The 58,847-nt window shown below is 38.7% G+C and overlaps 2 protein-coding genes and 1 pseudogene across 5 annotated transcripts in view; all 3 read right to left on the bottom strand.

The window, feature by feature from the left end:
* PDCL2 (phosducin like 2) overlaps positions 1 to 590 on the bottom strand; it is a 33,797-nt gene extending 33,207 nt beyond the window's left edge. The window contains exon 1 of the mRNA XM_023192197.3: positions 449 to 590. Coding sequence (XP_023047965.1) covers positions 449 to 454 — 6 coding nt within the window. The 5' untranslated portion in view covers positions 455 to 590. The remainder of the gene's footprint in view (positions 1 to 448) is intronic.
* A 2,980-nt stretch (positions 591 to 3,570) lies between these two features.
* On the bottom strand, positions 3,571 to 44,492 carry NMU (neuromedin U). 3 transcript variants are annotated; one of them, XM_023192238.2, is made up of 10 exons: positions 44,303 to 44,492; positions 38,277 to 38,335; positions 25,755 to 25,802; positions 18,524 to 18,583; positions 16,850 to 16,879; positions 16,711 to 16,761; positions 14,678 to 14,752; positions 9,563 to 9,616; positions 8,184 to 8,223; positions 3,571 to 3,741 (listed from the first exon to the last, which is right to left on the bottom strand). In XM_023192238.2, the coding sequence occupies exons 1-9, from the start codon at positions 44,409 to 44,411 to the stop codon at positions 8,188 to 8,190; spliced, it is 522 nt and encodes a 173-aa protein (XP_023048006.1). In that variant the 5' UTR covers positions 44,412 to 44,492; the 3' UTR covers positions 3,571 to 3,741; positions 8,184 to 8,187. The 3 variants fall into 3 exon arrangements, with proteins under 3 accessions (XP_023048006.1, XP_023048009.1, XP_023048007.1); XM_023192241.2 differs by lacking the exon at positions 14,678 to 14,752; XM_023192239.2 differs by lacking the exon at positions 25,755 to 25,802.
* On the bottom strand, positions 6,429 to 7,036 carry LOC111526492 (annotated as a pseudogene). Its single transcript, XR_002726376.2, has one exon. The product of XR_002726376.2 is annotated as a thymosin beta-4 pseudogene (transcript).
* Positions 44,493 to 58,847: the final 14,355 nt, after the last annotated feature.

Genomic DNA, 58,847 nt, shown 5'->3' with positions numbered 1-58,847 from the left:
ATTTTTTGAAAGGATGTGTGGGTTTATTTCAAGGCTTTCTATTCTACAAAAACTAGTAGGTTTTCTGTTCTTATCATTTTTTAAGGTAGTGGAGGAGGACAATCAAATTGAATTACACTTGGGTTAACGTTGCTGGTCTATTTCTTAAGTCAAAAATAGTATGCAGCAGTAAGATTTCTATGATTCTGGTGTGAAATACGATACGCAACAACTCTTTTAACGTTTTCTCCAGCGACAGACACAAGTCTTAAAGGCTGAAAAAATGGCGTTTTCCTGGAGGATTTTTCTCAAAACTAGAGAGAGAAGCACGCAAAATTTAGCACTTTTCAAGAACAAATGTTAGAGCCTAACTCCTGTGTCCGCCCTCCCCATTTGTGTCCCTTGGCTTCGGGCCCAGCTGGAGACCCACTGGGTGTTCCGGGGTCGCCCGGCGGGTCCCTACCCTCACCTGCATGATGTGCTGCTCTGCCCCTCACGAGCCGGCGTCGTCCTGTACCTGGGGAGGCGCCACGGATTGAGACCCGCAGCCTCCTCCAGGCGGGAAGCGCGCCCGCTTCAGGCCGGGGGGTTTTGAGCGCCCTCCGGAAGAGGCAGAGGCGAACAAGGACTTGTTACGCTTGTGCTGACGAGGCAGCTTGGTTGCCAGGCAATACAGGGGCCTAACACAGGGGATGGTTGTGGGTACTGACGCCCCAGAGCCTGGAGCATCTATCCCAAGCACTGCCTTTCCCGTTCGCTGTGTAGTGCTGGTGTGGACATTCCTGTCAACTTTTCCCTCCATCAACACCACTGAATCAACAGATTGTTTCAGAGCCTCTGGCACCCTTCAAAACGAGTCCTGTCTTCATGGAGAAATAACAAACTCCTGGAACGGAGAACCATTCAGAGGAGGCGTTCTTAACCTGGAATCCATAGACTATATATATATTTTTTTGTTTTGAGACAGGGTCTTGCTCTGTCGCACCGGCTGGAGTGAAGTGGTGCAAACACTGCTCACTGCACCTCCACCTCCAAGGCTCAAGCAATCCTCCTGTATCAGCGTCCCAAGTAGCTGAGATCACAGATGCATATGCCATCATACCCAGATAATTAAAAAAATTTTTTTTTTTTTTAGAGACAGGGGTCTCACGTGTTGCCTAGGCTGGTTTCAAACTCCTGGGCTCAAGTGATCCTCCCACTTCAGTCTCCCAAAGTGCTGGGATTACAGGCATGAGCCACCACAGTTAGCCCATACAATATATTTGGATAGATTTTAGGGAATATCTTGCTCCCCAGCCCCCAAATGTACCCATAATTTTGTTGTAGGTGTACATTTTTTTTTTTCTGAAATTAAGAACCAGACCTTTCATTAGATGCTTAAATGGGACTGTAGGCCCCCCAACTCCATCTTAAAAATCCACTGCCTTAAGTGACAGAAGCTCTGGCTTTAGGCCAGGCACGGTGGCACACGCCTGCAAACCCAGCTCTTTGGGAGGCTGAGGCAGGCAGATCACTTGAGCTCAGGAGTTCAAGACCAGCCTGGCCAACATGGTGAAACTCCATCTCTACTAAAAATACAAAAACTAATGGGATGTGGCAGGTGCCTGTAATCCCAGCTACCCAGGAGGCAGAGGTTGCGGTGAGCCAAGCTCACACCACTGCACTCCAGCCTGAGTGACAGAGTGAGATCTGTCTAAACTGGGGGGGGGGGGGGGGGGGGCGGGGGGTTGGGGGGGGGGGGGGGGGGGAAGCTCTGGCTTTAGGTGGATATCTAGACAGGTGGGGGTTCCTTTGTGTTTAAATTAAGGAAAGGATGTTTACTGGGAGCTGCCAGGAACTTGAGGAAAACACTTGGTGTTTTACACAAGTTGTTTTACACAGTTCCAGAGATGTACTCACAGGACTTGGAAAGAAAAAAAATGTTTTTAATGACATAACTTTAAACTTGGGTTCAGCATGGGACCAGTCCATCTGTAGTGCCCAGCTGGTACTTAATACAAATCTTATACTCCTACTGGCCCATATATTCTGTTGTGTTTGCGTATGAGACATGAATTTGTTAAATATAAATAATTAAAAACATATCACAATTTTTGTAATAATGCCTTGGTATTTTCCTCATCTTCTTCTTCTTCCTCTTTCTTCTTCTTCTTCATACCCAGAGCCCTAAAAATGTTACCTTTATCTCTCTGGATTTCTGAGAGGCCCTGGAAACTACTGATTAAATTAACATTCTTTTCTTGTTTTGACAATCCAAAGTCCAGGTTAGTTGAAGTACTGTGCACAGAACTTGCTAATGCAGCCCCATGCATTTGTGGCTTTAGGGCAGTATGCTCTCCTTGCTCTCAAGTCCCCATCTTATCAAGGCATTTTTTTTTTTTTTCTGAAAATAATGTATGTTTTTCTCTTCGGCTTCTTCTTATGTTCTTCACTCAGGCTGACAAGAAGTGAAATTCAGGAACTTTGTTAGCAAAAGGTGTAACTTAAGCTATAATAATTGCTCAACATTAGGAAGACAATGTTTTGTTAGATACTCTGCTCTGAAGAATATCTGTATAGACCTAATTCTACCTACTCAAAAGAGCCACTGCTTTCTAATCAGTCAGCAACCTTCTTGATGGAGGAGGTGGGAACCTAAGACAGAGGTCAGAAGAAAAAAGATCAAGGGAACCTGAGAGGAGATAAATTCAACCTCTATCTGAGGTTAATTCTGTGCCCACTAAACATTGATTTGATGTTAAAAGTTCCCCATTTGTGTTCATGATCCTCTATTAATAAGATTATTTTATTTCTGCTAATAGACAGGACTGCTTGTCTTTCAGATGTTGTGAGGTGAAGTAACTTATTTTAGGATAAACTGAATACTATGAATTGGTGGAAAAAGTTAGTCCTCTGATATATTTGTAGCAATCAGATATCCATTACACAGTTTATAAATCAGAACTTGATTATTGGACTATTGGATGGGTTATGGCCCAATCCTCCAACTAGTATAGTTTCAGTTGGTGCTCACATTCTAAGATTGGTAGCTACTGGGCATTCTGGTATTTATGAGAGCTGGTGTTTTGTCACTGACAAAATCCAAATACGATAAACTAAAACAGCTCATTAAAACTCAACTCTCAACTCTCTATGAGTGCCTTTAATGAAAACATCAAAAATGCATGTGGGCAGGGCACAGTGACTCACGCCTGTAATCCCAGCACTTTGGGAGGCCAAGGCAGGTGGATAACCTGAGGTCAAGAGTTCAAGACCAGCTTGGCCAACATGGCAAAACCCCGTCTCTACTAAAAATACAAAAAAAAAAAAAAAAAAAATTAGCTGGGTATGGTGGTGCATGTCTGTAATCCCAGCTAGTCGGGAGACTGAGGCAGGAGAATCGCTTGAACCCTGGAGACAGAGGTTGCAGTGAGCCAAGATTGCACCACACCACTGCACTCCAACCTGGGTAACAGAGCAAGACTCTGTCTCAAAAAAAAAAAAAGGCATGTCAGTACTGTCAAACCCAGCAGGGATCTAAGGATCATCATTATTTACAGGTTTATTACACAGGATTTCTCATTAAAACACTAAGCAAAAATATTTTTAGATTTTTTTAATTTTCAACAAATTAAACATTTACAACATTGTTACAACTGAGAACATTGACAACACAGGGATTTTCAACAGAGTAAATTTAGCAAGGATTTTTTCCAGAAGAAAACAAAATGTCAGTACATTTTGTATTACATAGCATTGCTCTGTGGAAAATTAGTTGGCATCCTGCAAAAAAAGAAAAACTGAATTAGATTTAAGTGCAAACGACCACGTGAATATGTGTATATATTTTCTATATTTTGTCATAGAATAACATTAGCATCTGAAATATTTCCCAGCTGTTCTTCTGTGTGTGTGTGTGTGTGTATGTGTGTGTATTGTGTATGTGTATATATATATATATACACATTGTGTGTGTATATGTGTGTATTGTGTATGTGTATATATATATACACACACACACAGACAGAAGAAATATATATATATATGTATTTTTCTCTTTTGAGACAGAGTCTTGCTCTGTTGCCCAGGCTGGCATGCAGTGGCGTGATCTCGGCTCACTGCAGCCTCCACCTCCTGGGTTTAAGCAATTCTCCTGCCTCAGCCTCCTGAGTAGCTGGGATTACAGAAGTGCACCACCATGCCTGGCTAATTTTTGTATTGTTAGTAGAGACAGAGTTTCACTATGTTAGTCAGGCTGGTCTCGAACTCCTGACCTCTAGTGATCTGCCCACTTTGGCATCCCAAAGTGCTGGGATTACAGGCGTGAGTCACCGTACCTGGCCTGTCTGTATATTTTTAACTACATATCTTTTAATCTATCTCTAATGGAACACTTATTCTGTATGTCTGTGGCTTCCAACAGTTTACAGTATTTAACTATTTAAAAGTGATTTTCTAAAGCTCATTCATACCAATAAGATTTATGAATAAGCTATTTCAAAAGCTACATTTACTCCTTGTATATCTATTTCCTCATATATTTGCAACTAAATAGTTCTATTTTATGTTTAACCACTTTCTAAATAAATATAGGTCATCAGGATAGAGAAAGGCCTTAGAAAATCAGATGAGAAAAACAAAGAAAACATGATTATTATGTTGTTTTTCTATTGGCAAAATGAAATGAAATCATGAGTACATTAGTTTATGTATACCCTAATCTTGAAAATAATCTGAATAAAGCAATTATTCTCAATTTTGGAGATTTTTTTTTTTTTTTTTTACTAAATTCACCGAATCATAGATTAAATTTCATTTCACATTCTGAACACTCTAATACTTACTTCGATGTTACAAATGCAGCTATTTTTTTCTCATTTAGTATTAAGCTGTTTAAAAACATTTTTAATGCTAATTTACATTTATAGTATTATAAAAGATAAAATATCCATTAGCTCTCTATTCTTTGTTCCTTGAAAAAATACAAAATTAAGAATATGTTTTCTCATATTCCTCATGTGAACATAATTTATCAGGCCTCTTCTGAAGCAGGAGTTAATACCAAACACAGTTTGCAAATTCAAGTTCCTAATTAGATCCCATGAGCACATTAAATTTTTCCTTCACTTTTCCACTATTTGAATCTTTTCTTTCTTTCTTTTCTAATTGAATTGGCTAACACATTGAGAACTACATTAAATAAGAAATTAGAGAGTATCTTTATCTTGTTCCTGACATTAATGGAAATGCTCCAAAGTGTTTCACTAACAAGCCAGCTACTGTACTAACTTGGTTTGAGACCATTATATAAATCATGTCAAGAAAGGCTTAATCTCTTCCTAATAGATCAGAAATTGATGTGAAATTTTACCAAAAGCATTTCATTTCACATTCTGAACACTCTAATACTTGATATTTGAGATTATCATATAATTTTTCTTCTAATACTGAAAACTTTTAACATACTTCTTAACGTTGAACCATCCTTGAGTTGCTGGAACAAATCTTACTTAGTGAGGTCATAAAATTATTTCAGTATACTGATGAATACTATTTAATAATATTCCTTTAAACTTTTTACATTAATATTTATAAACACAATTGACTTACAGATTTTTTATACTATTTTTTAAGTTATGGTATTAATATTATGCTGGCTTCATGAAAATATTTGGTAGTTTTTCTTCTTTCTCTGAGCTGAAAAAATTCAAAATTATTGGCTTAGCACTTTTTGAGGAGATATTGTGGGTATAGTTTTCTTTTTTCTTTTTTTTTGAGACAGTATACTTTTGAGTGAGTAGTTTCTTTATTTTTTTCTTTTTCTTTTTTTGCTCTTGATGACCAGATTGGAGTGCAATGGTGTGATCTCGGCTCACTACAACCTCTGCCTCCTGGGTTTAAGTGATTCTCCTGCTTAAGCCTCCCGAGTAGCTGGGATTATAGGCATGCACTACCACACCTGGCTAATTTTGTATTTTTAGTAGAGATGGGATTTCTCCGTGTTGGTCAGGCTGGTCTTGAACTCCTGACTTCAGTTTCTTTATTTTTGAAGGTGATCCATCCACCTTGGCCTCCCAAAGTGCTGGGATTACAGGCCTGAGCTACTGCGCCTGGCCAAGGGTATAATTTCTAGATAACATTTTCCAGTTTTCCCCCATACCTAATTAGTCCGTTTAGTGTTTTTCTTTCTCCTGAGGTCAATTTTGGTAGCACCTACTTTATTAGACAATCCTCTATTTTATCCAGGTTTCCAAACTGATATGTGGAGAGATGTGCAAAGTACTCTTTTGTGATTTTTATTGCTTCTCTGTTTTAATTTCTCTTTTCATTGTACTTTTCTATATTTATTTTACCCTTTTTCTTGATTACACTAGGCCAACTTATTTTAATTTCTGCAAAGAATTACTATAAAAAGAGAATTACTCTAGATTTTTGCTTTGTTTACTGTCCTTCTTCTTTACTGCTTTTTTTAAAGTTTTTAAACTTTTTATTTGCATATTAAAAAAATTATGCATTCCAGTAATTAAAATCATTTGAGAAAAAAAAAAATGGCGCTCTGATTAAACTGTATTACAGCCTGCAGGACACCTTGGGCCAGCTTGGTTTTACTCTAGATTTCACTGTCGTCCCACCCCACTTCTTCCTTCACCAACATGCAAGTTCTTTCCTTCCCTGCCAGCCAGATAGACAGATGGGAGAGGCAGGCGCGGCCTTCGTTGTCAGTAGTACTTTGATGTGAAAGGGGCAGTACAGTCATTTAAACTTGATCCAACCTCTTTGCATCTTACAAAGTTAAACAGCTAAAAGAAGTAAAATAAGAAGGCAGTGCTTGTGGAATGTACAGTGCATATTGGTGGCGCACGCCTCATTACGATTCGCCTGCTTGCTTCTCCTGTTCAATTGTTTCTTTGGAAGGCAGTGAATTTTTCTCTTGCGTCTCTGTCTTCTTCAGTTTCGACTTATCAAATTTCTCGATCTCAGCCATATCGGGTTTGTCAGACATGGTTGCGGAGGGAAAGCAAGCTAGGCGCACGCGAGAACAAGCGAAGTCTGGTCTGCGCAGTGGCCACCACCGAGTTGTCCCGTTTTACTGTTTTTAACATCAATTTCTTCTTTCATTTTTATAACTTCCTTCTGCCCTCTTGAAGTTTACTTTGTTGTTGTTTTGTTTTTATTTTATTTTATTTATTTATTTTTTTAAGATAAGTTCTTGTTTTATTGCCTTGGCTGGAGTGCAGAGGAAAGACATAGCTCACAGCCTCAAACTCCTGGGCTCAAGCTATCCTCCCATCTCAGCCTCTGAAGTAGGTAGGATTACAGGCATGCGCCACCACATCTGGCTAATTTTTTTCTTAAGTTTTTGTAGAGATGGGGTCTCAAAATCCTGTGCTCAAGTGATCCTCATGCCCTAGCCTCTCAAAGTGATAGGATTACAGGCATGAGCCACTTGCCCAGTCTAAAATGAATGATATATTTGAAAAAATACATTCAGCATAAAATCTGCATTTAGGATTACAAAAGCTTAGTAGAATACACTTTTATTTCTGTGGTACAAATTTATTAATCTGCATTTGGGTTTGATTTCAACATTTATTGTCTAATAAAATATTAGGATTAAGATATTTATTAAACATGTGGGAACAGTCAACAGCTACTAAATTTCTACTATATGTCCAGCACTGAGGTAGAAATTCTGGCAGCACAAAAGAAGAGGTCATTCTCTCATGTCTTTCCACATTTTAAAAAATTCTCTAGAAACCGGTAAATCACCAGCTTTTACAAAGAATCTTTGAGTATTGGTTATTTAGATGACAGAAGTACTTTCAGTCTGTAAATCTTGGCCCATTATAGTAGACACTGATTACTGCAATAAGAATTCATTCCTTGACATATCCTACTTGCACAATAAATGATGATAAGATCAATGTCTACAAAATCACTTATGATAATTATTACTGTGACATAGTCTGAGGAATAAATGACATGGGCAAAGCAAATGAGGCCCTAAAATACTGCTATTTTCTCATTACAATAAAGCCCTTACAGCTCCTATCATTGTAGTATTTATATGGGACATTCATGTATATATGCAATCAAATAATAGAAATATATTTAGCATAATTTAATTTGTGACTGAAAACAACAGAAAATGTCAAACTGTGTTGAACTGTGAAATGCATACCATTTTATTTATTTATTTGTTTATTTATTTATTTCTCACATACCATTTTAAATGAACCCTGCTGACCTTCTTCCATTCCGTGGCTGAAAAATAATAGATTAGAAATAAATCAGTGTAACTAAAGATGGAAGCTAATAGTCATAGGAACAGATTGATGACTTAGAGGAGTGTTTAATGTGCATCACAATCATGTAGAGGGCTTTTTACAACATAGACTGCTGGACTCCTTAGCCAGAATTTCTGATTTAGTAAGTCTGAGAATCCTGAGAAATTTGTATTTCTAACAAGTTCTGAGGTGATGCTAATGCTGCAAAGACCACCATGAACTAGATGCTATTTGACTTAATTATTTCCTTGATGGTACCAACATTTTAAAACAAATGTTCTCAGTTTTAATTTGATATGAACCAAAATGAACTTACTGAAGTCAGGGCTGTTTAGCTGCTTACTCCTTCCTGCTATCAGTCCAATTTCTTCATTTAACCCATTCTCTAATTTGCTATTAGAATTATTTTCCAAAAGGCAAATCTTAACATTTGCCCCCTTCTTAGCCTTCAGTGTAAAGCTGAAATTTCTTAGCTAAATATTTCATCAAGCACTTCCCATTGATTCTTCAGGATTCAGCCCATGAAGTCTTTGCTGTAGCTCTTCCATTCCCCAGCTGGAGTTAAATGCTTTTCTTTTGGAAACCACAGCCCTTGGATTACAAGTGCATTTCACACAGTACTTTATATTTGTTTACTTATCTGTTTTCTCTTAGAGCCTATCTAAACTCCTAAAGCATAGGAATGGAATCCTATCTGTCTTTATAGTCCCAGCCCTTGGTACATTGCTCAGCACCCAGTAGAAGTTCAATAAATAGTTGTTGAACTAATTAATTAAAACTTTCTGGTAATGTATGAAGGATGCAAATATTTTGCAAAGTGTAGCTGCCTAGAAAAAAACCACATTTTATAGACAATGTAGACAGACAAAATCAGAAATGTAATCCCAAAATTCTGTCTACTTATACCTTTTATTATGATTGGTTCTTTTAATTTTAAGAATTTGTGAAAGTAGTCATAACTCTTCCAATCTACTGAGTTAAAAATTTTGTAAATAATTCCATAGAACATAAGGAATAGTGTATCTTTAAGACACCTATTTTCTATACACAAAATGTCATGGAATTAAAGTGTCAAATAGGTGAATGTTACTGGAGGTGTTTAAACATGAGCAATAGATCAAAGGAGAGATCAGAGATACTATGGTATTGAAGCAATAAAGTGGTGACAGAAGTGAATGTCAGACTGTAACACCTGATGCCAAACATCTATAAACTTTAAAACTTAATTGAAATGTAAAAGTTAATTAAATACACAGTGAACACGTTTTTAAATTTTGATGTAGATTGATTTTTTTAAAAATACAGTAGGTACCTACCCTGAATAAAAAATATCCTCGACTTTGACTTGCAAAGGGATTTTGGAATTCTTCCTAGAAGAGAAAATGAGGGCATTACAAATCAAATAACACTAAAAATAAGTGCAAATTCTCCTTGAAAGTACATTGAAGGTCAGAATTACTTTCAACTATCATAACTAAACATAGAGGGAATCAGGGACTTGAATAGAGAATTTTTGTATTATACCTGAAAATTTTCAACAACTAGTAGTATCATCAGAATCTTATATTTAGAAATAATTTCCTTATCAGTGTGACCAATTTGCCTTTCAGGAATTTTTGTCAGTTGTAGGTGAATTCATCAATAAGTAGAAAGAGAAATGACAGACACTTCATAATTGACTATATTTAAATTCTCCTTTCAGCATTTTGTTAGAATGAAATAATTTCTTTAAAACACATATTGCATGTGTTAACACATGAACAGGGGAAAATGCAGAACAGAATTGTATCAAAGCTAAAAAATATTATACAATATTTCTACAGAAATGTAGTTTGAAATTAAGGGACAAATTTGGTAAATTATGTTTATTCGATGAAGCTTTAGGACAGATGTTCCTAATATAATTATATGTGCAGAATGTTAATTTTTAAATTTCCAAATATTAATAGGAATGACCCAATTATTCATAATAAGTGTATCTTTTTCTTAAACATTTCATTTTAAACTTCATGAAAAAAATACATTAACATTTTATGGTTTCCATAAAATTGGCTTATAGCTTCCTATTTTCATTAACAATTATCTATATCATAAAAGCATTATCAGCATGGCTACCACCATGAAATCTTTCAGCCAAGACCTTTTTCAACTATTTTATAATGTGAATACTATCATATTAAATTCTAAGAAATGGCTCTGATATATGTTTAAATTATGAAATACTTAGTTTGCAACAAATGTATCTTAAACCCTCAATATTTGTATTTAATTTTCATCTTTACTATAACTCCCCAAATTACTTAATATTGAAAAAATCTGTATTTAAAAATGTACATACTGTATACATGTATCAAAATATCACATGTACCTCTAAAATATGTATAACTATAATATACCAATGAAAAGTAAAAAATAAAGTTTTTTTTTCAGTTTTCAAAATTTAAAAAAAAGTACACTTATAAATCATATGTTTATATACCTATGTAAGCAACATTCTCAGCTGGGCACAGTGGCTAATGCCTGTAATCTGAGCACTTTGGGAGACTGATGTGGGAGGATCACTTGAGCCCAGGAGTTTGAGACCAGCCTGGGCAACATAGAGAGACCTAGTCTCTAAAAATAACTTAAAAATTTAGCCAGGTGTGATGGCATACACCTGTGGACCCAATTCCTCAGGCTCCTCAGGAGGCTGAGGTGGGAGGATTGCCTGAGCCCAGGAGGTCAAGGCTGCAGTAAGCCATGATCATGTCACTGCACTCCAGCCTAGGTGACAGAGAAAAACCCCGTCTCAAAAAAAAAAAAAAAAAAAAAAAAAAAAAAAAAAAAAAATTCAAATGCATATCATATTAAAGAGAAAATACTAAAAGGCAGGACAAAATGTAAATGTAAATTTAAATGTGCCAAATATTTAAAACTTCCAAATGCAAAACCTAAACATACAGATCTTTTTAGAGTCTTATCATTAAGCAAGCGGTATATAAAATAATTTGGGAGGTAGAGATATAAAAAAGATGTGGGAATGAAATTGGAAGATGTCTAGCAATCAAAATTTAAGAAAAGTGTTTTAAGATCTAAAACCTCATTTCTTCAAGAATCCAAAATATTTCACTATCAAAGATACATTTTAAAATTAGATGATTTAGGCCCAGCAAAGCAAACACTCTCCTGCAATTGCATTTCTATTCATCTTTTAAATTATTGTCTTTCGTAGGTTTCTAGGAAACTTGACTGGCTGCAAAATACCCTTAAGATTTATCATTTGTCTGAAAATATAGATGGTATCACTGAAGGTGGAAAATTCAGTCAATGTACTAAACTGGCCACAATACTGAGTGATTAGCTTTGGTTTTGTAAATCACGGCACTGAAATAATGTAGTCATACTAATGATTGTTGGTGTCTTTTAAGAAACTAAATCTTTAAGTTGAAATTGTTTGCTAATTCATAACTCAAGCAAATACTTTAAGAAGTAAAAGTTAAATAAAAAAAGCATGTATTACTTCTGAAGAGTTTGATGACAACTACTTTTTTCTTCATTCTGCAAATTCTAAAATTTCAAGGGGCTGCTGCCTAAGATCTTACATTTCTCTTTACAGTTGGAATCAGATATTGTCTTCTTTGATGGAAGCGTCATTTAAGAATGTGAAGATTCTGGCTGGGCGCAGTGGCTCAAGCCTGTAATCCCAGCACTTTGGGAGGCCGAGACAGGCGGATCACGAGGTCAGGAGATCGAGACCATCCTGGCTAACACGGTGAAACCCCATCTCTACTAAAAATACAAAAAAATTAGCCGGGCCTGGTGGCAGGCGCCTGTAGTCTCAGCTCCTCGGGAGGCTGAGGCAGGAGAATGGCTTGAACCTGGGAGGCGGAGCTTGCAGGGAGCTGAGATGGTGCCACTGCACTCCAGTCTGGGCGACAGAGCGAGACTCCGCCTCAGAAAAAAAAAAAAAAAAAGAATGTGAAGATTCTAGGCAGGAAATACTGGCCATAAAAATAAATTTTGAGGAACATATTCACCTAAACTCTATGCGTTTTTAAAAGTGTCTGAAAACTTTGGGTAGCATTTTAAGAAGAATAAATTAAATATGGTATTGAAATTAAAGAAAACTTTGATCTGAACTCAAATTTTGTTTGTTTGTTTGTTTTGAGATGTAGTCTTGCTTTGTCACCCAGGCTGGAGTGCAGTGGCATGATCTCGGCTTACTGCAACCTCTGCCTCCCTGGTTCAGATGATTCTCCCGCCTCAGCCTCCCAAGTAGCCAGGATTACAGGTGCCGCCACCACATCCAGCTAATGTTTTTTGGGGGTTTTTTTTTGTATTTTTAGTTGACATGAGATTTCATCATGATGGACAGGCTGATCTCAAACTCCTGACAGGTGATCCACCCACCTGGGCCTCCCAAAGTGCTGGGATTACAAGCGTGAGCCACCGTGCCCAGCCTGAATTCAACTTTTAATAATAAAATACATAATTTAAAAATAACATAATAAAAGTACCCAAGATTAAATTATAAAGGGTACAGCATAGTGAAAAAAAGTTTGCCTAGATCAGAAGCCAGAAGACTATTTTGCACTTTCTCTTACTAATACGATCTTGGGAAACTCCTTCAACTATTCTGACTTGCTTTCCCTTTTGTAAATGGGAAATAATACTTGTATAAATACTAACAGAGTTCCTCAAAGAATAAAATAAGACTGAAAATTATAATGTATTACAGGAAGGGAAGGCATTACTTAAAAATAATCCTAGAGGCCGGGTGCGGTGGCTCAAGCCTGTAATCCCAGCACTTTGGGAGGCCGAGGTGGGCGGATCACGAGGTCAGGAGATCGATCCCATCCTGGCTAACATGGTGAAACCCCGTCTCTACTAAAAATACAAAAAACTAGCCGGGCGTGGTGGCGGGCGCCTGTAATCCCAGCTCCTCGGGAGGCTGAGGCAGGAGAATGGCGTGAACATGGGGAGCGGAACTCACAGTGAGCCAAGATCACACCACTGCACTCCAGCCTGGGCGACAGAGCGAGACTCCGTCTCAAAAAAAAAAAAAAAGTATATAATATATATGCATACAAAATAATTGCAGAAATTATCAGTGTTACAAGGGTTAGGATTCTTTTTTTTTTCTTTTTTTTTGAGACAGAGTCTCGCGCTGTCACTCAGGCTGGAGTGCAGTGGCGAAATTTCGGCTCACTGCAACCTCCACCTCCCCGGTTCAAGTGATTCTCCTCAGCCTGCTGAGTAGCTGGGATCACAGGCGCCCACGGCCACACCCGGCTAATTTTTGTATTTTTAGTAAAGACAGGGTTTCACCATGTTGGCCAGGGTGGTCTCAAACTCCTGACCTCAAATGATCCACCCACCTAGCCTCCCAAAGTGCTGGGATTACAGGCGTGAGCCACAAGAGTTAGGATTCTTTTTAAATGACTGTGAAACTCCACAATATAACACAGTTAGACTGTATTAAAGTGGTTACATTCATCTTACACATATTGGCAAATAGCTAGGATGGCAAGCTTTCTGCTGAAGTATTTAAATGTCGTGAAGAGTAGGCCAGGCCTGGTGGCTCACACCTGTAATCCCTTCAACATTGGAAGGTCCAGGTGGGTGGATCCCTGGACTTAGATCACATTTTTTTGTTGAAAAAAACAAAGTATATATATTTAGTTTCTGATATTTACTTCACGAACCATAGTCTTACCGAGTTTTTTTTTTTTTTTTTTGAGACGGAGTCTCGCTCTGTCACCCAAGCTGGAGTGCAGTGCAACCTCTGCCTCCTTTGTTCAAGCGATTCTTATGCCTCAGCCTCCGAGTAGCTGGGATTACAGGCATGCGCCCATATGCCTGGCTAATTTTTTTTTTTTTTTTTTTTTGTATTTTTAGTAGAGACGGGGTTTCGCCATGTTGCCAAGGCTGGTCTCGAACTCCTGACCTCAAGGGATCCACCCACCTGGACCTTCAACGTTGAAGGGATTACAGGTGTGAGCCACCAGGCCTGACCTACTCTTAAGAACATTTAAATACTTGAGCAGAAAGCTTGCCATCCTAGCTATTTGCCAAGCTGGATACAGAGGGGCAGTATATTGTCCTTTATTTGTTCTCTTATTCCTACCTAAGGATTGGATACAAGCTTTCTTAAAACAAGAATAGATTTTCTCACCAAGAGAGTCATGGCTTTTGGAAAACAGTGTAGTTCCAACTTTCCTCAATGTCCAAAGCTTCAGCTAGAAGGGACACAATATTGCAGGGGTCCATGGAAAGGCTGCTTGAACAATTCTCTTCTACTCTGCAAACAGATGCTCTTACGTTGGCTAACTGGGTATTAGTGTGGGCTTAGCCTGAAGAGCAGCATTTGATGAACTACCACAGCTGGGAATTAACAGAAAGGGCTGCCCCACATGGAATGGCAAAGCCAGCATGCAGTTTGTATTACATACGTCCACTCCGAATCTCTTCATTCTTCTCTCATGCAGGTGAGGAACGAGCTGCAGCAACGGATGCACAACAGATGACTGAGAGGACATGAACACACACGCGATGAGCACACGGCTTCTCAGCACTGGCCATCAAGATGCTTCCTATTTGTTTTTGTTTTTACCCACTAAACTTGTCCCAGACAAAACAGAAAATTAAAGATGTCACCTAAAACAGCTCTTTGGGAGCAATTCAAAGAACTGTGGAGAATGAACCGAGAGGTGGGATAAAATTTGGTAGCTCTACGCTGGGATTTTTGTTCTCATATTGAGAAGAAGCACTTTCCCGACAGCTGCAGCTCTCCTGTGAACTGTCAGCAAGTAAAACCCCTCATTGCCTCTTTCAGAGGCAAAAGGCAGTCTGTCTGTTACTAGACTTACTCAAAATAATTCGGGCCAGGCAAAACCCATACTGCCAGTAGCAATTTTCCACTATAAACATGTTTATCTGGAAGATTATACTATATACACATCTAATAACCTCCTTTATAAATTATATACTTAAAACAGAAACGTTGGGAGCGAGACAACAATGTGTGAAAATGACAATGCGTTCTCGATAGTGAAAACTGTGACTAAGATACATTTTCCCAAAATGTAAAGGTGCCAAGCCAAAGAAAATGAAAGCACACTTGAGATATATAGCTACCTACCTGATATGGCTGCATTTTTAAAAAAGGTATGGGTCATACTGAGACTTCTCATTAATGTTAAATTCATTTATGACATGCATTATGTTGAGCCCTGTATAACAGCTATCTGTTAACTAATTCAACTTGTACTTGGTGTAAACCCAGTATAATCTTTCGCCTCCTCATATGTTAAGAATATTCCATGTGATAAATATTTCAAACTGAGTTTAAGATTACAGTCACCTTTCCATAGGTATGTATCTGCTTAAAATACACTATGCTCCTCATTCCCTAAATTGGTTCACGGAAGTGAATCACAAGTGTGGAAATAATATTATAGTCAAATAATTTCTAAGTATTCTAGATTGAAACACCAAGTAGGCTGGTTAGCATTTTTAAAATCCATGCCTACAAAAAGAAAAACTACTGCTAATGCTACAATGCTACATGATTTTAAAGTGAACTGAATTCAAGTTACTGGTTTTTGGCTAACCTTAGAGAATACATTCACACATTAAATGCCTAATTACTAATAAGAACATCTTAGGAATAGAAGAGGATATTTCTAATTATATTTAATTACATTTTTGACAATCATCCTTTAAAATAAAAATTGCCCTTGATCAAATGATTTTTTAATTTGCAACAATTGCCATCTGAAACAATATGTTTTACTTATTTATTTGCTTTTTTATTTTCTTGGTCTTTAGAATGTGTTTCACAAAAGCAGAGACTTTTCTTTTCTTTTCTTTTCTTTTTTTGAGACAGAGTATCACTCTGTCGTCCATGTTGGAGTGCAGTCGCGTGATCTCAGCTCACTGCAACCTCCCCTCCTGGGTACAAGCGATTCTCTTGCCTTAACCTCCCGAGTAGCTGGGACCACAGGCGCACACCATCACACCTGGCTACTTTTTGTATTTTTATTAGAGACAGGGTTTCACCATGTTGGCAAAGCTGGTCTTGAACTCCAGACCTCAAGTGATCTGCCTGCCTCGGCCTCCCAAACTGCTGGGATTACAGGCATGAGCCACCATCCCTGGCCAGGGATTTCTTTTTTAAATTTTGTTTTATTTATTGCTATATTTCTAGTACCTAGAATTGTGCCTGGCACATAGCATATAGTTAATAGTTTGTAAATAACTGTTAAATAATGAATGAATTAATGAATGAATTTAATGTACAGGTGGTAATTGACATATAAAATAAATCAAATGGATAATAAATATTGAATTTCATTCCTTTACTCACATATAAACTTTTAAAGTAGAAAATTTGAATTCTAATGTAGCTCTGTTACGCTGCAAAAACAGGTTCATTCTTTTAAACAAATATTAGTGATTACTAAGAAGTAGTTCTACAACTTACCACAACATTTGAATTGCCCAACTTCTGTGTCTTCGAATAATGAAATAGGAACTGTTTTAAAAAAGCAGTAAGTTTTACTATAAGAATTAATGGTTTCCTTATTATTTTATAAGGTATAGATTTATGAAAATCATCTTACCCTTTTAGTATTATCTTTTTCATCTTGTTCCTATTGAAAAGAGATATTATATCATTATATATTGCAAAATTTTACTATCTTATATACAATAATTTTATAATGTTATAGCACATAATTATTTAAAACACATGACTCATGTTACATATAAAATATAAGACTGAAATTAGTTAAGCATCCGTTGCTCTAAAAATAAATGAGAAATTAATTGAATATTGTTTACAAATAAGATGTGCATAAAGATCTCTTTACTGCAACTTTATTCATAAGAGTGAAAAATTGGAAACATCCTAAATATTCAACAGTGGTAGAATGCGAAATTATTATATCATGACATGATGGAATATTCAGAGGAGAAGACTGAAAGAATCACATGAAAGTATTTTTACTGTTTATCACTAAATAAGAAGGTTATGAGTTGTTTTTGATGTCTTTCATAAAACAATTTTTAGCCTGGCGCAGTGGCTCACGCCTGTAATCCCAGCACTTTGGGAGGCCGAGGCGGGCAGATCATGAGGTCAGGAGATCGAGACCATCCTGGCTAACACGGTGAAACCCCGTCTTTACTAAAAAAAAGACAAAAAATTAGCCGAGCGTGGTGGCACGTGCCTGTAGTCCCAGCTACTTGGGAGGCTGAGGCAGAAGAATGGTGTGAATCCAGGAGGCAGAGCTTGCAGTGAGCCGAGATGATGCCACTGTACTCCAGCCTGGGTGACAGAGCGAGACTCCATCTCAATTAAAAAAAAAAAAAAAAAAATTCAAATCATATAATTCCTTTTTTGTTGTTGTTCTTTCTCACTTGTTTTTAATACAAATGGAAGATCATGAATAAACACCATTGTCATTTATTTTATCTTAATTAGGAAAAAATCAATTACGCTTTTTGGGACAATGTCACCTTTAGAAACAATGGATAAATATACAATTGTAGGCAGAGATTATTTAGTTTCATAAAACATTTATGCTTTCAAATTATCAATTTTTTTCTTTGAATTATTATATATAAAAGGTATGAAAGTCAGAGTGTACCAATGACCACAGATTAAGTTAGAATTGCAAATGAAAAGTATAATTCCAAACCTGAAGCTCTCATCTTTAATAAAGTAGCTTAAAAATAAATTCATCCATAAGATAGAGATTATAAAATTAGGTATAGTGCTTATGCACTTTTCAAGTTCCCATCTAACCTCACTCCAGGACAGAAAGTTCTCCCAGAAGAATCAAGTAATTTTAATAAGAAACCAAGACAATGACAATACAGTTTGCTTTTTTTTGGTATTCTTAATGTCCTACTCTCCCACAAAGTACAATGTCCTAACCTTTGAACCATTAGATGTGTTTAGCAGCTTAGAAAGATGCATCTGTTCTCCAAAGTAGCATGAGTCAGGGCAAAAAAAGAGAGCCAGCATGACCCCATATTTATTCCTCCGGACTGGAACTCATTTTATATTTGATAGGGACATATGATTTCCCAATTAGATTACTGTAAGCTCCGTTAATACGATGCTCAATTCTCAGACATCAGAGAAACTGAATTATTTCTTATCCAAAAACAATTTTTCCTCTTCTAACTTTTCTTGGCATGCTTCCTAAATTGAGTATACTTTCTTCCAGGAGAAATTCCAAGAAATTTTTGGATAATTTTTGTCTACAAACAAAACACTATTTCAACCTTACCTGAGGCTTTGGTAGCATTCCCATAATCACAAAGCAAAGCTCCTCCAGTGCATTGGATGCCTAACAGAAATGAGAAGATATGTAAGTTATGCTTCTGCTTTAACGACATTTACATAGAAGAGATAACTATAAAATGTTAGGGGCATGAGGAAATGCTAACTACCTAGAAAAGAATCCTTCTGTAGATTATTAAAACTGCTGGAATCCTTTGATTTCTCTCACAACAAAAACTTGGCTGTAAAAGTAAAGCCTCCCTTCTAACCAGAAACAACAAAAAAAGGTAAGTACTGTACATATGCACTCATGAAGGCTTCCGCTGTGATCTAGATGCATAGTTCTCAGCACTTGCTAAAATATTATGAAATTCTATGACTGAGGGTAACAAGGGACAGTGCCAGAAGAGGAATTATTCTTCCCAGCTTGTAGCAAAATCTGCATCTACATGCCAAAGCTGTGAGCCTCACTGAGTATTACTCATTATTGGCTAATCTGAAAATCCTGCAATTGCTCGAAAACAATGGGAAGTGGAGGAGAAGAAGCCATGTGTGGTGCACCTAATCTGCGTCCCACCCTTCCAGGTTGCTGACTGCACACCCCAGGATCAGGTTTTTCAAAGCATTCAAGCAGAGAAGTAGGGCAGGGCTCTGTGGTTAGCAGCCAGCTGGGTGTGGTAAGGAGTAGAAGAAATGGACAAGCAGGGGCGAAACCTGCTTTGCACAGAGTTTAGCACAGTAGCACCATAAACAATTGATTACTTAATATATGCATTTTGGAAGTAATGAAGAACTAGAACAGTGGGGAGGGCAATATAATTAGTGGTTAAAAGCATGAGCTATGGAGTTGGGAAGGCTGTAACTCTACACAGTGCAAATTCCATTTCTGCTCTTTATTAGCTGTGTAACCTTGGGCTGGTTACCTAACCTCTCTAAATTTCTGTTTATTCAGCTCTAAGCTGGGGATGACATCACTGCAGAGAGTTCTTAGAAGAATTAAATGTAGGTAAAGTTCTTAGGTTGATTTACAGCTGAAGTGATTCTTAATTTAGAAGTTACATGAAAAAGAGGTCGGGTGCAGGGGCTCTCGCCTGTAATCCCAGCACTTTGGGACGCTGAGGCAGGCGGATCACCTGAGGTCACGAATTCGAGATCAGCTTGGCCAACACGGTGAAACCTAGTCTCTACTAAAATACAAAAAATTAGCCAGGCATAGTAGCACGCGCCTGTAATTCTAGCTACTAGGGAGGCTGAGGCAGGAGAATCACTCGAACCTGGGAGGCAGAGGTTGCAGTGAGCTGAGATCTTGACACTGCACTCCAGCCTGGATGATGGAGTGAGACTCTGTCTCAAAAAAAAAGACATACGAAAAGAATTATTCAGGGCCTCCAGTAGGCTCACCTTCTCTCCCTTTGAACGACAGTACATGCTTGACATGGTTGGTTGTGGTTCGAGATGCAGGTGGAGTCGACAGTTTTCCTGTGCACCCTTCCTAGCATCAGAGGTCTGCTTTGTTCTCTTCATTCCATTTGTTTGCTTGTCATGCAAATTCTTGGGATATTTATTAATAATGCCTCATATGTATATAGTGTTTCAATAAATTATAAAACACTTTCATATACAGTCATGCACCACATAATGGCATTTCAGTCAATGAGTCAATGATAAAGTGCATATACAATGGTGGTCACATAAGATTATTATGAAGCTGAAAAATTCCTATCATCTAGTCACAGCTTGATGATCCCGACCTGTGTAGGCCTAGACTAATATGAATGCTTGTGTCTTCATTTTTAACAACAAAGTTTAAAAAGTCAAAAAAAAATTCTTTTTAATTTCAAAAGCTTATAGAATGAGGATATAAAGAAAGAAAATATTTACATACACCTGTTCAATGTATTTGTGTTGTAAGCCAAGTGTCATTACAAAAGAGAAAAAAGTTCTAAAATATTAAAAAGTTGGCCAGGAACGGTGGCTCATGCCTGTAATCCCAGCACTTTGAGAGGCCGAGGTGGAAGAATTGCTTGAGCCCAGGAGTTTGAGACCAGCCTGGACAACATAGCAAGATCCTGTCTCTACAAAAAATACAGAAAATTAGCCAGGTGTGGTGGTGCATGCCTGTAGTCCCAGCTACTCAGGAGGCTGAAATGGGAGGATCATCTGAGCCCAGGAGTTCGAGTCTACAGTGAGCCATGATTATGCCACTGCACTCCAGCCTGGATGACAGAGTGAGATCCTGTCTTGAAAAAAAAAAAAAAAAATTAAAAAGTTTATAAAGTAAAAAAGTTATAGTAAGCTAGGGTTAATTTATTATTGAAGAGAGAAAAATTTTTAAATAAATTTAAAGCAGGCTAAGTTTACAGTGTTTATGAAATCTGCAGTAGTGTACGGTAATGTCCTAGGCCTTCACATTCACTCATTACTGACTCACCAACTCACTCAAAGCAACTTCCAGTCTTTCAAGCCCCATTCATGGTGAGTGCCCTATACAAGTGTATCATTTTTTATCTTTTATATTATGTATTTACTGTACTTTTTCTACATTTAGATATGTTTAGATACATATTGTGTTACAACTGCCCACAGTATTCATTACAGTAATGTGCTGTACAGGTTTGTAGTCATATAGCCTAGGTGTGTAGTAGGCTGTACATCTAGATTTGTGTAAGTACACTCTATGATGTTTACACAATGACAGATCATCTAAGGACACATTTCTCAGAATGTATATCCCCACTGTTAAGCGATGCATGACTATACATAATTTGTATTCGGTCCTACACAGGACATGAATTGTTATTCTCATATACAAAGGAAGTGAGGTTCTAAGAGACTGTCACTTGCCCAATACCACACATGGCTAGGAGTTGGAGGAGCATGGCCTGGGACCTTGGCCTTCTGATTTGTAGATATTCTTGTGTTGCATTGGTATTGCCTGCTAAGCCTAGAGTTGGGAGTTGGCAGCGAGAAAAACTAGAGTGTGAACACTGATACATCCTTTCTCACTGGTTATACTTAAGGGCTGAATACACAGGTCACCCCACAAAAATCTGAAATAAAATCCCTAAAACTTCTCTTATCAGCCTGGGCAAGATGGTGAGACCCCCATCTGTACACAAAATTTTTTTCTTTTAATTAGCTGGGCATGGTGGCATGCACCTGTAGTTCCAGCTATTCAGGAGGCTGAGGTGGAAGGATTGCTTGAGCCAAGGAGTTCGTAGCTGTGGAGAGCTATAATTGTATCACTGTATTCCAGCCTGGGTAACAGAGTGAGACCCTATCTCTAAAAACAAAAACAAAATGCTCCACTTATGATCATTTCAAAATAGAAAATACAAAACAATAAGAAAAAAAATCCAGTGATATCGTGTCAAAAATGTATTTCACCTCAAAGAAGAATAAACACTTATAGCTGATTTCAAAATAGAAAATACAAAACAATAAGAAGAAAATATCTACAATGTCATGTTTCAAAAATGTATTTCAACTCAAAGAAGAATAAATTCACACATGTGAGCTGTTTCTCCTTAGGAAACAGTTTCTAAGCTGGATGAGGTTCAGTAAGATTGTACTTTGACTGAAAAAGTTTCAAAGCAAATGCACTTTCCCCAACTCCCCTTTACAAAAAGTCAATTCTCAACTATTCTTCAAGGATTGAAATACATGAAAGTTTTAATATCTTATTTTTAAATTTATCGACCTTAAAGATAACATTTTCTACTTGCTAAAAATGTTTCAAAGCAATGGTCACATAATCACATAAATAATAAGATAGTAGTGTATGTGAAAATTAACAATGTTTTAAAATTGTATCAAATTTGGTGGTACATATACACCACTGAATACTATGCAGCCATAAAAAAGAATGAGATCATGTCCTTTGCAGCAACATAGATGGAGCTGGAGGGTATTACCCTAAGCTAAGTAACACAGGAACAGAAAACCAAATACCACATGTTCTCACTAGTAAGTAGGAGCTAAACACGAATGCACATGGCCAAAAAGAAGAGAACAATAGATAACAGGGCCTACTTGAGGGTGGATGGTGGGAAGAGGGTTAGAATAAAAAAATTACCTATCTATCTAGTACTATGCTTATTACCTGGGTGATGAAATAATCTGTACACCAAACCTCCGCAACACACTTTACCTACATAACAAAACAGTACATTTACCCCGAACCTAAAATAAAAAAAAAATTATTTAGGCTCTGTGGGCTGTATCAAGGGATTTTGATATTATTCTAATTGCAATAAGAAACCATAAGAAGATTTGGAACAAAGCAGTGATATGATGGCTTAGTATTTTAAATGACTAAGTGATGCTAAAACCTTAAATCTGAGTACAATAGCTACACTTACAACTAGTTTTCAGTTGTGTACTGAATTGCTCACTCATGAATTGAGTTTATTATCAATGTTTTGAGAAAATAATGACAATCTTTAGAAATTATAGTAATTACTGTTATAATAATATCCCCATTGAATCACACCTCCCTGTATCCATTGCCTTTATGTAGTCAGTCCCCTAACGCAGACATTGAGTGTGGCCCCCTGCATTGACTCTGTGTCTTGCTTTGGCCAGTGGGGCATGAGTAAACATGTTACAAGCAGATGTTTGAAACCCACTTAGGTGATGAGCTTGCTCTCCCCACTGCTGGTGGAACCCAGCCACCATGTGAAAAAGCTCAGACTAGCCTGCTGGACTGTAAGTAACACTTTGCCCAGCTGCCTCCACCACCCCTGCTGATAGCCAGCCAACGATCACCAAGCATATGAAGAAACCCAGCCACAGAAGTAAGCCCATAAAATGATATATTCCCAAAACATCAGGAATACAATTTTTAAAAACAATTCCTAATTTATTAATATTTCTTATTCCTGTGAAGGTACCCAAATACAGTTACGACACATAAACACCATTCCAAAGAGATGCATCTGTATTCATTCAGCAGCTATTTCTAGGGAAGGGACTTGTAAATCTATCTTTTTTATACAATTTATTTCATTTATTTCCTTTGAATTTTGAATAATTCATAATTTCACATGTTTCAAAGCTAAAAAATTATAAGATGATATCCAGTTAAAAAGTCCTTCTTTTTCTGTTCTATCCACCTAGGACTCCCCTTCCACATAGCCATTATCATTTATTTTGTATGTATTCTTCCAGAATTTATATTTTTTATTTGAGAGCTAAATCAGTAAAACCATATTTATATGGTTTTTAAACTAGTGAATGGGCCATAAAAAGGGATGATATAATGATATTTGTTACAAGAGAACAATTTCTGCATAGCATGCTTGCTGCTGGGTTTTATTAACAAAGTAATTAAAGAGATATTTACTGAGTCTCTTCTCAAGCATGACTCTAGGTGCTGGCTATAAATGTATCCCATGTAAGAACATCACCAATATACTATGGTGAAACCAAAATTAGGTTTTAATGCATAGCTTTAATTTCACATGTAATAAAACAATATTTTTTAAAGTATTAAATTTATTACTATTTACATTATAAATGTAAAAGTTACAAATAGTAAATTTACTAAGCTCCTCTTGAAAGAGGCACAGTACTGAAATCCAGTCAAACATTAGTTTATCTTGATGAAGTTTAAATGAGTGCTTTAAAATTCATCCTCTTAGTACTGAAGACCTAAAAGTGATTTTGAGGATGTTCCTGAATTTTAAATACAACACAAATGCATATATGCTGATTAATATCTATCTCATGTTATTAATATATATCTGCCAATGCTCCTGGAATAATTTGAAATATTGTTCAAAAACGTCATCTATGGTGATCCTGGTGTTGCTTTACTACCTAATACCTCAGATTTCCAGCAGGTACCTAGGGTATAGATTGAGGCAGGAGAAATACAACACTATACAAGGCTGCTTCTTCACACCAGCCAGGAAAACACAAATGGAGACTGTGTGACCAACAGCCTGGGCACCTCGGCCAGACTGTGTAGGGAGTACGCCCCAGGTGCATAGTTGATGACTCTGAAAGCAGCATCCTCCAGTAAAGACAATGTAAGACACACTTATTCCCCATTCCTTAAGTGTCCATGTGGAGGGGCTAGATTAGCACTCCTGGCCTCTTTCCAAAACCTTCTCTTAATTCTTTTCTATTGAAGAGGAGGGAGCTGTCTGGTAGGTGAACTGAGAGGAAGAAATTGGGTATGTTCAGTTCAGCTCTTTCCTCTATAGAGTCAGTGTTCTTACTCTGGTCAGCTGTTCTTGCCTGGTCTCTGCCCTGTGGCTGAGAATCTGACTGGTGGGAAGCTCAGAGTCACTGTCTGAGACTTGCAGGCAAGTTTAATTCTGGAGGCAATTATAGCAAACACACTTGACATCAGATCTGAAACCACAGTCACAAATGGACTTTTCGATTATAATGACAATATTTTGACCTCCAAAAGTCTGACTCATAAATTCATCACTCAATGGGTTTCGAACTCAATTGGGAGATAGGATATTTGTCCCCAAATGCAGCAATAGATACAGTATTTTAAATTTTTATTATTATTTAAACTTTTATTTTAGGTTCAGCAGTACATGTGCAAGATTGTCATATAGGTAAACTTGTGTCACAGGGTTCTGTTATACAGATTATTTCATCACCCAGGTACTAAGTCTAGTACCCAATAGTTATTTCTTCTGATCGTCTCTCTCTTCCCACCTCCACCCTCAAGTAGGCCCTGTGTCTGTTTTCCCCCTCTTTGTGTTCATGTGTTCTCATCATTTAACTCCCACTTGTAAGTGAGAACATGCAGTATTTGGTTTTCTGTTCCTGTGTTAGTTTGCTTAAATTCTTACTAATATTATTTGATAGAGACAGGGTCTTGCTATGTTGCCCAGGCTAGTCTCGAACTCCCAGCCTCAAGTGATCCTCCCACCTGGACCTCTCAAAGCACTGCGATTACAGGCATGAGCCACTGCACCCTGACAGATATAGTATTTCTAACTTAACATATAATTTGATTTTGAAACTAACATTTTAATTTGACATTACAAAATATGTGTATATTATCTGCAAATCTATTTTATTTAGAGATGAAAGCCCTAGCACATTACAACACAAGCCCACAGTATTGATTATTATCTGCAGCAAATGAAATAATATCTCATATGTTGACATGTTTTCATGAGCACATAAAGGTTCCAAAGTCAGCAATGGAGAGTTTAAGCACTACACAAACACCTACATTATGACAAAATACCTTCAATTGGAATTACCTGAGGCTGGGAATCAATGGACAGAAAAGACGAACAAGCATCATCTATCTGTAGAAAACAAAAATGTCAGTTACATCCTGGGAATGGACAGAAAATAACAGAGAGTAGATTTTACAAAGTCACATTACCTATGGAATATTAACCACAGTTCCATAACAGTTTAGGACTCTGGACTTGGAAGAGAGGAGCCTCAAAAACTTTATAAGAAAGTCTTGGAAATGAGACTTCCCTCAAGATGTCACCCTAACCACAGGATATATGTCTCTAGTGACTGCTGATGGGGACCATCCTAGGGCATGGAGATGCCTCACATTAATATATTGAGGAAAAGACTGTCACGTATTATTTAGTCTGAGAAATGTGAGAGGTGAACTAAAGAATGACCTTAAAATTAAGGCAGACCTTTGGTTACCATATGGTTCTGTATGACACATGAACCTAATGTCACCTAAATTAACATAATAACAGTATGATAAACAGCATACCAGAAAAATTGTTCATACAACATAGGCAATCCACTAGATCTCTCCCATGAAACCAGTATAGGAAGAGAGTTATATATATATATATATATATTTTTTTTTTTTTTTAGACGGAGTCTGGCTCTGCCGCCCAGGCTGGAGTGCAGTGGCCGGATCTCAGCTCACTGCAAGCTCCGCCTCCCGGGTTTACGCCATTCTCCTGCCTCAGCCTCCCGAGTAGCTGGGACTACAGGCGCCCGCCACGTCGCCCGGCTAGTTTTTTGTATTTTTTAGTAGAGACGGGGTTTCACCGTGTTAGCCAGGATGGTCTCGATCTCCTGACCTCGTGATCCGCCCGTCTCGGCCTCCCAAAGTGCTGGGATTACAGGCTTGAGCCACCGCGCCCGGCCTGAGAGTTATATTTTATAATGAGGGTTTACTGAGTTACAGTTGGCAACTAACTATTCTCAGCCCTTATTCTAAAAAGAAAACTTGAGACTTTAAATGGTAGAATGAGAGATTTATATTAATCATAAAAACTATGCTGAGAAGTTAAGCAATAAGCTGGATGTATGGCATTGTTTATGACATTTATTTCTTTGATGGCCTTTTAAAATGGAACTGGAAAAAAATGGTACTGATTCTTGTCTCTCTGGAATGATTGAGGTTGAGTCCTATTTATGGCATTCCATCTTAGAGGCCCGTTTCAGTCCCAGGATTCTTTTTCTCATACCAGGGGGTGGATTATTATACTCCACTGTCATAAATTCTCAAGCTCCTCATTGCTTCTAAGTTGAACATGTCCTAAAATATATTATTTCCTTAGAGAATAACAAAGGTATAAGACAATATAGAAAAGCATAAGCTTATGTCCCCTTCCTTTTTATCCTCACAGAACTTTTATCCTCCTTTTATCCTCATCTTCCCTTTATTTCCCAAATATTTGGGGAATTGTTTGTTCCACTCATCCTTTGCGCCCTCCCAGCTGGTCCCTCTTCCATGCCTTACAAACCTGAAATCATGGTCGCGCACGCGCGCACACACACACACACACGCTCTGGGTAGGGGTCATGTCATCGCTAAATCGCCCAGAATAACTGTTTAACAAAAATCCTTTAATTAAGTTGAATTAAACTTGCGGGGAAAAAAAGTGAATTGAGAGGGCAAAGTCAAAAAGATGACCATTTTAAAGCTCTGACTTTTGAGCAATGCTTACTACATCACCTCCAAATGTCACCTTCTGTGGTTTAGTAGGGTAAAAGTAAGTAGTTCCTCCTGAGTTTTTTACGGTGTGCAGGTATCTGAACACATTACCCACTCCAGGGGAACGTTGTCCACACACAGACCAGGCTGCCCGTCTATGTGAGGTGGCCCATGTTCAAGAACAGAGAACCTTTGAATCTCAGGACATCAACGCCATGTGAATAAAAACATGACACTTTAAAAAAAAGCCCGTTAGTCAAATTAGGAGATAGCTGCAAAGTTTTTCAGTCTTTTCTCACATTTCTTTGAAGGACACAGGAACACTGCTTGCCCACTTTCCATTTGAGTAAGCATTTGTTCATTGTACTCAGCATATGGCTCTAATGGTTTTTTATGCCACTGATTGCTTTTGAGAACTCTGTAGAGACCATTGGTAAATCTCATTGAAAATGTTTAGGTCTCTATATATGGTTAGGAAGAATGTGTTTCTAGTGTCTGGGTAGCTCTGTATTTATTTATTTATTTATTTATTTATTTATTTATTTATTTATTTTTATTTTACTTTAAGTTCTGGGAAACATGTGCAGAACGTGCAGGTTTGTTACATAGGTATACACATGCCATGGTGGTTTGCTGCACCCATCAACCCATCATCTGGGTTTTAAGCCCTGCATGCATTAGGTATTTGTCTTAATGCTCTCCCTCCCCTTATCCCCCAAGCCCCTCCCACCAACAGGCTCCGGTGTGTGATGTTCCCCCTCCCTGTGTCCATTTGTCCTCATTGTTCAACTCCGACTTACGAGTGAGAACATGTAGTGTTTGGTTTTCTGTTCCTGTGTTGGTTTGCTGTAGCTCTGTAATTTTTAAATCTTCAAGCAGAAAAATTAACTATATGTTCCTAGCATCTTAACTTCTTTTTTTTCTCTTTCTTTTCTTTTCTTTTCTTTTCTTTTTTTTTTTTTTTTTTTTGAGATGAGGTCTGGCTGTCACCCAGACTGCCAGACTGGAGTGCAGTGGTACAATAAGAGCTCACTGCAGCCTTGACTTCTTGGGCTCACGTGATCCTCCCATGTCAGCCTCTTGAGTAAGTGGCACCACAGGCAAGCACCACCATGCCTGGCATATTTTTTATTATTTATAGAGATGAGGTCTCACTATGTTACCCAGGCTGATCTTGAACTCCTGAGCTCAAGGGATCCTCCTGCCTCAGCCTGTGAAAGAACTGGTATTAGGCCTGAGTCACCGTGCCCAGCTGCATCTTAACTTGTTTAAATATCTTTTTTTCTGTAAAAGAATGTATACTGCTTTTGCAACTCTGAGTTTTTTCCAGCATTATCATCTAAAGTATTTTTCCAAATATTTTCCATGGAAATATAGAATATTTCAAGCTAAAATAAATGTGTCTGTACTATACATTAATATCTGTTATCTAAGTCACTCTTCATCTTATTTATAGTTCTAGCATGTACCTAGATATTCTACCAAGGCAGAGGCCCTTGTAATACACACTTGATGAATTTCTATACTATTGAAGACTGTTTTGTACTTGGCACTTGGCATCTATCTTATCTTTTCCCTTATGTATTTTGTTGGGGGTGGCCTAGGTACAAAGGGTACTCTTCTCAGTTCATAGCTCACTATCATCATTAGCCTTGCTTTATTTATTTATTCTTTTTATATTTCCATTTCCTATCCCCATTCCACTCTCCTATAGGCAACTCTTCTAGTGTATTTGAGGCATATCCTCCATTTGTATATGTTTTTGTAAAACCCATATTGTTGTTTTGTGTGCGTGTATATTTTCTTACTTTTTTTCCGCTTAACACTATCCACTGAGACCTATCCATGTTGCTGGGTGTGTATCTAGCATGTTACTTCAAGTGCTGCAGTATATTCTATAATGTGTGCCCACCACATGTTGCCTAACCACTCCCCAGTGAGAGACAGCGGGGTTCCCTCCAATTCCTCTCACTATAAGCAAAGCTATAATCAACCTCCTTGAATCTGTGCTCCACTTATGGATCTGTGGGAGAATATCTTTGGGCTATCTACCCAGGAGAAGGAATGCTGGATCATGGGGATATCTAGGTTGTTTTCTAGATGGCTCTACTAATTGGCACTCTGCCCAGCAATGCATGAGGGTTTGTAGACCCCACATCCTTGTTAACATTTGTGATTAACTAGATTTCAATTGTTTTGCTAGTCTAATAGGTGGAAAGTGTCACTTTGCTCTTGTCCCAATTTTCATTTCATTGTTACTAATGAACATGTTTATATGTTTTAGATGTTTGTTAACCTTTTGAACTTCCTATTCTGTAAACTGTTCTTATCCTATGACTATTTTTATTTTGAAGTCTTATCTTTATCCAGTTGATTTGGTGTAGTTTCTTATATATTCTAGAAAAGCAACCCCATATCGGTTTTAGACATTGTCAATATCTTCTTTCAAAGGCTCTTACCACCTGGGCAGGGTGGCTCACATCTGTAATTCCAGCACTTTGAGAAGCCAAGGTGGGCGGATCACTTGAGGTCAGGAGTTCGAGACCAGCCTGGCCAACATAGCAAGACCCTGTCTCCACTTAAAATACAAAAACTAGCTGGGCTTGGTGGCACGTGCCTGTAGTCCCAGCTACTCAGGAGGCTGAGGCACGAGAATCACTTGAACCCAAGGAGGTGGAGGTTGCAGTGAGCAGAGGTCACGCCACTATACTCCAGCCTGGGCGACAGAGCAAGACCCTGTCTCAAAAACAAAAACAAAAAACCAACAAAGGCTCTTACGTTTTTCCATGGAGTCCTTTGCTGAAAGAATTTTCACTTTTAATGTAATTTAATTCATGAATGTTTTTGGCCTTACGATTTATATTTGAAGTTTCTTACGATTTATATTTGAAGTTTCATTCAGGAAGTTTTTCCCTGCACCTAGCTAACAAAGATATTGTCCTACAAGATTTTCTACTAACTCTATAATATACACTGTATTTCCTTCTTTAGGGGTGAGGTGGCTAAGGTATTTATCCACCAACTCCCTGTGGTCTCCAATTGGGGGCTGCTTTCAGTGGTGGGGTCATTTATACTCAGCCACTTCTGGCTGGCCCAAGTACAGGCAGCAGAGGAAAAGTCATGGATGCTTGCAATCAGAAACTATAAATTTCCAGTACCCTGGGATGGCAAATGCCAAAGGGATATGACAGGTACTGGTGGTGACTGCTATACTCGCCAAGCTCTAGTCTCTGTTCCATTGGTTCATTCTGTCTGTTCTTGTGCAATTACCATGCCTTTTCTTTTAATTACTGCAGTTTCTATACTATGTCTCAATATCCAATAAGGCAATTCCTAGTAGTAGCTCTTCATATTTAAAATGTTTTCAGCTATTTGTAGACCTATATTTTTCCATATCAATTTTAGGTTAAATTTTAAAGTTTTTTTTTTTTTTTAGATAAATTAAATTGTTTGGGATTGCATTGATTTTATGGGATTTATATTAATTAACAAGGAAAAATGATATTTTTATTATGTTAAATTAATTGTTTCATCCAAGAGAGAATGTCTCTCCAAATACTTATATCATCATCTATTTTCTTTATTAGAAATTAATTTTCTACTGTATAAATTTAGGGTGTGTTTTTGGTTAATTCCTAAATACAGATTTTGTCACTATTGTGTAGACTACAGTATTTTAAATTGTACTTTTATGTTACTTTTGCCTAGTGAAAAGAAATGTTATTGAGTCTTGTATATTGGCATTATATCCAAAAATCTCCTGAACTCTCAAACCAGTTCCAATAGTTCAAGAGCAAGAAGTTTGTTAATGCAATTCATTGCAGTTACAGACTAAAAGAGAAAAAGCATATTGTTTATCTCAATAGTGACACAAATAAAGTATTTAAGTTCACATTTTATTTAGGATTAACAAAACTCTTAGCAAGTTAGGAAAATAAGGGAACTTTCTTAACTGGGTAAACGTTATGTATCGAACTTCTAGAGCAAGTTTATACTTTATGGAGAAGCTTTAGATACATTTACTGTGTAAGCTAGTAAGCAGGTCTTGGCCAGTGATACAAGGAAAGAAGAAATTGTTCCTTCAGTGCTTATCATGTTACCACTGCACCTTTTTTGGCACAGCATATTGATCTAGGAATTTATCCATTTCATCTAATTTCAAAATTATCACCAGATAGTCGTCCATACTTTCTTTTTAACAGCTTTACTGAGATATAATCCACAAGCCATACAATTCACCCACTTAAAGTGCACAACTCAAAGGTTTTTAGTGTATTTACAGAGTTGTGCAACCATCCATCACACAATCAACTATCCATAATACTATTTTAAAACTTTTTTTATATCTCTATTTTTCTTGGGTTCTACATTTTTTGGTCTATATCTTGTTTCTTTGCCTTCCCCTCTGCCTTTTGAAATCAGTACTACTAGCGTTTAACTTACTGAAAGAACAAATATATGGTTTTGTTAAAACTGTTGCTCCACTGTCTTTTTAAAATTTATTTCTGCCATTATTATTATTACTATTATTATTTATTCTTTTTTGAGATGGAGTCTCACTCTGCCGCCCAGGCTCGAGTGCAGTGGTGCCATCTCGGCTCACTGCAACCTCCGCCTCCCAGCCTCCCGAGTAGCTGGGATTACAGGCACATGCCACCATGTCCAGGTAATTTTTGTGTATTAGTAGACGGGGTTTTACTATGTTGACTGGGCTGGTCTCAAACTCTTGATCTCGTGATCTACCCACCTCAGCCCCTCAACGTGCTGGGATTACAGGCATCAGCCAGGACGCCCTGCTTATTTTTATTATTTACTTCATTCGTGTTACTTTTAATTTTCCCTGTTCTTTTTCACCTCATTTTTAGCAGAATGCTTAGCTTATTAATGTTTTTACATTTTCTTCATTCCTGATAAATACATATGAAGCTAAAATTTTTCTCTAGCTACTGTTTTAGCTGTAGCTTATACATTTTGAGTTATAATGTTTTTATTTTTTTCCTGAAGGTCTATCAGTTGTTAAATAAATTTAAGTCTCTAATCCATCTTGAATTAATCTTCGTATAAGGAGTAAGGAAAGGATCCAGTTTCAGCTTTCTACTTATGGCTAGCCAATTTTCCCAGCACCATTTATTAAATAGGGAATCCTTTCCCCATTTCTTGTTTCTCTCAGGTTTGTCAAAGATCAGATGGTTGTAGATGTGTAGCATTATTTCTGAGGACTCCGTTCTGTTCCATTGGTCTATATCTCTGTTTTGGTACCAGTACCATGCTGTTTTGGTTACTGTAGCCTTGAAGTATAGTTTGAAGTCAGGTAGCGTGATGCCTCCAGCTTTGTCCTTTTGACTTAGGATTGTCTTGGGAATGCGGGCTCTTTTTTGGTTCCATATGAACTTTAAAGCAGTTTTTTCCAATTCGGTGAAGAAACTCATTGGTAGCTTGATGGGGATGGCATTGAATCTATAAATAACCTTGGGCAGTATGGCCGTTTTCACGATATTGATTCTTCCTATCCATGAGCATGGTATGTTCTTCCATTTGTTTGTGTCCTCTTTTATTTCACTGAGCAGTGGTTTGTAATTCTCCTTGAAGAGGTCCTTTACATCCCTTGTAAGTTGGATTCCTAGGTATTTTATTCTCTTTGAAGCTATTGTGAATGGGAGTTCATTCATGATTTGGCTCTCTGTTTGTCTGTTACTGGTGTCTAAGAATGCTTGTGATTTTTGCACATTAATTTTGTATCCTGAGACTTTGCTGAAGTTGCTTATCAGCTTAAGGAGATTTTGGGCTGAGACAATGGGATTTTCTAAATATACAATCATGTCATCTGCAAACAGGGACAATTTGACTTCTTCTTTTCCTAACTGAATACCGTTTATTTCTTTCTCTTGCCTGATTGCCCTAGCCAGAACTTCCAACACTATGTTGAATAGGAGTGGTGAGAGAGGGCATCCCTGTCTTGTGCCAGTTTTCAAAGGGAATGTTTCCAGTTTTTGCCCATTCAGTATGATATTAGCTGTGGGTTTGTCATAAATAGCTCTTATTATTTTGAGGTATGTTCCATCAATACCGAATTTATTGAGCGTTTTTAACATGAAGGGCTGTTGAATTTTGTCAAAAGCCTTTTCTGCATCTATTGAGATAATCATGTGGTTCTTGTCTTTGGTTCTGTTGATATGCTGGATTACGTTTATTGATTTGCGAATGTCGAACCAGCCTTGCATCCCAGGGATGAAGCCCACATGATCATGGTGGATAAGCTTTTTGATGTGCTGCTGAATCCGGTTTGCCAGTATTTTATTGAGGATTTTGGCATCAATGTTCATCAGGGATATTGGTCTAAAATTCTCTTTTTTTGTTGTGTCTCTGCCAGGCTTTGGTATCAGGATGATGTTGGCCTCATAAAATGAGTTAGGGAGGATTCCTTCTTTTTCAATTGATTGGAATAGTTTCAGAAGGAATAGTACCAGCTCCTCCTTGTACCTCTGGTAGATTCAGCTGTGAATCCATCTGGTCCTGGACTTTTTTTGGTTGGTAGGCTATTAATTATTGCCTCAATTTTGGAGCCTGCTATTGGTCTATTCAGGTATTCAACTTCTTCCTGGTTTAGTCTTGGGAGAGTGTAAGTGTCCAGGAAATTATCCATTTCTTCTAGATTTTCTAGTTGATTTGCGTAGAGGTGTTTATAGTATTCTCTGATGGTAGTTTGTATTTCTGTGGGGTCGGTGGTGATATCCCCTTTATCATTTTTTATTGCGTCTCTTTGACTCCTCTCTCTTTTCTTCTTTATTAGTCTTGCTAGCAGTCTGTCAATTTTGTTGATCTTTTCAAAAAACCAACTCCTGGATTCATTGATTTTTTGGAGGGTTTTTTGTGTCTCTATCTCCTTCAGTTCTGCTCTGATCTTAGTTATTTCTTGCCTTCTGCTAGCTTTTGAATGTGTTTGCTCTTGCCTCTCTAGTTCTTTTAATTGTGATGTTAGAGTGTCAATTTTAGATCTTTCCAGCTTTCTCTTGTGGGCATTTAGTGCTATAAATTTTCCTCTACACACTGCTTTAAATGTGTCCCAGAGATTCTGGTATGTTGTATCTTTGTTCTCACTGGTTTCAAAGAATATCTTTATTTCTGCCTTCATTTTGTTATGTACCCAGTAGTCATTCAGGAGCAGGTTGTTCAGTTTCCATGTAGTTGAGTGGTTTTGATTGAGTTTCTTAGTCCTGAGTTCTAATTTGATTGCACTGTGGTCTGAGAGACAGTTTGTTATAATTTCTGTTCTTTTACATTTGCTGAGGAGTGCTTTACTTCCAATTATGTGGTCAATTTTGGAATAAGTGTGATGTGGTGCTGAGAAGAATGTATATTCTGTTGATTTGGGTTGGAGAGTTCTATAGATGTCTATTAGGTCCGCTTGGTGCAGAGATGAGTTCAATTCCTGGATATCCTTGTTAACTTTCTGTCTCGTTGATCTGTCTAATGTTGACAGTGGAGTGTTGAAGTCTCCCATTATTATTGTATGGGAGTCTAAGTCTCTTTGTAAGTCTCTAAGGACTTGCTTTATGAATCTGGGTGCTCCTGTATTGGGTGCATATATATTTAGGATAGTTAGCTCTTCCTGTTGAATTGATCCCTTTACCATTATGTAATGGCCTTCTTTGTCTCTTTTGATCTTTGATGGTTTAAAGTCTGTTTTATCAGAGACTAGGATTGCAACCCCTGCTTTTTTTTGTTCTCCATTTGCTTGGTAGATCTTCGTCCATCCCTTTATTTTGAGCCTATGTATGTCTCTGCATGTGAGATGGGTCTCCTGAATACAGCAGACTGATGGGTCTTGACTCTTTATCCAGTTTGCCAGTCTGTGTCTTTGAATTGGAGCATTTAGTCCATTTACATTTAAGGTTAATATTGTTATGTGTGAACTTGATCCTGCCATTATGATATTAACTGGTTATTTTGCTTGTTAGTTGATGCAGTTTCTTCCTAGCCTCAATGGTCTTTACATTTTGGCATGTTTTTGCAGTGGCTGGTACCAGTTGTTCCTTTCCATGTTTAGGGCTTCTTTCAGGGTCTCTTGTAAGGCAGGCCTGGTGGTGACAAAATCTCTAAGCATCTGCTTATCTGTAAAGGATTTTATTTCTCCTTCACTTATGAAACTTAATTTGGCTGGATATGAACTTCTGGGTTTAAAATTCTTTTCTTTAAGAATGTTGAATATTGGCCCCCACTCTCTTCTGGCTTGGAGAGTTTCTGCCAAGAGATCTGCTGTTAGTCTGATGGGCTTCCCTTTGTGGGTAACCCAACCTTTCTCTCTGGCTGCCCTTAAGATTTTTTCCTTCATTTCAACTTTGGTGAATCTGGCAATTATGTGTCTTGGAATTGCTCTTCTGGAGGAGTATCTTTGTGGCGTTCTCTGTATTTCCTGAATTTGAATGTTGGCCTGCCCTGCTAGGTTGGGGAAGTTCTCCTGGATGATATCCTGAAGAGTGTTTTCCAACTTCGTTCCATTTTCCCCCTCACTTTCAGGCACCCCAATCAGATGTAGATTTGGTCTTTTTACATAATCCCATACTTCTTGCAGGCTTTGTTCATTTCTTTTTCTTCTTTTTTCTTTTGGTTTCTCTTCTTGCTTCATTTCATTCATTTGATCCTCAGTCGCTGATACTCTTTCTTCCAGTTGATCGAGTCAGTTACTGAAGCTTGTGCATTTGTCATGTATTTCTCGTGTCATGGTTTTCAACTCTGTCATTTCGTTTATGACCTTCTCTGCATTAATTAGTCTAGCTGTCAATTCTTCCACTCTTTTTTCAAGATTTTTAGTTTCTTTGTGCTAGGTACATAATTCCTCCTTTAGCTCTGAGAATTTTGATGGACTGAAGCCTTCTTCTCTCATCTCGTCATAGTCATTCTCTGACCAGCTTTGATCCATTGCTGGTGATGGGCTGCGCTCCTTTGCAGGGGGAGATGCGCTCTTATTTTTTGAATTTCCAGCTTTTCTGCCCTGCTTTTTCCCCATCTTTGTGGTTTTATCTGTCTCTGGTCTTTGATGATGGTGGCGTACTGATGGGGTTTTGATATAGGTGTCCTTCCTGTTTGATAGTTTTCCTTCTAACAGTCAGGACCCTCAGCTGTAGGTCTGTTGGAGATTGTTTGAGGTCTGCTCCAGACCCTGTTTGCCTGGGTATCAGCAGCAGAGGTTGCAGAAGATAGAATATTACTGAACAGCGAGTGTACCTGTCTGATTCTTACTTTGGAAGCTTCCTCTCAGGGGTGTACTCCACCCTGTGAGGTGTGGGGTGTCAGACTGCCCCTAGTGGGGGATGTCTCCCAGTTAGGCTACTCAGGGGTCAGGGACCCACTTGAGCAGGCCGTCTGTCCCTTCTCAGATCTCAACCTCTGTGTTGGGAGATCCACTGCTCTCTTCAAAGCTGTCAGACAGAGTCGTTTGTGTCTGCACAGGTTGCTGCTGCTTTTTTTGTTGTTGTTATTTAGCTGTGCCCTGTCCCCAGAGGTGGAGTCTACAGAGACAGGCAGGTTTCCTTGAGCTGCTGTGAGCTCCACCCAGTTCGAGCTTCCCAGTGGCTTTGTTTACCTACTTAAGCCTCAGCAATGGCGGGCGCCCCTCCCCCAGCCTCGCTGCTGCCTTGCGGTTAGATCGCAGACTGCTGTGTTAGCAATGAGGGAGGCTCCGTGGGCATGGCACCCTCCCGGCCAGGTGTGGGATATATTCTCCTGGTGTGCCTGTTTGCTTAAAGCGCAGTATTGGGGTGGGAGTTACCTGATTTTCCAGGTGTTGTGTGTCTCAGTTCCCCTGGCTAGGAAAAGGGATTCCCTTCCCCCTTGTGCTTCCCAGGTGAGGCGATGCCTCGCCCTGCTTCAGCTCTCGCTGGTCGGGCTGCAGCAGCTGATCAGCACCGATTGTCTGGCACTCCCTAGTGAGATGACCCCAGTACCTCAGTTGAAAATGCAGAAATCACCGGTCTTCTGTGTCGCTTGCGCTGGGAGTTGGAGACTGGAGCTGTTCCTATTTGGCCATCTTCGTCTCTGCCAACTCTTATGTTGAAAATCTGGTTTTCTGGCCGGGCGCGGTGGCTCAAGCCTGTAATCCCAGCACTTTGGGAGGCCGAGACAGGCGGATCACGAGGTCAGGAGATCGAGACCATCCTGGCTAACACGGTGAAACCCCGTCTCTACTAAAAATACAAAAACTAGCCGGGCGAGGTGGCGGGCGCCTGTAGTCCCAGCTACTCCGGAGGCTGAGGCAGGAGAATGGCATAAACCCGGGAGGCGGAGCTTGCAGTGAGCTGAGATCCGGCCCCTGCACCCCAGTCCGGGCGAAAGGGGGGAGACCCCCCCTAAAAAAAAAAAAAAAAAAAAAGAAAATCTGGTTTTCTTTTATTAACATATAAGATCCTTATTTGTCTGTTATGATGGTTTATTTATTTGAATTCTGTTTGATCAGATATATTCTCTTTCAGTTTGTATTTGCTTGCTACATAATTTTCCATCCTTTTATACTTAGTCTTTTTTGTTTTCTGTTTTAAGTGTGATACTGATAGACAATATATATCTGGATCTATTTTTAAAAATCCAATCTTAGAACCTCTGTCTTTTAAGTACATACAGATTTACTGTAACTACTCTGTTCTTGTATTACTCTATTTTATTCTGTTATTGGCATTTATTTCTGCCCTCTTAACAATTTACAAAATTTTTGTTTTTTATTTAATAAAAATAGTAATTCTGGGTTTTATTATTAGATTATTGGTAAAATCATAGTTCTCCCAAAGCTCAATTATAGATTTTAACATGATAATTTCAAAGAAGGGTAAAGTTTCTACAAATTTGTGTGATGATAGTTCCTTACCTCATTCCACAACTGTAGCTGTTGTGCAGGCTGTAATCCTTGAGGTGATATTGGAGCACCTAAAAATAAAGTTATAGCCACAGGTTAACTTTAACTTTATAGCATTTCTTCTAAAATTAAATATCCATATATAATTCTTTCTTGGACACTTTCTTCATTTTTCACTGTACATCGTCACCCACCTATTTCAACTAAATATTTCAGCATTTGATTTAGTACAAGGAGACATAATTACTAAACAAACCTTAATAACATTAAAAAGATATTACTCTCAAGAATGAATTACTTATGTCTACAGACAAATAGAAACACACCTCATGCTCATGAATTGGAAGACTGAATATTGTGAAAATGATCATACTGCCCAAAGCAATCTACATATTCAATGCAATTCCCATCAAAATATCAAAATCATCTTTTACAGAACCAGAAAAACAATCCTAAAATAAAACCAAAAAGAGCCCACATAGCCAAAGCAATACTAAGCAAAAAGAATACATCCGGAGGCATCACATTACTGGACTTCAAATTATACTATAAGGCTATAGTTACCAAAACAGTATGGTACTGGTATAAAAACAGGCATTTAGACTAATGGAAAAGAATAGAGAACAAAGAAATAAAGCCAAATACTTAAAACCAACTATTCTTCAATAAAGTATACAAAAACATAAATTGGAGAAAGTACACCCTTATTCAATAAATGGTGCTAGGAAAACTGACAAGCCACATACAGAAGAATGAAAGTGGATCCTTATTTCTCACCTTAAAAATCAACTCAAGACATATCAAGGACTTAAATATAAGACTTGAGACCATAAAAATTCTAGAAGGTCCATTGGAAAAACTCTTTTGGACATTGGCTTAGGCAAAGAATTCATGACTAAAATCCCAAAAGCAAAAGCAACAAAAACTAAAATAAATAAATGGGACCTAATTAAACTAAAAAGCTTCTGCACAGCAAAAGAGATAATCAGCAGAGTAAATAGACAACCCACAGAGTAGGAGAAAATATATGCAAACTATGCATCCAACAAAGGACTAGTATCCAGAATCTACGAGGAACTCAAATCAGCAAGAAAAAAAAAATCCCATCAAAAAGTTGGCAAAGAACATGAATAGACATTTCTCAAAAGTAGATATACAAAGAGCCAGCAAACGGCCGGGTGCGGTGGCTCAAGCCTGTAATCCCAGCACTTTGGGAGGCCGAGACGGGCGGATCACGAGGTCAGGAGATCGAGACCATCCTGGCTAACACAGTGAAACCCCGTCTCTACTAAAAAATACAAAAAACTAGCCGGGCGAGGTGGCGGGCGCCTGTAGTCCCAGCTACTCGGGAGGCTGAGGCAGGAGAATGGCGTAAACCCGGGAGGCGGAGCTTGCAGTGAGCTGAGATCCGGCCACTGCACTCCAGCCTGGGCGACAGAGCGAGACTCCGTCTCAAAAAAAAAAAAAAAAAAGAAAAAAGAAAAAGAGCCAGCAAACATATGAAAAAAAAAATGCTCAGCATCACTAACCATCAGGGAAATGCAAATTAAAACCACAAGTTAATACCTTACTCCTGCAAGAACAGCCATAATTACAAAGTCAAAAAACAATAGATGTTGGCATGGATGTGTAAAAAGGGAACACTTTTACACTACTGGTGGGAATGTAAACTAGTACAACCACTATGGAAAACAGTACGGAAATTCCTTAAAGAACCAAAAGTAGATCTACGGGTTGATCCAGGAATCCCACTACTGGGTATCCATCCAAAGGAAAAGAAGTCATTATATGAAAAAGATACATGTGCACACATGTTTATAGCAGCAAAATTTGCAACTGCAAAGATATGGAAACAACCTATGTTCCTATTGACCAACAAGTGGATAAAGAAAATGTGGTGTATATATACACCACGGACTATCTCTCAGCCATAAAAAGGAACAAAGTAATGTCTTTTGCAGCAACTTGGATGGAGCTGGAGGCCATTATTTGAAGTGAATGGGAAACTAAATACCATATGTTATCACTTGTAAGTGGGAGCTAAGCTATGAGGACACAAGACATAGAGTGATGTAATGGACTTTGGGGACTCTGAGGTGGGAGGCTAGGAGGAGGCTGGGGGATAAAAGACTACATATTGGGTATAGTGTATGCTTCTTGGATGACAGGTGCACTAAAAACTCAGAAAATCAGTCTGGTTGATTGCATATCCTGATTGATTTTTTTTCCTAATTCTGTCATGTTTTAGGCAACTCTTGCCTTGAATTCATACAAGTTTTTACTGTTATCTCATTTAAGTTCTGATAACAACAATAATAATGACAGTAATCAACTACATTTTCTGTGGCACTAAGCGTTAGAAACAACTTAGAGAGGTCATGCAGTCCATAAAAGAGTGGCTTTATTTCAGAACCTGACAGAGTCCCCTCTCATGGGACAACTATTCAAAGTGGGTAAATAATCTTACACACTTCTCAAATATATATTTCTCACCCTACCACAAACATATGTCCCAAAGTCACAGTTGTCTGGTAGATCCTAACCTGAGCTCATTGTTTTCAGGAAGGGATAAAGCTGTGCTTCTCAAATTTCCATATAAAACACCTGGTGATCTCACTAAATGAGATTCTGTTTGACAGAGCATTCGTGTTTAAATAATGCATTTTTTACTCTTATACTTTTGACCATCCCTGGCCCCCAGTAAAAGTGGAAGCTTCCACCTCAGCTTCACTGTGTTCAGACACACCGCCTCATTGGGACCATGGAGAGTTTGCTTCTTTCCATTTCCCAAGCTGGTATGGGCCACTTAGAAAGGCCACTAAGCCTAACTTAGCCCCAGGCACTTCCATAAAATAGAAAAAGGATATTTTGTGGCCCTTCTAAAAAACATGTAAACACAGTTTCATGGTAAAAAATAAAATAAAATAAAAGAGACAAAATTTTTAAAAAATTCTATGATTTGTAGAAAACGAATAATATCCTGGCCAGGCACAGTGGTTCATGCTTGTAATCCCAACACTTTGGGAGGACGAGACAGGCGGATCATGAGGTCAGGAGATCGAGATCATCCTGGCTAACACAGTGAAACCCTGTCTCCACTAAAAATACAAGAAAATTAGCTGGGCATGGTGGCAGGCGCCTGTAGTTCCAGCTATTCGGGAGGCTGAGGCAGGAGAATGGGGTGAATCCAGGAGGCGGAGCTTGCAGTGAGCCCAGATGGGGCCACTGCACTCCAGCCTGGGTGACAGAGCAAGACTCCGTCTCACGAAAAGAAAACGACTAACGACTAATATCCTATGACTGAACCCAAACGTAAGGGGGAGATACTCTTTCCTTTGTCTATGTGTTAATTAGAGTCAATGTGATTTTCATTCTGGATATGGACTTCACATTGTCAAAGAGCAATACTGTTCTTAGATCACTTTCCGTGTTTTCAGGGACAGTGCCTGTATCATAAAAACTTTACTGTTTTTGATAAGTTTCAGTGAGAAACTTCAAGGTATTTATACTTCATTACTATTTAGTAAAGTGAAATCTTCAGTATTATACAGTATACTCTGCTGAAAATAAAATCTTGTACATCCGTAAATACATTACGTATAAGAAAGACAGACCTGATTATTCTAAAAGTAGTGCCAATTTTCTTTTCTCATAGTGAGTATGTACTTCACTGTGGGTTTGGGAAGTGAGAAATCTTTACTGCCAAGTGAACGTTAAAAATTATTCTATGAGCAAGAGGCCTGGGCAGGAAAAGACACTCCTTAACTTAGTCTTGACCATTTGATAACTTATTGTCACAGGCAAAATCAAGTAACAGTTTGTTGCAGATATCCAAAATGTGTTCCTCTTACAGAAGTTTCCTTCTTTATTTTACTAGTGTTCTCTGAATAGTAAATTGTTTCCATCCACTGAATCTGTGGCTGATCCTTTATCTTCGCATGGTCATTGTGTGCTCTGCACACAATTTTTTTTTCCCAAGGATGCTGCATTTAATAACACTTTTATTTTCCTCTGGCATTGCAACATTTGTTGTGTTGTTTTTTGAGGCATCCAGTTGCATCTTGATGATTGACCATGGTAGATAATCTCTGGGTTTTGCTTATGTATGTCACATCCCCCTTGGTGCCATCTTTAGGGACTCAGGACTGGGACAGATCACATGGCCATTCACCCTCTCCCCATCCTACCACATTTTTAAAGAGATACAATTCATTTTCTAGTATTCAGAGCAGGTCTGAAGGGGAATGAAGATGCAAAAGGGCAATCTAGGGGGCCTCTGGGTAGTAAAGGAAGTATCTCATTCTTTTGCTTGAAAAATATTGGGGTTATTTATGAGACTATTGGTATGTCAGCAGATATGCTCTTTTGGAAATAAAAGCCAAGACTCATCTCTTTTACGAACCAGCTGCTGCTTTCTATACTCTTCAATCACCAGCAGTCGGAAATTCTCCAAACCACCCCAAGGCAGTTATCTCTGATGCAAATTTCTCTGCATGCAAAATTCACTGATGCCAAATTCACTGCAAGCATGTAGCATGCAAATGCACAGAAATCCATTTTCTTTACACAGCAAAGTCACTTTTCAAACTATGCTTATCTGCATCCTTAAGAGGGCAGATAAAGATTACCATCCTAAGTTACCAATAATATATTTAAAATCCTAAAAGATGAACATTTACCTTGGGAGAAAATAATGTTATATCACTACTGGCTATGTGGAGAAGGTTTGGGTTTGCTAGCTTCTGACTGCTTGGATTTCAAAGCCAAATTATCTTGCTTTTCAAGTAGAGGAGTCTCTCTCTCTCTCTCACACACACACACACACACACACACAGCCCTCCAATGCCTCAGGAAAGGACAAAATCAAAACAATGAGAGGAGAACAGTAAAAATAAATAGATTAGGAAAAGCATAGCGGTCTCTGTTTTCCCATCTCTAATTGAGGGATGGACTACAGGCTCTGCAGTTGTGATTTTAAGTACCCAACGTTCTGAACAATGACACAACAGTCTGCCACTTTTACCTCACTGACAGGAGAGCAGAGGGAAGCTACGAGAACCTTCTGCCAAGCTAGAAAATTTACGGCTGTAGCCAGGCAGTGGTTGACAATGGAGGGACCCCTGACTTGGGGATGAATAATGGTCCCCATAAGCCACCTGCAAACGTAAGCTGTAACCCTTGGAGAACCCAGAAAATGATCTCTCCATGCAAATCTCTCCAGAACGTTTGCATTCTGCTCGGCTATGTCTCCAAAGCTTCAGATCTCCTTCCCTGACCTTGCGTTTCCTATTTCTTTCGTCTAAGCCAAGCTCAGGAAGTCCCTATTGTTATCAAATCACATCTGCCATCACTTGCTGTAGCTGTCGCACTGCCTGAAAGCCTGGCTTGCACATTTGCCTCTTCAACTTTGTGTGATGAGAAGTTCTCTATTCCTTTTCCTGATCTAGTGCCTGAAAACCGATAAAACACAAAGCCCACTCCTTCCCCCTTCTAAGCGGTTAGCGCGTGGGGCCCGTTGTACAGCTCAGGTTTATGTCAACATAACACGAGCTCACTCACCAAAGAGGCTGAGCATTCGCCAAGTTTACCTTGCCTCAGCGGACGAAGTATCAGGCTCACTCTTGTTTTGCTTCGACCATCAATCCCTTCAATAATTGCAATCAAAGGGAAGGCATTTTAACGTTCATTATTTTAATACCCGTTTCCACGGGCCAGCGGGGCTGGAAATCCCGAGGATGAGGGAGCCCTATCAGTCTCCACCTATCGCAGTCGGCCCCGCGCAGGGTCTCCGCTGGGCATCACCGCGCGGGGCCTGGGGATTTCGGCCCCGGCCGGGCCCCTTGCTCCCTTGTCGCTAGTTGCCCTGGGGGGGGGGGGGCGATCTGTGCCTGGGAGGCAGGAAATCCCGCGGCACCAGAGAAGCGAAGCGAAGTCCCAGAAGCCAAGTGAAGGTGAAAGAAAGGGCGGGAGAGAGCTGTGAGTGGAGCCAGAGAGAGGCGCGCATGGTGCGGCTGCGGCCGGGTGCGGGACCGTCTTACCTCCGCAGGCGCCCGCGCAGCAGGCGAGCAGCAGCAGCAGCAGGAGCGGGGACGCCGCGGCCACCTGTCCGGGGGGCGACCTGCGGGGGGAACTCGCTGTTCGCAGCATCTCGGCGGCTGCAGGAGGCTCGCTGCTAGGGACCCTGCGCTGCGCCACGCCGAGCTGGTGCTCTACCTGGTGCCCTGGCAGTGCCTCCAGCGGCCCTGGAGCGCCGCTCGCGGGGCCCACACACAGAACTGAGCGCCCCGCGCGCCGCCAACTTTTAAATCTCGCGCACACGTGGGCTGGGCTGCGCAGTCCCCGCCGCGCGTCACCTCGCCGCCTGCCACCCCCAGCCTACCCCGCGTCACCCGCCCCACTGCCTGCCCGCGCCCCACCCTGCAGCGGGACCCGAGCCCTCTGGCCTGAGGTTTTGACCCAAGTACCACGCATTTTCGCTCTGGGATAAAGAGAATGGAATTTAAATAATGCACCATTCACACCTTTGGAAGGACTGGAGTGGGAACAAAATGGAGATGGCAAACCAGGCCGTCTGAGTTTTTAAACTTGGTAGTGGCGACGCTGTCTGGTTTCCTGGGTCTGCGTGGGACGCCCTTTCTCCTTCGTCTCTGCCAGAGCTCTGGCAGCCCCTAGTACGCACCTCTGTGGAAGCGCCTCTGTTTTGTTCCCCGGTTTATCTCCAGGTCCAAGCTCAATGCCTGGTGCATATCACGGCAGTGCTGGTTCAAAGGTGATGTTGATGCTTTCGACCCTCCCCCAAATTCCTGCAAAATCACAGACCCCTTAGGGAAATGCAGTTGCCTGTTTATAATAAAGGATAAAGAAGAAAGGACTGCTGGGGCTTGACTACACACATTTCTAACAGCTCTGGAGCGCTGGTTATCCTACGGGTTTCCAAGCCTAAGGAAACTCCTTTTTCTATGCATTTCTGCTGCTACTGCATCCTGATTTCTACCGTGACCTGACTCCCTCTTTCCATCTCTATACTTTCCTCGATTGGAAACGTTCAGGAAGCAGCCTCTTCTAGGACACCAGCTAATACAGTCCTAATTTCCTTCTACAGAAAGAGGGAAAACTGGTCTTTATTATTATTATATCAAGTTCCAGGGTACATGCGCAGGATGTGCCGGTTTGTCCCATAGCTAAACGTGTTCCATAGTGGTTTGCTGTACCTATCAACCTGTCACCTAGGAATGAAGCCCAGAATGCATTAGCTATTTTTCCTGATGCTCCCCCTGTCCCCGCATCCCACCCCCCCATAGGTCCCAGTGTGTGAAAACCGGTCTTATTTGACCTCCCTTTGAAAGGCGAGGAACGCCAAGGAAAGGGCAGGAAGTACATTAACATTTCTGAAGGGGCATTTTTGCGTCAGACATTTTCTCATGTTATTTTATTTAATATTCATGGCATCTCTGGGATGTAGAAGTACTGAAATTCTCATTTATGATGCCAGGAAGGATTAAACAATCTGCTCAGGGCTGTCAGCACGTGAGGGAGCCACTGGCTATTCTACTCCACCAAGATACCTCTCCCTAAATACAGAGTTTTAATGTATCAGGCACATACAGCTCAACCTACTGTAAGCAAGACCTGACCTTTGGGGATACAAGATTTAGTGACAGTAGGACCTTTCTTTCCTAAGGAAGTTATAACTTGGTAAAGGACCCTAAACACTTACTCAAATAGCTGAATTACAAGGCAGATTGGGATAGTGCTCTGTCAGAAATATGAAGAGAGGCAGGAGTAAAACCCTGACAGATTAGGTAAAAAAAAAAAAAAATGGCCACCTTCTTTAAATTCTTTATACACAGGAAGCATGTAAGAAAGGCTGGATTATAGGGTCTGGTCCAAGTTCAGGGATGGGTGAGAAAATATTTGATTCAAGATTCTTGTACTTTGATTTATTCCCAAAGTAGTAAAAAAAAGAAAAAAAAAAAAAGAGCACAAAGGATGTAAATGACCTACGGATGCAAGCAAGTGAACATGGCTCTGCTTCCCTATGAGCTTCTTCCTGGTGTCTCCCAGAGGTGTACTGAAAGATCACCAGTCCCAGCAGCCAGTGTGAGCGTGAAATGTCAGCCAGAGCAGAGAAGCCTGAAACAGTGGGCTCAATGTTTTTTATATCCCCAAGAAGTCAGCAAAATAAACAACTTGTGTATTAAAGGTTTTTTTTTTTTTTTTTTTCTTGCATGAACTAGCCTGCTTAGAATGTTCTTGTACATGCCCCCTAGTGTACACGTGCAAGAGTTTTCTGAGGAATATTCCCAGGAGTGGAGTTATTAGGTCATAGGTGATGATCTAGCTAATCTCTGTTTTACACTGTTTTCCAAAGTGTTATACCAATTTACATTCCCACCAACCATGAATGAAGTTTCCATGGCTATTCATTCATGCAGAAACCTTTGTCAATCTGGTGAGTGTGACTTCTTTCCTTTCTTTTTTTTTTTTTTCTTTTTTTTTTTTTTTTTTTGAGATGGAGTCTCACTCTGTTACCCAGGCTGGAGTGCAGTGGTACGATCTTGGCTCACTCCAACCTCTCTCTCCCAGTTCAAGGGATCCTCCTGTCTCAGTCTCCTAGTTGGGACTACAGGTGTGCACCACCACACCTGGCTAATTTTTGTATTTTTAGTAAAGATGAAGTTTCACCATGTTGGCCAGGCTGGTCTTTGAATGCTTGACCTCAGGTAATCCCCCTGCCTCAGCCTCCCAAAGTGTTGGGACTATAGATATAAGCCGCTGAGCCTGGCTAGTGTGACTTTTTATTGTGGACTTAATTTGCAATCCCAGTTTACTAAAAGAGGTTGAGTAATTTTCCACAAATTATTGGCCATTATTGCTTCATCTTCTGTGAAATATCTCAGTGAAAATTTATTTCGCCCATTTTCCCCCATTGGGTTGTTAACTTTTTTCTTAATCATTATAGCAATGCTTTATGTATTTGGGAACATTTGTTTGATTAAATATGTGGCAAATATTTTCTCCCTATTTATGGCTTTTCTTCCATTATTTTTAATATGAGTTGTTATTTTTGAAGAAATGTTCAGGAGAAGACTTGCAGGCTTGAAGGTCATACCATTATGTGACTTGAATGATAAGAGAAGATAGGGGAGTAGGAAAGTGGGGGCAGATAGGCACTGGATTCCTCTGGGAACAGATGACTAAATGGAAACTGATTCTACAGGTACCCCTTTGTCCAAGCATTGCAAAGAAGTGAAATCCCAGATCACTGCAGTGGTCCCTTGATAATTTAGTTACAGACATTCCAATCTGTACTTCTAAATTTACATTCATTTGAGCTTGTATATCCAAGTATCTCAATACGAGCTTTGAGAGCATTTCCATTTATTCTGTATCAGATTGAAAGTTTGATTCTTAATGCCATGCTGATTCCTCTCACCTATTATCTCTTGCATTCTTCACCACAAATTGGCAACTGGACTTTGCTTTCTGCTGACAATCTATAACAATGAAGGTTCAATTGGTCAAGGGCCTGCAGATTAGCAAGACCTACTAGCTTGTGATAGAGATGTCCAGAAAAGTTGTCTTGGAAGGATTAGAAGAGGAGGATAGTGGGATATCATGAGAATGAGAGAGTCAGCAATAGACAGAAACCAGTGAGGCAGCTTAGTGGTATTTCATGCCTGTAATCCCAGAGCTTTGGGAGGCTAAGGTAGGAGGATCACTTGTGGGCCAGGAGTCTGAGACGGGCCTGGGCAACATAATGAAATGTCATCTCTACAAAAAATAAAAAGAAAATTTAGTTGGATGCAATGGCATGCACCTGTAGTCCTAGCTACTCAGGAGGCTGAGGCAGGTGGATTGCTTGAGCCCAGGAATTTAAGGTTGCAGTGAGCTCTGATTGTGCCACTGCACTCCAGCCTGGGAAATAGAGTGAAACTGTGTCTCTGTGAGTGGATGAATGAATGAATGAATATATACATACATACATATATACACATATACAGTCAGTTGACAATAGGGAAGTCTAGTAATAAGCAAAGATATCCAGCTTCAAGAACTAAGAGTAGAGGCAAGATCTGGAAGATTCAAGCATTCTAGGCAAGGTGAAATCATGAAGTCCTTCAAATATTGATCAAACACCTACTGGGCTCCATTCTGGGAGCTTGGAATATAGCAGTGATGTCTCTGCCTTGGAGTTGGCAGAGTTTCAAGAGAGTCAGACAATAAGAGAGTAAATTTTAAAATTAGCAATTTCAGCTAGTAGCAAATGCTATGAAAGAAATTAAGCCAGGGTAATGAAATAATAGAAGGTGGCTGGCAGTTGGGGGAAAGATACTTGAGTCAGGATCATCTAGGCATGTGTCTCTGAGGAGGGGTTATGGGAGGCCTGAATGATGAGAAGGAATGAGTTATGGGAAGAGCTGGGAAAAAGGAACCCCAGACAGAGGGGCCATCAAGTGCAAAGGTCCTGAGGCAGAAACAAGTCTCAAAGATTTAGGGAGCAGAAGGAAGCCAGTGTAGCTGGCATGGAGTGAGTAGGCAAGGTAGGGTCTTGATCATTGATGAGTCTTAGAGGCCATAATGAGTTCAGATTTTTCTCTAAGTAAAATGGGAAGCCTTTGGGGGATTTAAAGAAGAGGAGTGAGATGATCTGAATTATATTTGAAAAAGATCACTCCAGCTTCAATGAGGAACAGGTTCTGGGGGACCCAAATAGAAGCAGGGAGACCAGGTAAGAGGATACTACAGAAGCTCATGCCATGGCCAAAAGGAACGAAGTACTGATATATGCTACAACCTGTGTGAAACTTGAAAACACTTATCCCAAGCAAAAGAAGCCAGACACAAAAGGCCACATATTGTATGATTACATTTATGTGTAATGTCTAGAATAAGCAACTCCATGGAGACAGAAAATAGATTGGTGGTTTTCAGGGATTGGTGAGAGTGACTGCTTCTACGTATAACGGTTTCCTTTTGGGGTGATGAAAATGTTCTGGAATTAGACAGTAGTAACAGTTGCACAGCCTTTTGAATAGACTAGAAACCATTGAATTATACACTCTAAAAGGATGAATTTTATAATGTGAATAATATTTCAACTTTGAAAAAAGATTGAAGTCTAGATCACATATTATAATATGTTGGATCGGATGGTGGCAGTCTTTGCATCTTAGCACAAGCAAAATTTGTCTATTTTTGGCATGAAATATCCAAATTTTATTACATAGTCCTAGATGTTCTTAGTAACTCGAAATCCCCCTCTCCCACTTCACGAAGGCATTCACCTAGGACATGTCTGCATCAGTGACTCTGTTGTAATTCCTAGTTTTAATTTTTTCAGGGCAGAAAATACTTTATAAAAGCCAAGTGGAGAGCATTGGTCTTTACACTAACTTTAATATGATTCTTTTTTTTTTTTTTTTTTTTTTGAGACGGAGTCTCGCTCTGTCGCCCAGGCTGGAGTACAGTGGCGCCATCTCAGCTCACTGCAAGCTCCGCCTCCCGGGTTTATGCCATTCTCCTGCCTCAGCCTCCCGAGTAGCTGGGACTACAGGCGCCCACCACCTCGCCCGGCTAGTTTTTTGTATTTTTTAGTAGAGACGGGGTTTCACCGTGTTAGCCCGGATGGTCTCGATCTTCTGACCTCGTGATCCGCCCGTCTCAGCCTCCCAAAGTGCTGGGATTACAGGCTTGAGCCACCGCGCCCGGCTGATATGATTCTTAACTAAGAACGGCATCATTATCTATAAAATGGACAGTGGATACTATCTGTGAAATAATAATAACCTGCTACGAATAAATGTTTTACAGGGTGTGTATTCACTTATTTAATGAGCATTCAAGTGTCAGCCATGTATAGACTCTCAAAATTCTGAAAATTCTGTATTCTGTTTTATTATCTCTGAGACCACCTGCACCCTTTCATACGTGCTATAGACTGAATATATTACCCCAAAATTCTTAAGTTGAAATCTTAATCCCTATGTGATGGTATTTGGAGGTAGGGCCTTTGGGAGATGATTGGATAGTGAGTGTGCAGCCCTCATGAATGGGTTAGTGCTCTTAGAAAAGAGGCCCCAGAGAGCTCCCTTAACCATTCTACCGCATGAGGAAACAGCAGAAAGACAGCCATCTGTGAACCAGGACGTGGGCCCTCACCAGACCCTGAATCTGCCAGTACATTCATCCTGGACTTCCCAATCTCCAAACTGTGAGAAATAAATTTTTGTTGTTTATAAGCCACTTAGTTTATGGTTTTCTTGTTTTTTGTGTTTAACAGGGTCTCGCTTTGTCACTCAGGCTAGGGTGCAGTGGCACAATTACAGCTCACTGCAATCTCAGTCTCCCAGGCTCGAGTGATCCTGCCACCTAAGCCTCCCAAGTCGCTGGAACTACAGGTGTGTACCACCACATCCAGATAATTTTATTTTGTACAGAGATAGGGCCTCCCTATGTTGCCCAGCCTGGTCTCCAACTTCTGGGCTCAAGTGATCTTCTCACCTCAGCCTCCCAAAGTGCTAGGATTACTGAGGTGAGCTACCCTGCCTGGTGTATGGTACTCATAAATAACAGCCCAAATTGACTAAGACAATATATCTTCTCAATGTCCTATTATTCACTGCTTATGCTGATGCAGCCTGAGCCATTTAGAAATACTACCCTAATTTCAAATTTGAAATGCAGAGGAAAGTTTTTGCTTAAGGATGTCTTAATACCAAAAAGTCAAAGTTCTACTGAATTTGAAAGCAAAGTACTCCAAAGACCCAATTTAGCCTGTGATCTCTATATAGAGTTCAGGATAGAAGCCAGTTGTGGAGCTATAGAGCTCAGGCTCTAGAATAGACAGTCATTTGTGACAACTGCAGGAAACTGATCAAATGATTGGGGGCCTGTTTGCTTCTGAAGATGGATGACTATTATTTAATGACAGGATACTTTTCAGTCCTCTCCACAAAAGCCTTTGGCATCTGGATAGAATTCCTTTTTTATGACTGGGTTATCTTTCAACACTAATATTTCATAAGCTATAGTAACCCCAATAATCCTAATTCATAACATTTCATAATATACAGTAACCCCAATAATTAGGATTACTATAACTGATAATTAGGATTATTGGTGTTACTGTAACTATGGGGTTCCCATTGGGGTTATGTCAAACTATGTAGATATTAACCTCTCTGCTTGCAGGAAAATCTCTTGATTTGGAAGGACTTTTGTCTTTTGTTTTTGTAATTTTTGTGGACACATAGTAGGTATACATATTTATAGGGTATATAAGATATTTTAATATGGGCATGCAATAAGTAATAATCTTACCAGTGTAAATGGGGTATCCTTCACCTTAAGCATTTATCCTTTGTGTTACAAACAATCTTATACTGTTTTTGTTATTTTTAAATATACAATTAAATTATTATTGACTATAGTCACCCTGTTATGCTAACAAACACTACATCTAATTCATTCTTTCTATTTTTTGTACCCATTAACCATCCCCACTTCCTCCCCTTCCTCACTAGCCTTCCCAGCCTCTGGTAACCATCATTCTAGTCTCTACCTCCATTAGTTCAATTATTTTAATTTTTAACTCCCACAAATCAGTGAGAACATGGGAAGTTTGTCTTTCTGTGCCTGGCTTATTTCACTTAACATAATGACTTCCAGTTCCATTCCATGTTGTTGCAAATGACACTATCTCATTCTTTTTATGGTTGAATAGTACTCCATTGCATATATGTATCACATTTTTTAATCCATTCATCTGTTGATGGACACAGGTTGCTTCCAAATCTTGGCTATTGTAAATAGTGCTGCAATAAACATGGAGTGCAGATATCTCTTCAGTATACTGATTTTCTTTCTTTTGGATATAGACCTAGCAGTGGGATTGCTGGATCATATTGTACCTCTATGTTTTGCTTTTTGAGGAACCTTCAGACTGTTCACCACAGTGGTTGTACTAATTTCATTCCCACCAACAGTGTTACAAAGATTCTCCTTTCTCAACATCCTTGCCAGCATTTGTTATTGTCTGTCTTTTGGATATAAGCCATTTTAACTAAGGTGAGATGATATCTTACTGTAGTTTTGATTTGCATTTATCTGATGATCAATGATGTTGAGCACCTTTTCATACACCTGTTTGCTATTTATATGTCTCCTTTTGAGAAATGTCTACTCATATCCTTTGCCCATTTTTAAATTGGATTATTAGATTTTTTTCCCTATAGATTTGTTTGAGCTCCATATATATTCTGGTTATTAATTTCTTGTCAAATGGATAGCTTGCAGATATTTTCTCCCATTCTGTTGGTTGTCTCTTCACTTCGTTGATCATGTCTTTTGCTGTGCAGAAGCTTTTTAACTTGATGAAGTTTTTTAACCCTTTGTGCATTTTTGCTTTGGTTGCCTGTGTTTGTGGGGTATTACTCAAGAAATCTTTGCCCACTTCAATGTCCTGGAGAGTTTCCCTAATGTTTTCTTTTAGTAGTTTCATAGCTTAAGGTCTTAGATTTAAGTCTTTAATCCATTTTGACTTAATTTTTGTATATAGCGACAGAGGTCTAGTTTTATTCTTCTGCATACGTATTGTCAGTTTTCCAAGCACCACTTGCTGGAGAGACTGTCCTTTTTCCAATGTATGTTCTTGACAACTTTGTCAAAAATGAGTTGCCTATAGATGTATGGATTTGTTTCTGGCTTATCTACTCTGTTCCATTGGTCTGTGTGTCTGTTTTTATGCCAGTACCATGCTGTTTTGGTTACTATAGCTCTGTAGTATGATTTGAAGTCAAGTAATATAATTACTCCAGTTTTGTTATTTTGCTCAGGATAGCTTTGACTATTCTGGTTCATTTGTGGTTCCATATAAATTTTGGGATTTTTTTTCCCCTACTTCTGTGAAGAATGTCATGGGTATTTTAATAGGGATTGCAGTGATTTTGTAGATTGCTTTGGGTAGTATGAACATTTTAACAATATTGATTTAGAAGGACTTTTGAATGAACTGAACTATACTGAGAAATCATCCCAGGAGAAATGCTCTTCTAAAAGACAATGAAAGTACAATGAATACAAGAAATGGAAGACTATAGACCAAATAAATTGATGTTTCTTAAGACTTCCTGTTGTAGGATAATTAACTTTGCCCTGATAATGACACAACGATTCATGTAATTGTAAGAAATACAACATCCTTTACAGGAAAGGAAAGCTTTTCTTATTTCTCTAATTACTTGCTAAAATTAATTTTAAACCATTTACAAAAATTATAAACAACATTATTAAAAGTCTGTCCTTTTCAGGTTCTTTTCAGATTCACCCAGTGAATGTAGTGTGGACTGATGGGCTAATGGCAAATAAAAGATTTGTATAAAAGTCCAAGAGCCATTCTTTTACAAAAGAGGTTTCATCTCTTCAGCCTCTTGGGGTCATGAAGTATTGCAGGTGGGGATAATTTTGATGAATTCTCTAAGTGCTGGCCGTGGAAGGTTAAGATGCCATCTGAAAGCAGCATGGGAGAGCCTTGAGAAATAAATTTATTTTGAGAAAAGTAGTAAGAGAATTTTTTAGAAAGCAAAGTCAGTAACTTTTTACAGTTACATTGATGCCCACAAGGCTAGATTTTCACATGATAGATGTTCTGAGAGTAAAGCCATTAAAGAAAAGCAGCCATGTCACTGCAAATTTGGAACATGACATTAAAAAAGTTCAGTCCATTGAAGGCAGATTCTTTTCTTATTCCTTAAATTGCAATGAAAATATTTCATTAATACTACTAATGAAAAATTTATTAGATTTTCTTGACATATTTATAAATCACCTCTGGACAAAGCTGGCAAAAAAAAACATATTTCCAGACCTATGAAATTTTGTAAAAATGTAACCTAAAATTAAATGATAGCTATAAAAATACAAGGACAGATGATAAAGTAATTTTTATTATTTCTACACATTATAGCCATTTTTTATTGCTAGACTAGTTTTCAATCTATTTAAAAATAAATCAAAACATTATTATGTTTTCTAAAGGCATCTGGTATTTATGAAAAAATACATAAAGTTTTTATATAGACATGTTCAGATCAAAATTTTTATTGCATTTGGGCAAAAGTGATTGAAAAAAGTGAAGAGAAAAAAGTTGGTAAAATTTAATATTTTTAAAAAAGTTAAAATAATTGGAAGAGACCTGGAATGAATTTCTGAATATAAAAATAAGAGACATGTTAGTTAGTGTTATAAAAGGGGTAATCACTACTCATTTTATCTCCAGTATCTCAAATAATTTTAGCTCTGATTTTTTAAGTAAAAAAATCTGTATTTTTAAATATAGATATGAAATGCTGAAAGTTGCATAAATATGCATGTCATGTTGCTCTAAATTAAATACTAATTGACATTATTTTAAGAAATTTCTGAGAATAAAAGTAGCCAGTGTTGAGCAGTTTATTTTCTTTGTTCATCTGTAATCAAATCCTTTTTTCTAAAAAGTTAATCACATGTCCTTTTTCTATGTTTTCATCCATTAGTGTGAATTCAGATGTAAGCTACTTTCAGTCTTCCCAAGTTTCAAACATAATTTTAAAGTTTTTAAACAGTTTAAGGGAAAAAGCAAAAATAGACAATATATATACTTCTTAGAGAAAACTGAAAAAGTTAAGGCAATCATTGCATTAACTGAGTAGGTTTGCAAGCAGGTCATCTCTGGTCTTCTCTATTATGACATCTATGAGCTTGGTGCAAAGTAATGGCAAAACCTCAATTACTTTTGCAGCAACCTAATATATGTTTAATGTCTATTGGTTCAATTGCCAACAATTGATTGGGGGCAATTGTTGATCAATTAAAATCAACTTGAACTTTTTGCTTTCATCCTTCTCTCCTCCTATACTTTTATTCCCTTTTCAACATGGTGGCTCACGCCTATAATTCCAACACTTTGGGAGGCCGAGGTGGGAGGATTGCTTGAGCCCAGGAGTTCCAGACCAGCCTGGGCAACATAGGGAGACCCTGTCTCTACAAAAATAGAAAAAATAAAGTTAAAATTTTAAAATATAAAAGAGTTGCCTCTAACTTGTATTCTATCCCACCACATCATTTTTACTCTATCTTAGAGATCTTCAGGTGTACGGAGTTAATTCTATACTGGGAAAGGCATATGAGGTAGATAGTGTGTTATCTTATTGATGACATCTTCCTTCCTTTATCACCTGAGAGTTAACAGAAAATTCCTTCCTTTCAACACTTCCTATCTCCTTTGCATAGCTTTTCTTCACCCTGAGCACTTATAACCTCCTGATAATACCATACTACATGTCTATATCTAGATAATTCTTCATTTGCTTATTATCTATCCATCTCCTTTTAGTAGAATGAGAACACCAAGCAAGGTTTTAAATCCCTTTTTATCATTTTAAAAACACTCATTTTATATTTGCTTTTATATTCTTCTAATATCTTAAGTTCTTGGTGGTGTCAAGATAACTTGGCACATAGTGGGCACTACAGAATATATGTAAATGAATCAGGAAAATAAATAATCTGATTTATGAAGCTTCTGTTTATACTATCATTCAAACTTTAAGCACATACGCATAAATGGTGATATACCCTTAAACTATACTGGAATAATGAACAATCTTTCACTGTATAAAACATTGCTTAGAATCTTCCTGAGTTCTATTTCCTATTTTGTTGTAGTCAATTTGGGAGACAAGAACTTGGAAATAATAAAGAGTCAATTAGCATATAGTGGAAAATAAAAATACAGAAGTATTATTAGGAACTGGGATTATCTAACCAGGAGAGCAAGGATTCTTGGAGGTAGTGTGACCTCATGATTGAGAGATTGAGCAGTGGAGCTAGACAACCTGACTTTGAGTCATAGCAACACCACCTGCTCGGTGGAAGACACTGGGATGATAATTAACTTCTGAAAGCTTCAGTTTTTGTTATTTTTAAAATGTGAGTGTATGATTTTTTTTGGTTTTTGGCCTACACAGCACCCCTGTTTTGGAAAACTATGCCTTCCCTCTTCTATAATAATCTTACACAATTCAGGGACCAATCTCTGTATTTGTGCAGCGGCTGTGGTGAAGGCATTCTCATTCTCTGTTAATCTGACGTGTGAGGACAATACTTACACAGAGAGAGGCTGTTTAACAATGAATGACATCAGCCAGCAATGAGAGATGAAGAGAGAGAGAGAGAGAGTGCGAGAAAGAGAGATTGACATTGATATACATGCTGACATTCAGCTGTGCCTGAAACCAGGTCCATCCTTTGGAGTTTGCAGTTAGGTAAATCAAAAATTTCCGTTTTTCTTTTAAGTTGGGTTTGAGAAATTTACAACAGTGACTGAAACAAAATACATACCCAATAAATTTTAGTGTGTTGGCGATGATAAATGGAGGAGGAAGAAAAGTCATCACATAGCAAAGAGGGTTTTAAAAACTTCTAAAGTTTTATTCAATTTTGTGTGTATTTCATAATGAGAGTGGCAATGTCTAAAATAGGAAGAAAAGATATGAGAAAGGGGAGAATTCATTTTCTTTCGCCAAACTTTCAAAGACCTAGACCCACCACTTCTTCAGGGAGAGAGGAGGCTACCATACTAATTACTACGTAGCCTCCTACTATTCAGGCCTTTCCATAAACACAACCCAAGCTCTCATCAATTTTTAAACACTTTTAATTTTGATGTAATTATAGATTCACAGGAAATCATCAAAAAATGTACAATGAGGTCCTATGGATCCTTTGCTTAGTTTTCCCCAGTGATAACATCTTGAATAACACAATATTAAAACCAGGAAGCTGACATTGGTACAACCCATAGAACTTATTTAGATATCACCACATCTACATGTACTTATTTGTGTGAGTGTGTAGTTCCATGCAATTTTATCAAATATGCAGACTCTTGTAACCACCACTGCAGTCAAGATACAGAACAGTTCCATCCGCAAGGCTCCCTTTTTTTTCTCTCTTTATCTCTCTTTTTTTTCTCTCTTTTTTTTTTTTCTTTGAGACAGTGTCTCGTTCTGTTGCCCAGGCTGGAGTGCACTGGTGTGACCTTGGCTCATTGCAACCTCCGTCTCCCGCCCCACTGCCGCCTGAATTCAAGAGATTCTCCTGCCTCAGCCTCTGGAGTTGCTGCGATTACAGGTGTCCACCACCACACCCAACTAGTTTTTGCTATTTTTAGTAGAGACTGGGTTTTACTATGTTGCTCAGGCTGTTCTCGACCTCCTGATCTCAAGTGATCCTCCTGCCTCGGCCTCCCAAAGTGCTAGAGTTACAGGCCTAAGCCACTGTGCCCAGCCACATCATCCTTTTATAACCGTACCCACCCACCATGTTCTTATCCCCAGCCCCTGGCAACCACTAATCTGTTCTTCATCCCTATAATTTTGTCCTTTTTTTATTTTATGAATGTTATATTATTTTGTTTTATGAATGTTATATATTTTATTTTATGAATGTTATTTTATGAATGTTATATAAATAGAATCATATACCATGTTATTTTTGGATATTGACTTTTTTCACTAAGCATAATTTCCTTGAGATCATCCAAGTTGTGTGTGTCAATAGCTTGTTCCTTTTTATTGTATTCCATTTCACTCTTCCCCTCCTGAAGGACGTTTGGTTGTTTCTGGTTTTTAGTATTGTGAAAAAGATGCTATGAATGTTCTTTTATAGGTGTTTGTGCTGACATAAATTTTCACTTCTCTGGAATAAATGCCCAAGAGTGCAATTGCTGGGTTGCATAGTAAGCACTTATTTAGAGATTGAGAAGCTATTTTCTAGAGCGGCTGTACCATTTTACATTTCAACCAGCAGTGAGCGATTCCGTTTCTTCATATCTTAGTAAGCATTTGGTATTATCACTATTTTTTATCTTAGCCATCCTTACAGGTGTGTAGTAGTATCTTGTTGTGGTTTTAATCTGCATCTCCCCTCAAAAGCTAGTGTTGTTGTGTTGCAGGAAGTCAGGGACCCTGAACAGAGGGACCTGCTGAGGTCGTGACAGAAGAACATAAATTGTGAAGATTTCATGGACATTTATTAGTTCCCCAAATTAATACTTTTATAATTTCTTACCCCTGTCTTTACTGCAATCTCTGAACATAAACTGTGAAGATTTCATGGATATTTGTCACTTCCACAATCAATACTCTTATAATTTCCTGTCTGTCTTTACTTTAATCTCTTAATCCCGTCATCTTCGTAAACTGAGGATGTATGTTGCCTCAGGATCGTGTGATAATTGCGTTATTTGCATAAATTGTTTGTAGAGCATGTGTGTTTGAACAATATGAAATCTGGGCATCTGAAAGGAACAGGATGGCTGTGATTTTCAGGGAACAAGTGAGATAACCATTAGGACTAACTGCCTGCAAGGCCGGACAGAACAGAGTCATATTTCTCTTCTTACAAAAGCAAATAGGAGAAATATCGCTGAATTCTTTTTCTCAGCAAGGAACAGCCCTGAGAAAGAGAATGCATTCCCAGCGGGAGGTCTCTAAAATGGCTTCTCTAAGAGTGTCTGTCTTTTTTTTTTTTTTTTTTTTT

This window comes from Piliocolobus tephrosceles, chromosome 3, assembly GCF_002776525.5.
Source record: "Piliocolobus tephrosceles isolate RC106 chromosome 3, ASM277652v3, whole genome shotgun sequence".
In the NCBI taxonomy this organism is placed as follows: domain Eukaryota; kingdom Metazoa; phylum Chordata; class Mammalia; order Primates; family Cercopithecidae; genus Piliocolobus; species Piliocolobus tephrosceles.
The sequence above is the reverse complement of the archived record's forward strand: the minus strand, read 5'-3'. Positions and strand labels throughout refer to the sequence as shown.

Coding starts and splice junctions, on each gene's coding strand:
- NMU (XM_023192238.2), bottom strand. CDS start 44,411: ATGCTGCGAACAGCGAGTTCCCCCCGCAGGTCGCCCCCCGGACAGGTG. Junction 16,880..18,523: donor GAATGCTACCAAAGCCTCAG/GTAAGGTTGAAA, acceptor TCTTTTCAATAG/GAACAAGATGAAAAAGATAA. Junction 14,753..16,710: donor TGGGCAATTCAAATGTTGTG/GTAAGTTGTAGA, acceptor ATGTCCTCTCAG/TCATCTGTTGTGCATCCGTT.